Genomic DNA, 72,089 nt, shown 5'->3' on the forward strand with positions numbered 1-72,089 from the left:
TGTGTCTCTGTCTCTCTCTCTCTGTGTGTGTCTCTCATGAATAAATAAATAAAATCTTAAAAAAAATAAAAATAAAAAAATAAACATAAAAAATAATAAGCTTACGGAAGATGGAAGGTGGTGACTATGATAAGGTTGATGCATTAATATGCGGGGAGTGATGCGCTCCTGCAGTCTGTGGAAAGCAATGTGATCAAACCTCCAACTTAGCAGATACTAGGGGGCAAATTAACAGGTGGAAAATAGAAAGACTAAGTTGAAGTTTGGTCCCAGTCAAATTCCATAGACACACTCAGGTTCTGGCTTTCTTGTCTGTGCTGCGTCTTACGTAGTGTGTTGAATAATGTCCCCTCCCAAATTTATGTCCACCTGGAATCTAAGAATATGACTTATTTGTAAATAACATCTTTGCAGATATAGTTAGTTACAGATCTGGAGATAAAATCACCCTGGAGTTAGAGAGACCCTAACCTGAAAGACTGGAATCTTCGTTAAGAGAAAGGAGAGGGAGATTTTGACAGATACACAGGAAGAGGGGTGCCCAGTGAAGGAGACAGATTTACATCAGGATGCTACAAACCTGGGAGCATCCGGGGCCACCTGACTCTGGAAAGATTCTTCCCTAGAGCCCTCAGAGGCCACATGGCCTGGCTGATACCTTGATTTCATACTGCTGGCCTACAGATCTGCGAGAAAACATTTCTCCTGTTTTAATCTCCCCAGTTTGTGGTAATTTGTTATGGCAAGCCTAGGAAACTAATATACCCCTGGTCTGTAAACTCCCTTTCGGAAAAAGAAAAGAAACCCTTTCAGGTTTCTCTTCCCTCTCTCCCCCTCCTATCTCCCGGGTGGAAGTGAGGAGGTAGGGGCTGAGCACTAGTGGGAAAAATGACCTACTGGCTGATGGGATCCATTTCAATTCGTGTTCTACAAAATCAGACCAACTTTTTGGCTCAACAATTTACTCCACTTCCTTGGTAAGCTGTAAACTCACGCTCACATTTCCCAAGGGAATGCTTCGTATCAATTCTCTTCTCAAATCTTTGATTCCCTTTTCACCCACTACACCTTAAGCTCATGAGTTTTCATCACACTGCATCAAACAAGCAGAAGCCAACTGTCTTCTCCCTCTCGTTGCCGTCTCTCATTTGAATGAGGAGATTTGTCCTTGTTCCATCAAAAATTAGTGGCTACCCATGCATCCTGGATGTCAGGCCCTTTAATTTTGCAAGGATTTTCCCTCTCCAGTTGACCTATGACGGTGTGGCATCACCAGACTCACTGCTCCCATTGTATCATTACCTGCAGCTTAGAAAGTGCTTTTGTGCCTCTCATCCTTCAAACAAAGCAAAATATAAAACGTCAAAAATATGTCTTCTCCCCACATCATTCTTCAAGGATAGACCATTTTTTCTATTTCTCTTCATAGGCAGTTTCCTCAAAACCATTTTCTCTTATTCCCGAATTCTCCTTCACTCTAATGACTCAGTTATCCTTCAGCTTTCTCTTCTCAACTTTTCTAAGTTGAGAAAGAGAAACTTCTTCTTATAAAAGGGAATTTGGTAAAAGGGAATTTTAACCTCTTCTTATTTAACCTTCTTATTTAACCTCTAGCAACGCTGAACAGAATGAAATCCTCTCTCCTACTAGAAAGATATTTCTCTTTTGAATGGATGTTGACAATATATATTCCTGATTGTTGTCCAATTACTTGATGCTCCATCTCAGACGCGTTTGAATTATTCCTCCTTCTCTACCCAAATGTGAAAGTTGCTTTGGGAAACTTTTACCTTTTTCTATCTCCATTTTCTTTATGACTAATTGGGCCCACATGTAAACATCTCATCCAAATTCCTCACACCCTTACTCTAGCAACCCCCTTTGTCACCCCCACTGGAAAATCTTACCATATCAAATTTAAATTTCTCAGAATATTTTCTGTGGAAAGGTTTCTGTCTGATTTCCTTACCATGAATTTCTAACATTTCAGAGTAAAACTAGTGTAGTCACTCAGGAAAATTACTTGCATGAAAAAGTGGTTTCTTTAGTAAATATTAAAAATGGCCAGTAGATTGAGATTATATTTAGTAAGATCATTGAGCAGGTTTCAATAATTATTAATATGAGTTTTTTTAAGACTTTATTTATTTATTCATGAAAGACGGAGAGAGAGGCAGAGACACAGGCAGAGGGAGAAGTAGGCTCGCTGCAGGGAGCCCTGTTGGAAATGGATCCCAGGACCCCGGGATCACGCCCTGAGCAGAAGGCAGATGCCCAACCACAAAGCCACCCAGGCATTCCTATTAATATGAAATTTTATGTAATGCTCACATTTTTGTTCTGACAAATTCTAGGTACTTATAAAATGACCACTAAACGTATTATTTATTGTCTCATAAAATTGTTGATATGGCCAGAACCACTGATTTCAGCTAACCAGTTTACCACTTCTTGCACTCTTTTTGATGAAGACCTCTAACATTAGCAGATAATCCCTCCATTATCCTCTCCTTTATCACTGGATATATTACTTGTTATTACTTATAGTCTGACCTCAACTATACCCAGAAAGCCCTGTATCTTGAATATTTCTGAAAATGATCTCTTTCCCTCTGCTATTAGTCATTCATGAGAGACCCTCTTAACCACCAGTCAAGAATTCAGGGCCAAGTCAAAGACAAATCTGCTTCTAACTCTCAAATATTACCAAAGCACCAATTCCAAAATAAATTTACCTTTTTCCATACATTTTATCCTCTTCAAAAGTCTTAAACACTCTTAATAAAGTTAAATACTATATTCCATGATAAAAAATAAAACTTAGATGTAACAATCACTAAATATTTCTTAAGTTTTGTTTTAGATAATTTTTTGCAACCTCTTCTCTGTCTAAATGGTTTCCACTTACATGTTTAAAAGTAGAGACATTAAATAATGACACAATATTGTAAAAATATTAAAATAGCCATATCATGTTAAATTTATCACTCCACATTTAGTATTGTCTCTTCCACATGGCAAGTATAACATAAAATAAATGTCATCAGAAGTATTTATTTTATCCATCATCAAAAACAGTATTTATATTAAATGCATGATTATGATTGGTCTACTATTATAATCAGCACTAATCTTTTCAAAATAGACATTTCTTTCCATGTAAATAAATAGTTAATGGGCTGATTTTAAGCAGTTGGCCCTAAAAAGGGTTGATAGTTCAACAGATCAAGAACCAGAGTCAGCATTTCATTGGCCTTATCAGGTTTCAATTTCTTTGTATAATTCAAAGTGACTAATAGTTTTATGTTGTGTATGGGGGAAAAAAATCAGGACTTGTATGGTATTACTAACATCTGTCTGGAGAACCATACATTAAGAACAGAAAGATAAATGTCTTTAATGAGCTAGGTTAGTTACAGAGGGACAAGCTAGATGAATAAAAAGAGCATAGGTGCTTATTTTTAGATATGTATAAATCATTTAAATGCTGCACACTAATTTTTAGTTTAAAGTAAATGTTACTGACTGTCTGACTGCCTGTATGACCTAAAAAAAGACTATGAAAATGAAGTATGTTTAGGTCCACAAATTTGCCCCCAAACAGAGCATGCAGTGTGCCCTATCACTGAAGCCTCAATGTCCCTGACTGAAGGGGGCAATCAGAGTGTTGGGGAAAAGAAGGCTGTCTCCTCATAGGCACACGCACTCTGGCACACCGCAGAGCAGTGAACATGGTGTCAACTCCTGAGAGATTGCCACATAAAATTACCATCATAATCCTTCCCTAGTACTAATGTGAATTAAACTCTCAACATAGTAGAACACATAGATAATAAGTAACTATGATACAATACCTAGCATAATTTATTAATCAGGTGAATAATGGCGTTTCTCATCATTTACCACTTGCACATGTCCTCCTAAGAGAGAATTGTTCAGTAGTACTGATGAGTTCACTCTGGCACTGGTACCAACAAGATGATTCAGGGACTAGGATTATAAACCAAATGATTCCAGATATCATCCTGGTGTTTTATTTTCATGCTATTATGCCATTCTATATGCTGGATCCTCAGTTGATAGTTCAGTTTGTTATTCAATAACCTCACAAGATGCATAAAAGTATGCAAATACAGGGGGGAAATGGTGGATGTCTGAAATACATTTCTTCCGCTGGTTTGTGATTGTCAATACACGCTTTTAGGAATTTTAGGAACTTGGAAGTGCCACAACTTTACTTGAAGAAGATTTGACATAATTGGTAGTTAGGCCATCTCTGCTTAAGCTAGCCTTGATTTAAAAAGCGTAGAGTTAAAAATAAATAAATAAATAAATAAATAAATAAATAAATAAATAAATAAATAAATGAAAAGCGTAGAGTTATTTTAGATGATATCATAGTAGTTTTGAGATGTTAGAATAAAAATTTTAGTAACTCCATCTTACCCTAGAAAAATGATTTCAAAACCAAAACCCAACCTCCTGGCAACTAGAAGGTTCCCTTGGAAATTCATAATCTTAAGAGTATGAAAGCAAATAATTTGAAAACAAACTGAAGCAGGACCAATGAAGCTTTAAAGTCAATGTAGGCATTAAAATGTTGGCTACTCATAGCCGTCTTAGTTATTGATATATCTGTCTTGGCCATCGTCAATTTCCTTTACACTTTTGATACATTGTTTATTTGATGTATGTCTAATTTATTTATTATACACAAGAGGCTGGCATGTTTAGTGCTTTTGTTCCTAAACAGCAACTACAAAAAAACAAAAAAGAAATTTGTTGAGAGTATCCTTGAAAACTAGGACAGATTTAATAATTGGGAGTTTCGGGTGAAGTCATAATTGGTTTATGTTTCATAATCCATAATCTTAATCTTCCTTAAAAAACAAAATCTATTTCTGTGGTAATGAAGAGTTTTATTTTTATGCTTATTAATGACATCTTATTTCATAAGAGACTGTAGGTGGTTAAATGCACTCAGTTGTAAACCAAAGTAAAAGCTGAAGAAAGCATAAAATGCTTTTTTTCATGTGAGCATGGAAAAGTCTTGCTTACATTTTTTAATCCATTCGATCCTAATAATACTCACCAACCTCCCCATGCTAAACTACAATCATTAATTATCATGTCCTTCTTTGTGGTTTTAAACGGAAAAATTGGTTATCGTCTTAAATATTTGTAAAACTATAAACAAAGTGGCTTAAACACAGAGTATTAAGGCTATTCTTTGGTTCCTGAGGGTAAATGGATTATGGACTCAGAACAGCTACCACATTGTAAGTCGCAAATCCTAAGTTTTGGCTGCAGTTAAAATGTCCATTTGTGCTATTCACTAATTTCCCATATGAATAATGCATACTAGACTTTAGAAAATGAAAACAACGTTAATAATGGCAAGGGAGTGTCTGAATCCTGTCAGTCATCAAAAATCTTAATTATATCAGAACAGTACTCCATTATTACTGAAAAATATATCTGCTTTATCTGTTTAGAATTTACAATCAATTAGTTTCTATTAATTAGTCATTATTTAGAAAATTATGTGTTCTACTCCAAACAGATAACACGAACTGAACTGCATTTACATTGGTAAAGTAGTCATTAAAATATTAAAGCAGTTCAATTCAATTAGTCAAATAGTTATCCTGAGTTTTCTATCATGGTGAATGAATGTGGTATGTATGTGTGGGTTTCAATATCAAATAGCTTGCTATTAACTAATATTATAGAGTTTTTTAATAAGATGCTGTGACTCACAACTAGAATTAGTTATCCTGTTTTTTGTTTGTTTGTTTTGTTTTGTTTTGTTTTTCCCCACATGGCCTGATTACAATCCTTACTTTGTTATGTGGGTAGAGGTGAATCAAAATAAATGTGTATGTATTAACCTAAACCTAATCATATTAACTACTGAACTGGGGTAGTTATGGACAAGGGGCAAATTAAATCCTCTGCTTAATTTAATCATTATAGCGATAAGATATTTTTTCACTGACATTATAACTTGGTATTTCTTTTTGTTATCTTCTGTAACATAATACTTCTATGCCGATATGTATGAGTTAAAGGGCTACAAGCAATAATTAAATAGCTAATCACTATTGCAAAAGTGAAAATGTCATATACATTCTAGTGTTCACTTCAGGTCTGTTTTAGATCTTATTTTCTGTGGTTCCTTTCATCTATACGCATTCTCTTTGATCTTGTTGTCTTCTTCAAGATTCATCCCTGTATCTCTCTGTCTTTTAACTCTGGATGTGTGTTTTTCTCTCTGTATCTCTATTGTTACCCCTTGATTATTCCCACAATCTATCTATACATTTCTCTGGCTCATTTTCTGTCAGCACTAGTTGTTCTTAAATTTTATGCAAGCAGCCAATGGATTAATGGAAAGAACTCTGTGGATATGACAATAACTAACTCCGTGGATTTTGAAGAAAAGGAGAGTAATCTAGCACAATCATCAATCAATGTATGGATAACCCTAACTTCTCCTGATGTCTTTTTTTTCCCTAATTATTTGCTACATCCTAATAGACTAATAGCTGGATATTCCAAAGACACTTGAACTCAATATATAAAAATTGAAACACTTTACTTCCCCATACCATTCTTTATTACTTGTCCTTTTCTCTGATACCATTATATATATATATATATATATATATATATATATATATATATATATACATACATATACATATACACACACACACACACACAGGTACACAACTTCAGAGCTTCAGAGACTTTGGACCATCTTTAACCATTTTCCTGGTTTACAATATTGGATGGTTGCCAAGATTTTAACTCATTTTCCTTTTTATATTCCAATGTCACTGTCTTAACCATACCATTTTCATCACTTGACTAAATTATCACACTTACCTTTTTAATATTAATTACCTCCAATGTCTACCACCATTTTCCAATTTACTCTTTACTCCAGCATGATCATTCTAAAGTGTAAATCTCATCCTGTGCCACATCCTCCCTCTAATAACAATAAGAAGAGTAGATGGTCTTTGATTTTTAGCAGATTTTGAGCTGTTCTACATGTTTTGCATTTATTTATAAGATTTAATCTTCAGTTCTATGAAGTAAGTTGTTATTATCATTTTACTTAACAAGTTACTTGACATAAAAGACCTTTCAAGTTAGGCCAAATAATTATTTTCAGTGACTCTTTTTTTTTTAATTATTGAGATATAATTGACAAATAACATTTTGCAAGTTTAAGGTGTATAATGTATTGATTTGATACACTTATATATTGCAATATGATTGCTACCATAGTGTTAGCTAACACCTCTATCACATTATATAATAATAATCTTAATTTTATGGTGAGAACATTTAAGGTCTAGTCTCATGACAACTTTTGAGTATATTATAACAGTAGTGTTAACTATATATACAATGCTGTACATTAGATCTCCAGAACTTTTCATCTTCTAACACAAGTGTGAACCCATTGAACATCTCCACAAACCCCACCCCCCACCAACCATAATCTGGTAACTACCATTCTATTCTCTATTTCTATGAGTCCCACATTTTTATATTTCCCATATAAGTGATGCCATACAGTGTCTTAACTCATTTAGTGAAATGCCATTGAGTTCCATTGACATGGTTGCAAATGATTTCCTTCTTTCTGATAGCTGAATAGTATCCCATTGTATTTATCTATATGACATCTACTTTATACATTCATCTATGACAAACACTTAGGTTGTTTTTATATTACAGCTATCGTGGAAAAATGCCATAACAAATATAAGAATAAAGATATCCTTGATGTCCTACTTTTATTTCTTTGGATATAAACCCAGATGTGGGATTGCTGAATTATATGGTAGGTAGTTCTATTTTTAACTTTTTGAGAACCTCCCTTACTGGCTGAACAAATTCACATCTTACCAACAGTTTACAATGGTTCCCTTTCTCCACATCCTTACCAACACTTGTTATCTCTTATCTTTTTTATTTTGCCTTCTTTTAAAAAGGATTGTTTGGGGTATAGTTTTGTTTTGTTTTTAAGTTGTTTGAGTTCTTTATACACCTTGGACATTAGTCCTTATCAGATATATAATTTGCAAATATTTTCTCCCATTTACAGATTGCCTTTGGCAGTACAGGGATTTTTAGCTTAATATAGTCCCCTTTGTTTATGTTGCTTCTCTTGCTTGTGCTTTTGTTGTCATATCAAAAAAAATTGTCAAGACCAATGCTTTGAACCTTTTTCCCTAGGAGTTTTATGGTTTCAGATCTTATGCTTACATCTCTTATCTATTTCAAGTTAATTTTTGTGAGTGGTATAAAATAGAGGTCCAATATCACTTTGCTGTATGTACTTATCTAGTTTTCTAAACATCATTTATTGAAGAGATTATCCTTTGTACGTTGTTATTCTTGACTTTCTTGTCAAATATTAGTTGATTATATATATCCATACTGTTTTATTAGAGTTTTATAGTAAAGTTTCAAATCAGGAAATGTGATGTCACTATCTTTGTTCCTTTTTCTCCAAATTGTTTTGGCCATCCAGGATCTCTTGTGGTTCCATACAAATTGTCTTTTTCTATTTCTGTGAAAAATGACATTTGAATTTTGATAGGTACTACACTGACCTGTAGTATGGACATTTTAACAATATTAATTTTTCCAATCTATGAACATGGGCTATCTTTCTATTTGTGTCTTCTTCAACTTTTTTTCAGCAAAATCTTCTGGTTTTCATTGTATAGATCTTTTACTCTCTTGGTTAAATTTATTCCTATGTATTCTATTGTCTTTCATGTCTTGTGAATGGGGCTTTTTCAAACTTATCTATCCAATTGTTTGTTGTTACTGTATAGAAATACAATAGCAAATAAGGAGGTTGGATCAGTAATCAAAAAATTCCTAACAAAGAAAAGCCCAGACCAGATAGTTTTACAGCTAAATTCTACCAAGCATTTAAAGAATTATGCCAACCTTTCTCAAGCTCTTTCAAATGTTCAAGAGTAGGGATTATTCCCAAACTCGTTTTAAGAGACCAGAATTACCCTGATACTAAAGTCCGATAAAGACACTGCAAGAAAAGAAAACTCAAACCAATATCTCTGATCAATATAGATGCAAAAATTCTTAACAAAGTATTAACAAACTAATTAAACAGTGTATTAAAAGCATCTGCATCATGATCAAGTAAGATTTGTCCTTGGGATGCAAGACTGGTTCAAGATATACAAGTCAATAAATGTGATATACTATGTTAAAAGGATAAAAGATAAAAATCATATTAACAGATGCAGAAAAAACATTTGACAAATGCAAAATTCTTTCAAAATAAAAATTTATAACAAATTTGTCATCAAAGAAACATATAAAGGCCATATATGAAAAACCCACAGCTAACATCACATTCACCGGTGAAATATTGAAAGCTTTTCCTCTAAGAAAAGGAACAAGACAAGGATACCCAGACTCATCGCTTTTGCTCAACATAGACTTAAAGTCCTAGCTAAAATGTTAGATAAGATAAAGAAATAAAATTCATCCAAATAAGAAAGGAAGAAGTAAAATTGTCTCTGTGTGCAGTTGATATGATCTTATATATAGAAAATCTTAAAGATTGAACCAAAAAACTGTTGGAATTAATCAACAAATGCAGTAATGTTGCAGGATATCAAATCAACATCCAATGTTCCTTAAATGCTCAATTTAGCATACAGCAAGCAGTTAATAAACTTATATTTAGGTGACAACCATTTTGGATTTATACTGATGACAATCCAGAAATCTGTGATATGATTTTGTTGCAGGACACTTTGCAGTATTTTATTTTGTCTACAGACTCAGAAGTCAAAAGAATTCAAACTATTAAATTTTATTACAATAAACTCTTAATTTTTGTAGGATAAAAGAATTATAAATTATGTTAACTTCAGAGGCTTTTAAAAATATTATATCTCATTGATTATTTCACCAGTTTATTTCAGACATAGAGACAACTAAGACTTCCATGACGTTATTTCATCCAAGGAAATGTTTCTGAAATTAGTCTTTCATATGAACATTCATGATTTTTGGCCTTTTTTTCTATGTGGATTTATATACTAATGTTTTTTGTTTTGAGAACATCAGTGAGCAGAGGGACAGAGGGAGAAGAGAGAGACTCTTAACCAGACTCCACACCAGCACAGAACATGATCTCATGACCATGAGATTATGACCTGAGCCAAAAACAAGAGCTAGATGCTTAACCAACTATGCCTCTAATGTTTTTAGAATCAGCACATACTTTGGCCAGATATATTTGTTTTAGGTGTATACCTGTGTCATTATCATAAATAACAAATAAGTATAATTTTCATTATAAAATATTTATATATGTAATATAAATAAACATTTCATATATATTTACATATAAACATTTGTATATATCCATATATACAATGCATAGGAATAGCTTGTTGTAAACACATTCTTTTACATTAACAATGATAAATTCTGGACAGAAATTTAAAAAAATAAAATAACCACTTGGAAACATTAAAAAGTAACAAAATGCATTTAGATACCATAGGAAATTTGGCCCATCAAATAGGACCCACAATAGATAAGATCAAGTTTTCTAGGACGATAATTCTTTGTTTATACAGACCTGGCTGGTTAGAATTAAAAAATTGGGCTGATAACTTGAATAGTTATCTATTCTTCCAAAAAAGACATGCAAATGGCCAACAGATATTTAAAAAGATGTTCAAAGTCACTAATCTTCAGAGAAATGTCAATCAAAACCACAGTGAGATATCATTTCACACATTTAGAATGGCTATTATGAAAAAAAAAGATGACAAATGTTGGCAAGCATGTGGAGAAATTAGAGCCTTTGCATACTGTTGGAGGAAATTCAAAATGATACAGTCATTGTGGAAAGCAGTCTGTAGTTTCTTCAATAAATTAAGAAATCAGTCTTTGAAAAGAAGGAAATGCTACAATATGCAACAACATAGGAGAAACTTGAGGACATTATGTAAGTCAAATAAGTCAGTCACAGAAAGACAAATATTGTATGTTTCTACCTCTATGAGTTTTCTAAAGCTCTCAAATTCTTAGAATCAAAGAATGGAATGGTGATTGCCAGGAGCTGAGGAAAGGAGAAATAGGGATTTACCCATCAACAGGCATAAAGTTTCACTTAAGAAAAATGAATAAATTCTAAAGATCTGTACAATATTGCATCTAAAGTCAACAATAATATATTGTACTTAACATTTTCTTAAGAGGGTAGATTTTATGTTAAGTGTTTTTGCTATAATAAAAGAAAACAAAAAAACCCTTAAAGCAAACTGCCAGTATGGATAAAAAGAAATGCAGCCCATCAATATGTAGTTTATTATTGAAGTACTTTATTTTTTTAAGCTGTGGAATACACAATTGTTTATTCCTATCACACCTCTATTTCATTGCTTTGGCAGTAAATATTATACTTTAGATTTGGTGATATTTCCTTTGCATATCTCTTCTTTGGAATATCTAGTGCTTTTTGAAGGAGTGCCTGAACATTTTTAAATTTTTATTTACTAATTTTATTTTAATTTCACTACAGTTAGCATACAGAGCTATATTAGTTTCTTGTGTAAAATATAGTGATTCAATACTTCTATTCATTACTCAGTGCTCATCAAAATAAGTGAAGTACAATATAAAGACATAGATAGGTTGAAAGAAACAGGATGGTAAAAGGGAAACCATGCAAATATAAAAGCTGAAGTAGCTATACTAATATCCATCCATGAAAACTAGGACAAGAATTACTATCAGAAATAATAATGGACACACCATAATGATCAATGGGATTAATTTACCAGTCTAAATATATAATCACATAATCAAGACACAATATTGAAGTCTGGATAGACAAACACATTAATAGAAAAGAAGAAAAGATCCAGATAGAGAAACACACCTATGAAGATAACACAAGGAGAAATTCCATAAGCAAAAGAAATATATCCAACATATGATGTGGGAACAACAGAATAAATATGTGGAAAACATGAATTTGGACTCCTATCTCAAACCACATAGCAAATTAATTCTAGATGGATCAGAGATGTAAAGGTAAAAGCTACAGCTATAGATTCTCTAGAAGAAATCATAAGGGAATATGTTTGAGAAATTGGAACATGCAGAGATTTCATAGGGAGGATATTAAAGTAACAAAAATGAATAAAACATCCCTTAGGAGAACTTTCACAACATTTTTATTCTGTTCATACAAGACATTGTTGAGAAATAAAAAGGCAAACAACATCAAGAGAATGCGAAGAAGAGCCACACACCTAGAAGAATTATTTGCAAAAGATACACCGATAAAAGACTATTATCCAAATATATAAAGAACTCTTAAAACTCAACAATGAGAAACCAGACAACCTAATTAAAAAATGGGTCAAAGATCTTAACAGACACCTCACCAATGAAGAGATGACAAATAAACATGTCAAAAGATGTTCTACATCATGTGTCATCTGAGAAATGCAAATTAAAACAATAAGACCTATTTAAATAGGTCTATTTAAATAGCCAAAATCCAGAACACTGACAATACCACATGCTGATGAGGATGTGAAGCAATAGGAACTCTCATTCACTGCTGGTTGGAATGTGAAATAGTACAGCCACTTTGGGAGACAGTTTATTGATTTCTTTCAAATCTGAACATACTCCTAAGACAGGATCCAACAATTACTCTCTTTGTTATTTACCCGAAGGAGTTGAAAACATATCCACACAAAACCTCAAACATGGATATTAATAGCAGCTTTTTTTCATAACTGCCAAAACTTAGATAAACAGCTAAGATATTATTTAGCAAATGAATGCATAAAATTAAGGTTGCCCATCCAGAAAATGAATATTAACTAGTGCAAAAACAAAAGCTATCAAGCCATGAAAAAATATATGGCACATCCTTAAATATATGTTACTAAGTGAGAAATCAACCTGAAAACGTATATACTGAATGATTCCAACTATATGACATTTTAGAAAAGACAAAACTATGGAGACAATAAAAGGATCAGTAGTTGCCAGGGGTGAAGGAAATAGGAAGGAATGAATAAGCAGAATCCACAGGTCTTTTAGAGTAATGAAACTATTCTGTATGATATTACAGTGGTGGATACATGTTATTCACTTATTGAAATCCATGTAATATATGTAAGAGTGAACTCTAATGTAAACTATGGACCCTGGGTGATTGCAATGTGTCAGTGTGCATTCATCAATGGTAACACATGTAGCAATCTGGTGAAAGATGTTGATAAGGACAGGGCTATGCATATATGGGGGCAGAAAGAATATGATAAATCACTGTATCTTTCTCCCAGTTTTCCTGTGAACCTCAAGGTGCTCTAAAAAATACAGCCAAAAATAAAAAGACTATGGACTTGGAGGAAAAATCCATAATACATTTGTGTGGCAAATGATATATATTCAAAATATTGATTCAATAAAATCCATAGCAAAAAGAAAAACACGGATTTTGCCAATAGGCAAAGCTTGGATAGACATTTTACAAAAAAAGATAAGTGAATAGCCACAAAACACATTTAAAAATACCCAATATCATTAGTCATCAGGAAAATGCAGGATAAAACTGCAATTAAATATCATTCCATTACTACTAAAAAGGCAAAACAAACAAACAAACAAAAAAACAGACAAATAATGATTGAATACTGTCAAAGCTATAGAACAAGTGAAATTCTCCTAAATTTCTAGTAGAGATTTACATGGTACAACCACTCTGTACAACATTTTGGTAATTTCTTTAAGCACTTAACTAGCGTCTATCTTATGAATTAGAAAATCTATTTCCCAAAAGAAATAAAATCAATAAAAAATGTACACAAGAATGTTCATCCAACTTAGATCACAATAACAAAAATGGGAAACAACCCAATTGTGTATCAACTGGAAAATGTATAAACAAAATGCTTTGTGCCTGTGTGTGTCATAATGAAATTATATTACTATTACCTTATTGGACACATGCCGACATCTCTTTAATTCCTTTTATATGAGAAGATCAGAAATAACTAAAACTAATCTCCAAGGACAGCAAATGGAAGGGTGTCCAAAAGGGAGTAGTGTTGGGGATTTAGTGGAACGTGGCAAGAGGAATCTTGTTGGGATGATGAAAATATCCTATATGTATGTAGAAGTGATAGATATACTTTTTTATAAATTCCACAAACTGTCCTAAGATCTGTACATTCATTCTCTGTAAATTTTGCCTCAGATAATTAATATCTGTCTGTATGTATATATTCATTTATTTTATATTTACATAACTATTTCTGTGTGTGTATATACAGATGTATATATATATACACAGATATATACATAATATATATGTTATATATATAATACATAGGTATAGATATAGATATAGGTGTAAATACAGATATATGTGAATATAAATACTATGAAAGGGCCCTTCGGGGCAGCCTGGGTGGCTCAGTGGTTTAGCACCACCTTCAGCCCAGGGTGTGATCCTGGAGACTCAGGATTGAGTCCGACGTCGGGCTCCCTGCATGAAGCCTGCTTCTCCCTCTGCCTGTGTCACTGCCTCTCTCTCTCTCTCTCTGTGTCTCTCATGAATAAATAAATAAAATCTTTAAAATAAAAAAAGGAAAGGGCCCTTTGTTAACCCTGTTCTTTGTGTGTATGTGTGTATGTATACATTGTTTTTTATGCAAATCTATATATGTGTACGTGCACATGTGTGTATGGTAGTGAAGTAGACTACAAGAGTATGATTATGACCGAGTCATTTATCCATAATTTTTAAGCTGTGTAAGAACTTGGGTAATGATACTACCAGACCACAAAGTTCTCATGATAAGGGCTGAATGTCTCTAGGGATTTGGGACTTGGAGCTGAGTGATTGAATAAGACTTTGAACTCTATTCCTTAGAAGAGGTAAGTAAGTTCTATGAATAATAGAAAGTAAAAAGTTACTTTTTTACTTGTCCAGAAGATGGACAGATGGTCAGAAGATAAGATTTTGACAGGGACACCTGTGTATGTCATTAGACAAGAGTTTCCAGAAATTTTATTTTTCATTAGTTAGTTGGGACCAAGTGGCTGAGATCTGACCAGTGGAATATGAATGGAAGTGTGACATCTCTTTAATGAAGGGCTCTAACATCTCCCTGTGATTGTCTATATTTCGTAGTTTATCTTGCTGGATGAAGATAATCTAGCACAGATTCTAAGGCTCAAGAAGCAGCAAAGCTATATGGTGGAAGAACCATGAGTCTGAATGGATGACTGAGCCAAGTGTTACCCCAGTGACTCCTAGGATCTGCAATGGACTATGAATTGAACAAGAAATAGACTTTTATCATTCATTTTGGAAATTTATATGCCAGGAACTATAAAAAAAAAGTGATTGGTTTTACATATCAGTTTTATCTTCTCCTTTTATTAGGATTCATGAGCCCCTTTTAGAAGATGGAATTCCTTGCTAAAATTTTTCTAGCCTTTAAGGCATGAGAGAAGAAAAATCATGATAAAAGGCATATACATACATATATATTTGACTATATTTATACCTAATAGTTGACTACATGTAGACATTATATCTGTAAACTCTATATAGTTATGTGATGATACATATTATGTAGCTTGTGTTTTGCTCATTAAAATGAACTGTCACAATTATTTATTTCTTATAGAGAATCAATACTCTTATTTCTTATATGAAATCAACATTTTACATAAATATCAATACTACATGAAAAACTAAATAATTTGTTTTATTTTTTAAATTTTTTGTTTTAAATTGTATAATAAATGGAGAGTCTATCAAAGTGAAGTTCCCATAGAAGACTGTGTCTTAGTGATTTTCTATGTATCACTAAATGTTATTTTTTTCCTCAGATTTAAATGTATAAACTCTCACCAGTTCTCCATATTCCAGCCTACTTCTGTTACAGAGAAAGGTCATCAAAAGTAGGTTTTACTACTGCTATCATCACCATATAATTTTTGAGACATTAGTTTTCTTACTGCCCTGATTTTTTACATCAAAATTAAGCTGAATTATTAATGCATGTAACTATCAAACACTTCTGAGTTTATGAAAACACTTAATGTCATCTCCATGGGAGCCCCTAGGAATGATGCCAAATCCAAAGAAATTATGGGAATCCTACTTAGTGTCCTATTTAGTGATAGATACTTTTTTAATTAGAGAAGGCTCCAAAACGCAACAACCTTACATTGCCACTCAATCAGAGATGTGTTCCCAGATAATATATGGAACCTCCTTTGGGGAAAAGCATCAACCACCAAATTGCCTCCATGTCATTTTATGACTACAGTCATGTGTGGAGTTATGGAATTTAGCATTATAGGACATGCAGGTATGATGAATATTTCTTTGGTCATGGGAAAGAAAATTATCTTGCGGTATGATAAAAGTCTTGGAAGAAATAGATGTTGTGCCAGAGGTTTGATAAAGATAGTAAAGTGGCAGGTTTGGTTCACCCTGTGAGGGAGCTCTAGGCATCCTGTGATTTGTACCAATGCATTTCAGTGAAAATTTCAGGGAACATGTCATACACCTACTTCTACCATATGTCAAGTAATGAAGTATGTGAATAGCGAAAATATCCATGTGCCTGAAAAGAAAATAAGCACAACTGATGCCAAAATTCCCATTTTAATTAGTTTTCTTGGATCATCCTGTTTGAAATATAGTGACCAAATTAACTGATTTTGTTGTTATATTCTAACATTTATAAGAGGTCAACGATTAGGAATATTTAAGATTAAAGAGGAAAAAATTTTATGTCCAGATATATATACAACAATTTATATTTGCTATTGCCATGCACTACAGCCAGTGAGATTCACTCTGTGGCTGATTCTGACATGGTTTATGCCCATAGAGTCTACATTCCATTTCAAGTAGGAATAAGCCAGTTCATTTAGACACTGGTCTCCAACAAAAATGCATAAGTGAAGCTCTAGACTAAAAGGAAATACAGTATGACAATAAAAAGAGAATATTTTCCATTGATCCATTTTGAAGGTGTTGGATAATCTCGGGAAAATAATAAAGAAAACATAAGCATAGACTCTCATCAGAGTATGTGACTCAGCATGGATAGCTAGAGTCAGTTCTTTTAAGGAGAAAAAGACATCATATAGTTAAAGAAAACAAAAGGAAAGACATTTCAAATTAATTTTAAAAATCCCCTTCAAACCCACAATTTCTGTAAGAGCAATAACATTTGTCTTCATCCTCCTCTTCCTCATTGATTTTAACAATTTTCCTATTAGAAAAGTAAAAAAAAAAAAAAAAAAAATTAGTAAAATCTCTACCAAAAAAGTTTTGGGACAGTTACAGGAAAGAAATTGTGATTCACAATAAAAAATAGGCATCCTTTTTCCCTGAGTGATCTCTGTTTGAATATCACCATTTGAAATAAACCATAAGGTTTGTTAAAAATCACAGTACTTGGTTGTAATGCTCTATTCCTCCCCGTCATCTCTAATTCAGAAAACTTCTAATTATTGTTTTACACATTTTGAACTATAAAAGATTACCTTCCAAACATATATTCTTAAGAAAACAGCCTATGTGAAGAAATAAAATATGAAATATGACAAAATAACACGTTGGCACTGTCACTTATATAAATATTTCAAATGAGGGGGAAATTATACTGGGGTCCATCCTTCAACACAGTGGCATATACAGGACTTAAATCATTTTTCCAAACATTTCCCTATCATTCAGATTAAATCCAGAGTATGCCAAAACTACATCACAGTGTAGGCTAACAAAAGTAAAAACATGACTGACCTAGATAAGTGCAGCCCAGAAGGCTATTTATAATGAGAAAAAGTTAGATATTTGGTCTGTATTACACAAGGGACCGTGAGTATCAATCGATCCCACTAAAGAATTGCACTATTCTCCTGTTGTCTAGGAAAAGTTCTGAATGGTACAGCTGGACTGGGACTGGCTGCTTTTTTGGCTCAGAGCTGTTAGAAAGTTTGAATTTTTTCGCACAATGCCAACAAAGTGAATATGAAGTATGTGGCATAACTGCATAATATGCAAGAGAGGCAAAAAATAACTCACATACTCAAAAGCATTAGGTGATCCTCATTTCCATCACTTGATGGACATCAGGGGCCTAACTTGAATATGAATACGAAAGCGAACGTCAGACACAGCGAAGATTCTAAGTACAAAACACTTAGCACCACGCTTAGCACATGTTTCTCTTTCATTTTTTTCCCTCCCTCTCCTCTTCCTCTTCCTTTTTCTAATTTTGGTTTAAGTGAAGCTACTCTCAGAAAGGATGATCGTATAGAGGGTTTCAACTTAGGAAGCACATTAATAAAGTGAACAAATCTAAGTTAGAGGAAAATATCATGATTATTTTAATAGCTTATAAAATAACGTATGCAAAATTTCTCATGCAGTCTCACATTAAAAAATAAAGTAAATCTGAAGTAGGAGAAAAAAATGTGTGCGAGGCAAGGCAACATCAGATTTTCACAGCAACATGTACTTTTATATGAAATAGATAAATGCTGGTGGCATGCCTAGTATGCATAGTATATTTTGTCCCATTACATATTCATGATTTCAAAGTTAGCTGTTTGACAAGGTAATGAGTCCATAATAGGCAATCTCTTTCTTTTCTTGAAACCACTATTTCAAGTCTCCACTATTCTCCTTGAGATTACTTCTATTCAACATTTCCTACCCACTCTAAGCAGATGGCACTGCCTGTTTCTTTATAAAGGAAATAGGAGCTTCTATGTGGGAATTCTCTCCAGTTCTGTCCTAATCTGCATTTACACCCATAATCCCATTTTTTATCTTCTGTGAATCATCTCACAGCTGTATTCTTTCCAGGAACATTTTTCCACCTAGAGCCTTCTTTATATTGTAAACCTATTGCACTTTGCTCCTCTCTTCCCCCTACTTATAAGCATTCCATCATTCTCCTCTTCACACTAAATCTCTCGCCATCAATGTAACTTATTCCTTTCATTTATACTCAAGCTTCCCAAAAGAAGAGTTGATATATAGTTAATCATATTTTCCTGCCTTTTCCAAGCATTTAAGTTGCATTTCTAAATTTATAACTGAAATAGCTTCTATTATGATTGGCAATGACGTGGTAGTGTCAAATTAATTAGATAAGTTGGTTGATGCAACCAGACAGTCCCTTTCTCTTGCCTCCTGGGACATCACATTTTTGATTGCTCTATTTCAAATGTCTTTGCCTGATAAAGTGCTTGACATCTAAATATTTGCATTTTATTGCAGAAATTAGGAATGGAAGTGTCAGGGTAGACAACATCTTAAATCTCCAGACACTAAGCTCTTCCAGGCTTTCATGAAAGACAATGGTAAAAATATTTATTTCCAGGGCCACCTAGAAACCCTTCTGAGAACAATATTTCAGGACCCACCAATTACAAACCTGCATGTATATATCATCCCTGCTGAATCTCATCCATTCTTATTTTTTTTAATGACAATCTTCATCAATTATCACTCTCTGCTTCCTGACTCCAGATGTACCTATTGATTTGCCCACTCTATATCTCTCTGTACTCCAATGGGCACCTTCAAAATCAATATGTGAAACGAAGCCATAATATCCTCTCTTTTCCCTTTCCTAACCCCTAAAAATGTGATGATTGTGCTAATTTTCATCTCTCAATAAAAAATACCAGAATCCATCCATTCCTTCAAGTAATAAATGTGGAAGTGACTTTTGGTTACTTTTAGTGATTAAAAAAAAAAGATTTATGTATGTATGTATGTATTTGAGCAGTGGGGCAGAGGGAGAGGAAGAAGGAGAGAAGCAGCCACTCTGCTAAGTGTAGATCCCAATGCCGGCTTGATCCCAGGACCTGAGCCAAAATCAAGAGTCAGATGCTCAAACAACTGAACCATCTGCCCCCCCCCCGCCCAGTTTTCATGATTTCTCTCCCCTATATCTAAATCCCCATTTTCAAATTGTTCAGCAAATTTAGTTGATATTATTTCTTCTATATTTTACTTATTCTTTTTACCATCACTACCATCGATCCCTCCACCCCTACTCAGGCTTTATATTTTTATACAAAAAGTCTTATTAGTACTATTAGTTACTAATATCCACTAATATTACTACCATCAAATACAATTTTCACATTGTTATCAGCAGAATATTCCTCAGTGTAAATCTTATGACATATGCCTGGTTAAAATCCTTGATGGCAGGGGACCTGGGTGGCTCAGTCAGTTAAGTGTCTGCCTTTGGCTCAGGTCATGATCTCAGGGTCCTGGGATCAAGTCTCATTTTGAGCTCTCTGCTCTGGCAGGGAATCTACTTCTCCCTTTCCTTCTGCCCCTACCCCTCTCCTGCTCAGGCTCTCTTTCTCGCTCTCTCTCAAATAAATAGATAATTTTAAAAAATGAATCCTTGATGGCTCCTTATTCCAAACTAGAAGTTATTTTGTACATATCGCACACCTATTTTAACGTATTTTTCCCTATAATATCCCTGAGCAATATCATCTAACTCTGTTCTATGTAAAAAAGAGAAATGTGCTGTGTTTTTCTTTTCCTCTCTGCTATCATCATATTTGGAAATGGTTTTTATATATGAACAGTGAATTAAATGCATAGGGAATTCTTGTTTACAACTGTGTATTTCTCCACAAAACCATGTTATTATCTTTCATTTAACATTGTACAGAAGAATATTGAGCACTAATTGATTTTTTATTATTTGTAACTTGTTTTATCTAGATGCTTACATTTTTAATTCCTCAAAATGAAAATTGATCTTCTTCATGGTATATGTGGCCTGGTTTTTTGGTTTTTGTTTTTGCTCAACTGTAGTAAGCAATTTGAGTCTATGTTGTCAAGGCATGTTTTTAACCCAATAAAACACTTTTTAATTATGTCTCTTTTTTAAAAGATTTCATTTATTTATCCATGAAAGTCTCCTAGACAGAAGCAGAGACATAGGCAGAGGGAGAAATAAGCAAGCTCCCTGCAGGGAACCCAATGCAGGACTTGACCCCAGGACTCTGGGACCACTACCTGAGCCAAAGGCAGATACTCAACCACTGAGCCACCCAGGCATCCCTAATTATGTCTTTCATAATTGTTTCCTTTGTACTTTTTGTTTCTTCTTGAAGTAAATTTCATTTTAATTTATTCTTCCATATATATTCTCTCTACTTATTTTCATCATTTTCATCCATGTTCTCTGTACTACAGCAGTCTATCTTGACTTCTTATTTACATCAGTGTTTAATTTCCTCTTTTTTACTTCTGTTCCCTACTTCCCCCATGTGATGTCAACTCTGCCACTGAATTTTTGGTTAATTTGCTCTCCTTTATTTAGTTCAACCTTTTAATCCAACATTTTATCTTTGAAATACATCTGTTCTGTGTTTGTTTTTCACTTGTTTTATATCTTCGTGGTCACTCCTGTCTTTATAGCTACTCTTTGAAACAGACACAATGCATGTCATCTTGCTTCTTTTCTTTTTTAAATATTTATTTATTTATTTGAAGAGAGAGCATGAGGGGAAGGAGCAGAAGGAGAGGGAGAGAGAATCTCAAGCCATCCCTGCACTGAGCATGGATCCTGATGTGGATCTTGACCTCATGACACCGAGATCATGATCTGAGCCAAAACCAAGAATCAGATGCTTAACTGACTGCAGCATCCAGGTTTTAATATATGAGACACTTTTATAATATCGTATTTTGCAACTTGCAGAGTATTATTTTTATAAATATCTAACACTTTATGTCATCAGCATATAAAAACTTTGTTTCTCCCTACTGCAGTATTTTTCTTTAATGTCATATTATTTTTTATCACTTCAATAATTCTTAGATGATGAAAACACCAATTGGGTGGCTTTTGCCAAAACAATCTGTATTTTTTGAACTAATGCTATTACTCTCACCTCCTCAATGATGAATGGTCAAATTGCCTTCAGTCTGCCCAATTGAGAGTGTGTAGTAGGAATTAAACCAATAATAGAAAAAAAATAAAAACCAATAATAGTAAAAGTTCAATATAAACTTCCCCTAATTATTCTTTGACATGCAGAACTAATTGACAACACGACAATTCAACCTTGGATTTTTTATAATATGATCTATTGGCTCTTTGTCTTTCAGGTCCAGTATTTTATTTTCCTTGAGCTTCTAAAATGGATGTGTATAGAGAATAATAAATAGAGATTTATTCAACATCAATGCCATCTATAGGAAAATATTTTTGGCACCATATTGTTTATATCTCTTTCTCCTTAAGTCACTATCTTACTAAGTAGAATTCACACAATATTTGAAAAAAAAAAAGTTATGTGTCTTTTATAGGATAAGGTGCATCTTTATAAAGCACATCTTTTTCTTTGTTTTCATAGGTATTGTGATAGGATATTGGGAAATACTATATCAAGAATGTTAATCAAATTAATTTTTTTCTTCACAAGTATTTGATAATAAAATGAATCAAAGAATCTCGGTGCCATATATGACACAGTTGACAAAGCTTTATAAAATTCCAATAGCTTGATTTGAAAACAAAAGCTGACATTCATCCATTCAGCAAATGTCATTTCATGTTTTTGGCAAAATATTCATGTTTTCCCTTTAATCACCGATTCATACATTTTGACACTGGTGGGATGGAAAAGGAACATGGTCTTTTCATAGAAGCATAGAGCAACACCTTTCTGAGTGAAATTAAAAATGTCTACTAAATTCTAAAGACCATTCAATTAAAGATGCTTAATGAGTAGACAATTCATTTTAAGATTATTTCAAATATCCAAACTTCGCTTAGGTATGGCTTCCATATAACCAGTATAATGAAATTATCGCCCTTTAAATATCTCCATATGAAAGAAAAATTCGATAACTTTTAAGTTCTAAAATTTGTAGAACACAATAGTTTCATAACATTAGTTTGCCACCTCCTGCCCAGGATCCTTTAAGCTAAAAGGATTCCCGTAAATTGAGATTAAAACAATAGCAGTCCTTATCGTGTCATGTTGTTTTCTGCTTTCTTTTCATTGGTACTGCGGAATAATTGTGTTCAATATGAATAATAAATCTGTCCTGCGTGTTTTTAAATGTTTGCCATGCATTCAGTTTTGATTTTTCAATACTGTTTTTAGTTGCACCATTATCCAAGCTTGACTAAATATAATGTCTCTTGACACTAAAACTACAGGTAAGGTGTTGATAATATAATTGTAATGCTAATACTTACACTACATGTATTGCTGTATTATAGTCAGTAATAAAAGCATGTTGAAGTGTTGTGAAAACTCCTCATGCCTGCATTATGTTATGATCTTTGATAACCTTTATTTCTAGATGAAAGTAGTTTACAATACTGTATCAGCTATAATGAGGACCAATAAACAAGCTGCTTTGCCAAGGGCGAATATAATTCCAAGCAATAAAATTGGATCTAGGACACTGTATCTTCTATTCTTCATTTCAGATTCATTAACTATTATGGAGATCAATCTCTTTGACACAGTACATTTCTAACCACATTTATGCCAGAATATGTACTCATTAGCATGTTTGCACTCCAAAGCTAAAATGACAGGGTTTCCCCCTTGCTTTGTCACATTATACATAATTTGAAAAGCAAGCCTTGAGCGTTCTGACAAACACGTTGTTTAGGATACATTTCTTCTCTCTGTATACATTCATAAATTCCTGTACATTTTATGATTTATGTTATACAAATGGAAAAAAATGACCTTATTTATAAAACTTTGAAAAATGTAGGTAAAAGCAATGCTCTAAGTATCTTTAAATAGTAGTACTTAGCAACATTAACATATTTTTTTATTTCCAAACCTAATTGTAAATTAACTTGTACAAATGTGGTTGGATAGATAGGTAGACATAGAATAAATTATTGGACTTATTGCCTAAAGTTGTTGCTATTGACAGCCTCTTGGAAAGGTCATTTATTAAAATTTATAAGTTTTCTTGTAAGTGCAGTCACCCAGCTATGATCTTTACAGCTCCAACATTATTTCCTTGACATAACATGTCACAATACATTTAATAATAAAGAACAAAGAAAAAATAAAATATCACCAAGGACACGTTGACATCGATCAAAAAATATATTCCCAGGCAATTAACACTACCAAATTTCCTTTTTTCACCCCCTATAAATTGTATTAGAGTTTTAAATATTTTATAAAAATATTGAATACTTAAACGGAAATAGTTCACATATCCTCCCAGCCCTTCATTATAATGGATGAAGCTAATGTTCAACACTTCCTTAGAAGAAAAATGAACGGCAGTTTTGAGGAGGAGTAGATAGATAGGCCAGTGTAACTTCAACACACGGGCAGTGGGAGAAAAGAGATGGAAGAAAGACTACCTGAGAAAAGCCTTGTTTTGCAAACCAAGAAGTTTATTTGTGTTTTCATTCCAACAGGAAAAAATCCATACAAGTGATTTGATCTGGGAAGGGACACGATAGTTTTATTAAGAAAAAAAAAAATCTGGCAACAGCATATAGGGGTGGTGGATATTGGCAAGGAGATTATTAAGGCAGCTGTTGCCTGATTTCTGAGACTGGCATTAAAGTGAAATGAAAGTTAGGAAAGGATGCCTAGTGCTAAATATTTTAAAAGAGGTGGGGAGAGAATTATCAAACGGTTTATATTTGATCATTTTGATACTTTCTGATACACATTGTTACCTTTTTATTGGAAAAGTAGCAGGAAGTTTAGACAAATTTAGTCTCAGATCTGTGACATATTAGCTGTATTAGTACATATTAGCTGTATTAATACATCAAGTTAGAATCTATCTATCTATCTATCTATCTATCTATCTATCTATCTATCTATCATCTATCTATCCTATCTATCAGAAAGGGAGACAGAACATGAAAGACTCCTAACTCTGGGAAATGAACTAGGGGTGTTGGAAGGGGAGGTGGGCGGGGGGTGGGGGTGACTGGGTGACGGGCATGAGGGGGGCACTTGACGGGATGAGCACTGGGTGTTATTCTGTATGTTGGCAAATTGAACACCAATAAAAAATAAATTTATATATAAAAAAAAGACACTGTCTTAACTTTTACTACTTAAGGTGGATTCTAATCACGCATTGTTTCTCTACTCTGGATCCAGCATTACACTAATCAAAATCTGGGCCCCTTGAGGGGCTGATGGGACTGTACTGACTTGATCAAGTACTATTGCTACTATTTGAAGAACCCTCCCACTACCTGGTAGGATTCAGATCAGGAGGTCAGTTAGTTATTGTTTCTCCATTGCACTGAATCTATTAAGCCAGATAGGAGTGACATTGCCAGTGCAGCATAATTGTTTACCTTGTATATCTACTCACTTGTATTATTTACCTTGTATGTCTACTCACTTGTATATCTATTCACATGATAATTCTTCAAGGCATGCCAGTCAGCTGTTCTCAATCCATTATGAAGTTATCCTTTATAATCACAGAGTCCAGGTTCCCTGTGAAGGGTAACCAAGTTGGTGAGCTGCTTCTCCCAAGAATAGGAGACCTATACATGGTCAAGAGTAAACATTTTACCATTAGGAGTGTCCGAAATAGAAGAGAAAATATGATTTAGTTCTATGTCAAAAACAATACCTTACCTTTATCTTGTTGCTGGCTCAAAGAAAGCAAGGCATGGTACTCTTTCATAAGTTTCAAAACCTTGGCTTAAAGATGATCAGGAGGGCAGAAGAACACAAGAATATTGAATAAAAAAAAAACTATTCTGTCAGAAACAAAAGTGAGAACAAAGTGACTTGTAAATATATGACACTAATTCCAGGCACATAATAAATAAATGCTATAAATACTTCTGATTGAAGAAAGTAGAAATTATGACTAAAACACTTATAATCTCAGTTACCAAGCCATATAATAGTGTACACTGAGCATCACCCCTGAAGTATGGAAGTATTTTCTTGGAATTAGAACAGTTTTTTACAACTAAATACTGCTCTGCAGGTACAAAATGATTTTATACGATCTTATTTTATTTGATCCCCCTGATTCTTTGAAAGAGATGATATCATTGATGATATTATTTTGAAAATAACAAAACTGCATATCAAAAAGTGTTAATGAATGTGACTTGGGTGTATGACTCGTAAACATATCCATTGCTTTAAATCCTGGAGCTTCCCTGCTGAAATGACCTGCCTATTAGCGATATGTCCATAAGGGGTTGGAATTGGAACAGGCTGAGAAATCATTACAGTTGGACAAAAATGGAGCTCAGGGAAATTAAGCAATTTGTCCAAATTTATATGTCAAGTTATTATCAACCTCAGATTAGGATTTAATTTAACTGATTTCTACTTTCAGGGTAGCTTTAGGGCAAATAAAATAAAATGTTGCTTTATGAGTCAGTAACAAAATTAGAATTCATTTAACTAAAAGCTATAGATACAGATAATTATCTATCTATCTATCTATCTATCTATCTATCTATCTATCTATCTACCTATCTATCTTATATATGAATGATAAAGCCAGTAAGTATAACAAGGGAAATAAGAAGTATCCTAGTACCACCCTAATTTAAAGTCGACCTCTAAAAAGGCAAAATGTGCATTTTGTAACTGTTAGAAAGTACTTGGTTAGATAGGTTAGCAGGTGGCATTTATTGTATTAGATAATTAGCATAAAACTTAACAAAGAGTATTAGTTGGATATAAAATACTTAATTGCAAAATTAAAACCTATACCTGCCAAAATTTCAAAAATAAATCTTGAAACCTGGCTTTGTTAAGAAGTCTTACAGTTGACTAATAGGCTCATATAAGAAACATCCACAGATACTGGAAACCAAACATAATCTGCTTACAAAGTCTCTGGTGAATTTTTGTCAGCAGGAATACCAATCATGTACAAGGTCATTATACTCTTTCCATTAGGTTACATGCACCAATTAGCATTTTCTTTCAAATTGACCTAGAGAGAAATAGAAATAGAAACTTCTAGCATGTTGGAGGTTGATAAGATTGTGTTAAGTGTCAAGTGTCTTTTCTACCTCCTCTCCCCCACTGTCCATACTCAGCTTCCCTTTATCTCCCCTGTTTTTGGCTTTGTTTAATTTTCTAGCAAATGAAATATCATTTCTGTTGAGGGGGTAATTTTTGCATCCCAAACGCAATGTGTGTTTTACATCTGGTGTTAGTATGAAGAGCACTTTGTTAATCAGACATTTCTGCCTTCTCTAAGTCGCATGCAATTTCTCCCTGCAGGTGGAAGTTAACGGGTGGAAAGGCAAAGTGCCAGAATGGTGGCTTTGGAAAGAGAAACCATACATGTGCCGCGTGGCCCCTCACTCTTTCTTTCCTTGATGAGTTTGCTGACCACAAAAAGCAAAAGATCTAATCCTGGAGCTCAGTCCTGTGAAATTTTCTTACACAGAAAAAGCCATATTCTCAATACCAACTTTATCGAAGATAAAAGTAATATCCTTGTCCTCAGCAGCTTTAATTACTTATCAGATTTCTCAATTGGATGAGCACGCATATTAAAAAAAAAAAAAAACAAAACACCACAAACAGGACAGTGTTTATTGGGCTCTTTAAACACATATTTGCTACATTGATCTGTGTGCCTCTGGAGATAGACATAAAAGGTAAATTTTATGGAACAAAATATAAATGAAGTGGCTTAGGTTTCTCATGTAACTAAGGCCTTGAACATGGGTATGTTATCAGTGAGCTTTGCTCTTAATAGTTTATGTAGACCTATATTGGGTCTTATGAAAGCCTCTCATTCACTATTCTGTTTAGGAAAATGGCTTGTAAAACTTAGATCACCTGTGATATTGACCTTGTCAGTTCACTGCTGCTTATGCCAGCCTTTTCACTGGATAGTAACTGAATTCATAGAAAAGAGTGGTGTACCTACTGGTCCTAGCACAAAGTTCTAGGGATCAACAAATGTATAAAACCACTCATGGCTTGGGTAAAGGTGCAGCTTCCTTATGGACATTAGCACACTTGATAACCAAGGGATCCTCTAACAAATTCTGGCCAAGTAAGGTGTAGGAGCTAGACCACTTATCCCTGATTAACAAACCCTGGACATCCACATGGATGGTCTTAGCTACATTATTAGAGATTTTAGCTGCAATTTCAACTTTATAAGACTGGTCTTGCTAAACCAGACACAAACCTTACTACACGAATGAGGACAGTGACTTACTCTAGCAGATAGTGGGCCAGAAAAAGCTTTGTATATAGTAGTAGCTGAAGCCAGGGGAGACGGTTTTCATTAGACGTGTCTTTGGGAGGCACTTAGGTGTCTCAACTGGTTAAGCATCTGACTCTTGATTTTGGCTCAAGTCATGATCTCAGGGCTGTGCTGGATCTCAGGGCTGTGCTGGAGAGTCTCCTTAAGACTCTCTCTCTCCCAGCTTGAGTGCTCTCTCTTTTTTCAAGGAAGGAAGGAAGGAAGGAAGGAAGGAAGGAAGGAAGGAAGGAAGGAAGAAAGACATGTCTTTTGGACATTACAGTGTAGAACACTATTTCTTCATTTAAATATCTTTTCATAGGGATCCCTGGGTGGCGCAGCGGTTTAGCGCCTGCCTTTGGCCCAGGGAGCGATCCTGGAGACCCAGGATCAAATCCCACGTCAGGCTCCCGGTGCATGGAGCCTGCTTCTCCCTCTGCCTGTGTCTCTGCCTCTCTCTCTCTCACTGTGTGCCTATCATAAATAAATAAAAATTAAAAAAAATTAAAAAAAAATATCTTTTCATATATCTGTGGCACCTGTGAAGAGAGTGGGCTTAGGTTGGCTCTGCATTTGTTTATAGAAGAAAACAATGATCTTAGAAGGTGGGTTTCTTAGGCACAATATGTGACACACATAAAGGTGCTGGTTACAATCAGCACCATATTTATGGTGCAGGATTTCCTTCTCCATCAGTGCCCACGGTTCTTGGTCACACCACTTTGAAGAATGAAGAGGTAGACCAGATGAAGTGTGGTGGGCAGCAAAGTTCAATCAGTGATAGCAAAGTGATAGTACAAAGCTTCCAAGGAGGGAGGGGATAGGAGAAGGTTGCCCTTGTAGTTTCTAAATTTAGGGGGTTTTATGGCCTCGTTGGCTGGACTGTTTTAACCTGATTAACCCTCCCTGTACCTGTCACTCAATCAAGTTTTTGTCATCTATCCTGTAGGAAAAGGTGGAGGGCTTCTACAGGGTGGTGTAAAATTTTTTAAGGGTGGTTTCCTCTTAGGGTGAGGGCCCCTCTTGTCCTTACCTGTCTTTCTTCTAACTATCCTTCATCATTTAGACCCAAGAAATAGGTCATTCTGCCACAGTCCTCACTCTGGCCCTTCATGAGCTACACACAAAGCATATGCAGAATTTTGAAAGCTCTTGCCCAAATGGTCTTGTACCTATTTTCAAGGATTTCATAGAACTGTCCCCTGGTTCTCTCTTCCTGAGAGTACAGGGTGACAGGTGCACATACTCTACATCTAAGGCATAGCCAAGGGTGGCTGTTTTTTGGTATTGGAATAAAAGGCAAGTGGGTGGAGGAATAGAGGACAATTCCAAGGGTCAAAGGCTGGCTTTGCCCTCACATCCATATTTTGGTTTATATTCCTTGAATTCTGAGAATTTTAAATTTGTGCCTCAGTTTCCCTTATGGAACTTGAGATATGATGAGGTGGGGCATGTCAGAACACTTTTTCAGAGAAAGCTGACAAGTTTAGACTTGTGGAGTAAGAAGAAACCTTATACAAATGGTATGTGGGATTGTTGTTGTACTCTTCTCCTGGGCCCCATGGATATTAAAAATGGGTCTGAAAACAACCTTCATTAGGCATAAAACTATACATGCCTATGCATAAGAGTTTATCAATGTTACATTAACAGATAAAGTATATATTCAAATCTTTGTAATGGCAAAAACTTACTGGATAGAAAGCATTTTAGAATGTTGCAATGATCTGAATGTTTGTGCCCTCCTAATATTCATATGTTGAAATCTTAAGCCCCAAAGTGATGGGATTAGGAGGTGGGGCCTTTGAAGGTAATTAGGCCATAAGGATGGGGCCGTCATGAATGAGACTAATGCCTTTATAAAAAGGACCCCAGAGAGTTCTCTCCTTCTCTCTCTCCACCAAAAATACAAAGTTGACAGCAATCTACTCACCAGAACTGACCATACTGACACCTTGATCTCAGACTTCCAGCCTCCAGAACTGTGAGAAATTAATTTGTTGTTATAAACCATTTAGTCAATGGCACCGTGATATATATAGCAGCCCAAACTGACTGAGACAGAAATCCTACATCAGAAAATAAAGTTACCTCAAATACATTTTGTTTAACAGGAATGTAACAATTGTCAGTGTCTCAAATGTCACTGTAAGAGAGGAAGCAGTTAAGTATAAATGTATGTCTCAGACACAGTAAATGCAAAGTGCCAAAATTAGCATCTTGCTGAGAGATTTTCTTTTTCTTCCCAAGGCTTTTGGGAGTTTTAGTGTATGGGTTATGGATTCTAAACAACTGGCCCCCTCAGTGGCAACCTGATATGACTAAAGTCAAGAATATTCTTACCAAAAAAAAAAAAAAAAAAAAAGAATATTTTTACCAGTTAGATCCTACACAGTTACATACCCCTGAATTATTGTTATGTCCTCAGTACCACCAAATACTGGGTTCTAGGAACATAGGATGTATTTCTTAGACTATCTTAGAATATCTCCATTAGAACGTTGCAATAGAATTGTTTTCTGAATGCTGTGGTGGTTCAATCCAGTCTTGAGATGATTTTGCATTTTTTTTTTAAGATTGTATCCATTCATTAATGAGAAGAGAATGAGGCAAAGACATAGGCAGGGAGAGAAGCAGGCTCCCTGTGGGGAGCCTGATGTGGGACTCAATCCCAGGACTCTGGGATCATGACGTGAGCCAAAAGCAAACATTCACACTGAGCCACTCAGGTGCCCCTCTTTTTTTTTTTTTTTTTTTTCAACTTTTTTACTCTTAGAAAAGTAAGGCACAACGTGAGGCAAACAGTGAACTTCTGATTGATTGAAGAAAACTCTCTATGCCTTGAATAAAAACAACAGAAAACACCCATTCCAACCTGAGGCCTTCCTCATTGCAACTGCTTATTCAGTGAACACCAGTTCTGTCTACGTATTAAGCAGGCCTCCATCTGATACTGAGCAAGACAGCAAATTGACAAGAATGGATTTTGGACTTTGCTTTGTTGAAACACTGGTTTTAGATATTAAGGTTAGATAAATATTTTATTATTTTAACTTTACTTCTCCCTGGGAACTTATTAAAGGGATAAAAATTATATTTGATTTTTGGAATATTTTGTGTTATATCTACATGTTGCCTTTCAGTCTTATTTTTAAACTTTCAATGACTTTATTCAACAATGACAGTAAGCATAATTTAGGATGGAGAACAAAATGAGAAATTAATTTCAACTTTGCATACAGAGTGACCTAAGAATTTTTTGATCTACTGGTCTGATATTTCCCCAAACCTGGGATCAAAATATCTGCTAATGCAGTGGTTCCAGGAATGACCAAAGCAGGGAGAATTGACATTGGAAAAGGTATTTTATGAAGGTGGAATCAGACCAGTCCTGATAGAATTTTGACCTCTTGAAAAGAAAACAGTGATAGCTCTAATTGATTGTAACCTCAATACTTAAACCCAACATATTTAAAAAATCATACTTGACTAATGACATAAATCACATGTGCCACTACTATCCTTATTAGTAACACAGGTGATATTTTACCCAAATGTGAAGTATTCCTGTCTTTACTTCTCTGCTGGAAAGAGTCTTTGGTTAACAAGGCAGAGGGAAGATGTATTCAAAGGACAACCCTGTCTCTGTTGGCATTTTTATTAAACTTATTATTCCAAACTAAAATAAAAAATTTAGTAAATAGCTAACTCCCAGATCCATTTACTCATGTCACCAAGGTCTAGTATTTTGCCACATTTGCATGATTACCCTCTTGGTCTCTCTTTCTATCCTTCTTTCTCCTTTCCTCACTCTGTGCATGCATCAGTATAGTAAAATATGTTTTCCATTTATAATCAAAAGTAATTTTGGGGAGATACATACGGCCTGTTTATTTTTTTCTTGTGTCTTGTCAAGGCAAAATTGCAAGAAAGTTAGACAGATAGGAAGATTAAGCTATCACAAAAGGTAGAGAGGTCAGAACTGAGACTTTAAATTTTGCCTATTTTTCACAATGTAGTTATTGATGTGATATATAGATATAGACATAGATAGTCATAAATATGAGCATGTGTGTGATCATGAGTTTGTGTACAAATGAATAAATCAGCTACCATTTGCTCCTCCAGTTTAATGGAGAAACATTCAAGGTAGTCCTCAAAACTATATAAATACCCTCAGAATACGTTCATTAGAAAAGAGAAAAATCATCAGAAAATAATAACGAAAATTTTAACATGATGTAAGTTACGTGGAAAATGAACAATGATCTAGGAAGGCCATAAAAAAGAGCTTTATATGACAAAACATATGACGGCACCACCACTTGTCTGGATATTATTCAAATTTACATCAATTGGATAATGAACAAAAAAGAACACTTGAGCTTTGCTGATGTTTTGAATAAAAATAAGAGCTGAAGAAAAAGTTCACAAGTCAATGACCTGGTATCAATAGTTTGCCATATATTCTTAACACAAAGATGAAGAATAGGTAAAAAAAAATAATGATAAAATAAATCTCACCAATATGTATTTTATACTATGGTAAAAAAAAAAGTTAAAAGGAAACATAAAAGAAAACACACATTTCATGAATCTTAAGTCTTAGAATAAAAGATAAGATTAGCAGTAACAAATAATATTACATTGCATTTTCTACCTTATGTTCACAATTCTTCTTTAAAGTTGTAGAGAAGTAAAATGTAATAGTGATTTCTCTTTATATACAACCTTATAATATTCTGAAAATATCTGGGTATATCCAAGAATGAATACCCTTAAGCCATTCTGGTTTTATGGCAGCCTTAAAGTAAGAAATAATGGCTAACAGTATGATCGTCTACTATGTGCCAGAAACTGTGCAGACCTTTCCCCACATTTTGCCATTTAATCCTAACTCCATATGGCAAATACTATCATTCTTCTCATTTTTTTGTATGTGGAACATACAAAACAAAATTATAAACAAATTATAAGGAGAAATGGTATAGGGTACAGTAACAAAACTATATAAATACCCTCAGAATACGTTCATTAGAAACAAAAGTGTAGGTAATTTGCTTCAAGTTAGTGGTAGACACAAAAGTGTAGGTAATTTGCTTCAAGTTAGTGGTAGAGCAGACATTAAAACCTTAAATAATCTGATTCCAGAGATCAATTGAGATTAATTTTGTTTTTATTTTTTCTCTTCCTCTGAGATTTTCACTTCTTATAGGAGAATAGTTAGGAAAAAGAAAAGAAAAAAATTTCTTAAGTTACAAAATGAAAAGTTCTAAATGAGGTTAGAAGGCAGTAAGAAATTGTTGATAATTTTGGATAAGTGATGTGAGAAGAAATATGAGACGATTTATCAATTAGAATATATTAGATTGAGATTGGAAAGATGAATGAACAAGGCAACTATTTTAATAATCTTATATGCAACAACAATTAAATAAAGATACTGATAATGGAAAAGCTATAGACACAAACTGAACAAGAATTATGAGAGTAGTTTTTTGAAGGGTTAGTAATTGATCCTGGGCAAGCATCCAAACGGGGGAAACTTCAAAGAGGCAAATGAAAATGTGTAACTGGAATAGTGTGAGAGATGTTAGTAAGACTCAGAATTAATTTTATTCAAGAAAAGGGTAATGAGTATGGAAATGGATACAACAACAAAAAACCTTTTATTTCAGTAAAAGTAAGAGTAAAAATGAGAATAAAACCTTGGGTAAACAAATCACCACTTACAGGAGATGTACAGAGGAAGTAAAGTAGGGTATGGAAACAGAATATGACACTTGAGAAAAAACTTTGGAAAAACAGGGGATTCATGAAAGACAAAGGAGGATGATAAAAAGAAGAGAAGGTACAATGTCAAATTTAGAGAGAATTTGAGAAAGAATCATGTGGCTTCAATTCTTCAATGAGTCATTCAGAAACTTTTAGTAGAGACAGGGTCACCAAAAACATATATATTGTAGAGAGACATAAATCAATGACATAAAAATGTGTAAGTTCTCAAGAAATCAATACAGGAATGAATAGAAGATTGGCAGAGGATCAGAGAATGCAAATCATTTTATGATTTTTCTCTGGGCTGCTCAGCAGTTGCAAAAAAAAGAGGAGAAAATGAGAAGGAGATATTAGTAAAGACCCAGAATTAACCAGACAAGAAAGACAGAAATTTGTTTGGTGATACATTCTATACTGTGAATTTACTGTTGACATGTTTAACCATGAGTTGAAATTTGGCAAGGAGGCAAGTGAAACTCACAGCAGGAAATGATAAACTGAGTAAATGTTAGGTGTTTGAAGCTTTAGAGATATGATAAGGATGAAAAACTAAATTTGTAGGAAAGATGAAAAGAAATAGTTTGAAAGACAAGTAATTATGTGACAACCAAGAAGAAACTTGACGTTTGGAAAGGCAAACACAATTTTAAGTGGTACTGTTGGCTCTAGGGCAGTAGTTAAAAAAATAAACCTGCCCTAAACTTCATACTTTATGTGAAAATTAAGTCAGAATAGGTTTAAAAGTAAAACAAAATTATAAAACTTCTAGAGCAGAACATAAGACAAAATCTTTGGTATCTAAGACTAAACAAAGAATCTCTATATTTGACACGAAAAGCTTAATTGTTAAAGATAAAACTGATATATTGGACCTCATCAAAATAAAGTATTTTTTGCTACATGAAAGATACTCTTAAAAAGGTGAAAGGCAATGACAGACTGAAAAAAAATATTTATAAATCACGTATCTGACAAAGGCTTGATATGTAGAACATATGAATAACTCTCAAAACCCAGCAAACAAATCAATTAGAAATGGGGGGAAAGGGGCACCTGGGTAGCTCCATTGGTTAAGTGTCTGCCTTCAGCTCAGATCATGATTCCAGGGTCCTGGGATTGAGCCCCACATTGGGCTCCCTGCTCAGCGGGAAGCCTGCTTCTCCCTCTCCCTCTGCTGCTCCCCCTGCTTGTGCCTTCTTTCTCTTTGTCAAATAAATAAATAAAATCTAAAAAAAAAAAAAAAAAGAAAGAAAGAAATGGGGGAAAAACAGGAAAAAATACGCACAGACATTTCACTGAAGAAGATACAGATGGAAAATAAGCATGCTTAAAGACGCTCAACATCATTAGCAATTAGAGAAATCCAAATTAAAACCATCATGAGATATAACTACAGACTATCAGAATGGGTAAAATTAAGCATAGTAATTCCAAATGCAGGCAATGATGTGGAGAAACTGGATTACTCATACATTACTGGTGGAAATGTAAAATAGTATAATCACTCCAGCAGCTGGTATGACATATAGTCTAGTTCATAGCAGCTTCAGTAGATTAAATGGTTAAGTAAACATCCAGACCATGGAATATATTCAACAATTCAAAGGAACATACTATTGATACATGCAACAGATTGGATAAACCTTGAGTGAAAAAAGCTAATCTCAAAAGGATACTTGTGGAATAATTCCATTTATGTAACATTTTTAAGATAAAATATTTTTTAATTAATTTATTTATTTATTCATGAGAGACAGAGAGAGAGAGGTAGAGACAGAGGCAGAGGGAGAAGCAGGCTTCCTGCTGGGAGCCGGATGTGGGACTCCATTTGGGAATTTCAGGATCTTGCCCTGGGCCTAAGGCAGGCACTCAACCGCTGAGCCACCCAGGTGTCCCTGTAAGATAAAATAATTACAGAGATGGATAACAGGTTAATGGATAACAGGAGTTATTGGGGAGGTAAAGGGAATGGAAGTTGTTATAAGGGGGTAACAAAAAGAGTCTTGTGGTTATTGCATGATTATCTTGATTGTGTTAGTTGTAATGGAGGGCTAGACATGAGCTAAAATCAAATAAAGCCACACACGCGCACACACACACACACACACACACACACAAATGAATGCATGTATAACTAGGGAAGTCTAGATAAGCTCTACAGATTCCACCAATATAAATTCCCGGTTTTTACATTGTATTATGATTGTGCAAGAAGTTAACATTACTGATGGATGAAAGAATGGTGTATGAGACTTCTCAGTGCATTTCTTTGCAACCTCCTGGGAGTCTATACTTCTTTCCTTCAAAATAGGAAGTTTAAAAATAGATTGCAAGAAAGAAATATTGCAAAAAAACATGCTGGGAATTTTGAATAAGGCAGTTTTTAGACGTTGGAGTTGCTTGTCAGGGAGAAGTTGGGTTGATTTTTAAAATGAGCAAGATAAAGCTGAAAGAGTAGAGAGAGAATGAAGGAACTATTTAACAAAAGCAGTCAATAACAGATTGGAAGCATCTTATTTAAAGCATAGCTATGTTCATTTTTTTATTTCAATAATAAGAGTAGAGAAGAGAGCTTCCATTCTGGAAGGTAGTGATTTCAATGGAATTTTAAAAATCTGTATTATATATTTGAAAGTTGCCAATTAAGTAAATCTTAAATGTTCTCATCATATGATGCCTGGGTGGCTCAGTTGGTTAAGTGACTGACTTGATTTCAGCTCAGTCATGATCTCAGGATCGTGGGATCCAGCATCACATCGGGCTTTGTGCTCAGAGCAGAGTCTACTTCTTCCTCTCCTTCTGTTCCTCCTCCAGCTCATGTGCACATGTGCTCTATCTCTAAAATAAATACATTTAAAAAATCTTAAAAAAAAAAAGTTCTCACCACAAGGAAAAAAAAATATAGTTATGTATGATAGATCATTTTGCAATACATAGGTATATCCAATCATAATGTTGTACACCTCAAACTAATATAAGTCAATTACATCTCAATAAAAAAATTTTAAAAGAATGTCCAGCTTTTTCCTATTTTCCTTGCAAAGAAATAATATTATTTAGCTTATCTTAATAAGAAACGCATGCTAGTAGAAGAGGTTGTTATTACACGGTATGATATTTTTCTTATTTTTTTTAAAAAAAGATTTTATTTATTTATTCATGAGAGACAGAGAGAGGGAGAGGCATAGACACAGGCAGAGGGAGAAGCACGCTTCCTGTGAGGACCCCAGTGTGGGACTGGATCCCAGGACTCACATATCACGCCCTGAGCGTAAGGTAGAAGCTCAACCACTGAGCCACCTAGGTGTCCCACATGTTATAATTTTTTTTCAGATTGTCCTATCAATGAAAATTTTGTTGGTAAAATTTATGAAACTAAAAAAGACATAAAGATAATGAAGGACAATAACAATTATACTTTCAGACAGTTGTAATAATATAAACCAAATCTACAATGAATGATTTCAAATTAAGCTATCTGATGACTGATGGTTAGCTAACAGTGAAAAAGCGAATGCAAGTGCTTATAGTTTAATATGTTAATTTTCTTGATTACACTGCTTTTCTAATAGAAATAACAAGTTACTAGGCAATGAATATGGGTATAAACTAATGTTAAGTTCTAAATATAACAGATGTTAAAATAAACATTGGAATTTATTTTATCAATCCTTTTTTGCTTGGGAAGTTTTTAACATAAATATATGATAGATTTTTCATTTAATGCATTTTTCTTAAAAGGAGTTTGTGGAAACCATCAAACTTTCACTTTTCACTGAAATATTATCCCTGCCATTAGAAAGTTATTAGAAGTATTTTAGTAGACAAAAAAGCATGATCTACTCCATTTATTATAAAAAAAATACTTTGCTGGATATACTCTTTTCTGATTACCAAGTAAAAAAATGACAACTCAATTTGAAACATTTCAGAAATATTTTATTATGATCATGTTGGGGGAGAGGGTGTGTGAGGTACAGTTAAGATGAACACACCTCATGGGTGAAGAAACAAGCATTTTATTATTTTTATAAAAGAGAATTATGTGTATTATGATAAGGAGAAATCATTTTAAAATCTTAGAGTGTTTTATCCTTTGAGACAAAAGGAGTGTATGTTAAAACTCTCATATATTTCAAGGGTGAAATACATTGAACACATTTTGTCATTTTATGAAAATTAATATTGTCATTTCTTTAGTTTCCCCAAGAGTATTTTCAATTTATTACACATAGACAAACTTCATCAATATAATGTTTTCGAATGAAGTTATGTTGTGCACAGGAGGTAGGACAGCTTTGATTACATATGGGACTATGGTTTAATGGGACAATGAGAAAAAAATCAGAGAAATAGTGGATTTTTAGTATAGAATATATTTAACAAATAAAATTAGCTCTTCGTGTTTTAGTCATTCTTGCTAGAGGCTTTATTAAGATTTTTAAATCTATAATGCAAGTTCACCATTTCTGTATGAAGTTCAGGATAAAACAATTTTGTAAGAAAAGATGACTGATTTCATTTAAATGATTTGATCAATCAAAGCCATCAGTGACCTAAGGAAAGATTAACTTTTATCTCATTTCTAATGCTGGGTTGTTAATAAAAGAAAATTTAAGTATAGCTAATTGTAATAAAGGCACCAGAAATTCTTAAGAACATATTACAGCTTGTAAAAAAATGAAGAAAAAAGATAAATACATAAAGAAATAATGCATACTTCCAGAAAGATATACACCCATTTGTAAAACATCAGTTTATATGACATTTGAATTTTTTAAAATTAATGAGACATGTATACATTGCCTTGAATATCTAAATAATTTTAATTTACTTAATATTGCTGCTGTGGTTTTCCCCACAGTAAAAGCTTTCTGTTTTCTTCTTCTAGTCCAGGTAAAATTTAAAAATCAAATTTCAATTTTCCTGTGATGTAAAATATGTCTCATTCCCTTTGATTTTAATCCCTTCCATAGTTTCTTGGTGATATGAAACCCCCCATATAAAATCTAATTTTGTACAACATACTATCTAAACAGTAAGAGCATGTCCAGACTAAGAGCTAATTCCAGGTAGAGTTTCCTTAGATGGAAATGAATAGCCCATTCAGTCTTTCTTTTTTTCAACCTGAGACATGTCTTAACACTTGGGATTAGAGCCAATATTGGAATTAAGTTAGTATTTACCTTGTAAAAATATAACAAAAAGTAGTGTTAACATGCATGAGTTCAGAGATCAAAACTTTTATAAAATCTCTGTCAATAATATCCAACTGCCATTTCATAGCCTATGATAAATTGAGGCCAAGACAGGAGAAGCAGGAATTAAAAAGTTTATAGCCCAGAAATCCAAGGAACTTGCAATGCCTTCCACGCTGCTTGTTTCTGTACAATCTAGTAAAGAATCAACAAGTATCTTAACAATTTGCTTTAATTCAACATATACCCAGAAACATTTACACAGATTGTTTTTCTCTTAAAAGGAATTCCAGGTAGGACTTGATAAGTGTTGACCTTTTGTAAAGTCTAGATATATTTTCAAATATTTTTTATTGTTCTGGAAATCTTTGCTATATTTTGTAAGATATCTAATATCATTGATTATATAATTATATTTTAAAGATTTGTTTATTTATTTATTTATGATAGACATAGAAAGAGAGAGAGTGAGGCAGAGACACAGGAGGAGGGAGAAGCAGGCTCCATGACAGGAGCCCGATGCGGGACTCGATTCTGGGACTCCAGGATTGTTCCCTGGACCAAAGGCAGGCACCAAACTGCTGAGCCACCCAGGGATCCCTGATTATATAATTTTATACTGTTGTAAGTATTTATTATAAAAGCATAATGCACTAAATGTGTAAGGAAGAGGCATAATATGGGTGTATAATGTAAAGTTATTAGAAACAATGGGACTTCATTAAACTGCTTCTCTGAAATATATTTTCCAAAAAATGCAAGAATTTTGCCACTAATAAGAGCAGGTTATAATTATCACAATAGATAAGAATACAACATTCCTGTTAAGCCATGCATTGTCCAAACCATCTAAAACTTAACTACTGGATCCCGAGCAAGAACAACAAGCACACATCCATAGCAAAGCAAGTAGTCAATCACACACTGTACATAAAAGAGATAAAATTAGATAATGATGATTTTGTTATAGCAATGCATTTCAATTTGTAAAAAAAATCAAATATCACAAGACATTTCAAGAAGAGAAGAGAAAATGAGGGAGAAATCAGTTGAAGAGCTAATACTGAGTGTTCACTAAAAGCATCAATAAAAGGAAGCTATTGTAATCAAAGGCACTGGAAGACAAAAATTAGCATTCTAGCTCCTTTCCTAACTCGTTTTGGATTCTCTGGCAAGCTATTTACATTCTCTAGGTTTCAATTTTCTCATTTATAAAATAAGAGGCTTGTCCTAGTTAGTTTCCAACCATTACTTAAAGCCATTGTGATTCTACCAAATAAAATGACAACACAATTGATTAACCCTTCTGTTCCCACATCTCCCTTTGAAGGAGGAATGGAACATAAAACTACAGAAAAACCTGCAGCCACTCTGGAAATCAAAAGCAGGGTTCACTCCGCGTGTCATAAGTCGGGTTCGTGCAGTAGTTAACAGATTGAAAATAATAGCTGACAGTCAAGTCATAAGGCACACCTCTGGCTCCTAAAAGAACCTGGTATCCTGGGGAATAAGGGAGGACTGACAAAGGCCCTAAAGTGTCCCCCAGCTTGACTAACTCTAGATATGCTTCTTTTGGACCATGGGCCCTTGACCTACCATTTACTTAGAGCATTTACTTTAGAAAATGTTCAATTATGAATTCTTTCTCTACTCCTTTAAGATGTAAATCTTTTCACAGGCTCTTGCCAGTTTGACAACCCAGCAATGTCTCCCTCAAGGCCCTGGAAGACATCCCTCTGAATTGTGTTTATAGAGGCCTTACTATCTTCCAGTTTCTGTGAGAAGGTAGGGGTTTAATTCAGTAAATGACAATTAGTGATTGCACATGGTGTGATTGTGTGGAACAACCCTCCTCCTACAACATCCTACAACACTTTTCCATTAGTTCACTCTAGCACTTAAAATCTCTCCTGCCTTTTATTTCAAGAGACTTGAGTTGGGTCTCTCTCCCCCATGGTAAGTCTTGAATAAAGTCTTCTTGTCTGTTTAACTCTTGTTCAGCATAACTTTTCTTTGACACAACCCTGACAGAAAATATGGCCTTTCAACATTAATAATAGATACAATATAAAACATTTAACAATCAAATGACATTGACATATATAAACAACATTAAATATATGAGGAAGGCTTTTCAGAAACAGTATTGGAGAGATACACAATGAAATCCCTCACAGTGTTTAGCTGGAATAGCCAGAATTATAAGAGAACCTAAAAAAGTTGTTCTTGAACTATTTCAGGTCACGGATTCCTTTAAAATTTGTGTGAAACTTACACATTCCCTCCCCAAAATATTACATATCCCCATAATGACAGAATTTTGGTTAGAGCAATAAATGGTAGTCTACAAACCACCTTATATTGTTGACTAATTATTACTCTTCCATAGTATATGAAAAAAAAATTAACAAATATAAAAAAAGAGATTGGCATAATAATATTTATTAATACCTTAGCATCATACTCTTGATTTCTGACAGAGTACATAATAGGAAAAAGCAACAACAAAAAAGAGTTTCACAGTATTTACATATATCTATTCTCCTAGACCAACTATCTAACTATAAGTATGATCAAATACTAGAAAAATAAAAATAAAGGAAGAAATGATACACTTCCAAAAATTAAAGTATTAAAAAACGAAGTTTCCTATTCATCTCTTCACTAAAAACAATGTCAAAAAAGTCTGCAAGTTTAGAATTTTTAACACTTAAAGTTAGGGAACACAATATTAAATGTACAGGAAAAAGCAAAACTCAACTGAAAAGCAAAATCACAACCTAAGTGCTTTCAAAGGAGAAAGCAAAACTCAACTGAAAAAACAAAATCACAACCTAAGTGCTTTCAATAATAAACAAGAAAAAAACAAAGTAAACATAAGCCTAAACATATTAGAAATAAAATCCAAAAATTAAGTAAATTCAAAATATGCATTATAGGAAAGGGAAAGCAATAAATAAGTAAGTTAAAAATTTAAAAAAAAAACTGTTCTAATGAACACAATCTGAAAACGTTGGTAAGTACCATCAAAAAGGAGAGAAAAAAACCTTAACAAGTACAATCAAAAAGGAAAAAACAGGATAAATATCAATATCTTTAAAGGAAAAAAAGCAATATAACAAAGAAAAATCAAAATTGTAGAAAAGTGATATATACTTCTTCACATTTGTAATATTAAGAAGACTATATGAGAGATTATCTATGACAAAAATATTTTACACGTGTCCCAGAAAAGAATACACATATTAACTAATCCATTCCTACTAATTGCTGACTCATTACAGGGTAGAAAGAGATGAAGTGCAGCTACCATAGTGTGGCTTCCCAGGAAGGAAAGCCTTTGAATGAGATTCACTTAAAAGTGAGCATGGAGGGTATGCCCTGGGAGAGTCCTGGAGGAAAGTGCAGGAAGAAAAATAGGATGAGAAAAGCTAAACAAAATGTGGTTTCAGCTGAAGCTTAGCCTTGGATTGATTCTGTTCCAAGAATGACCAGCACCTAAGAGTTATTTCCACTTGATGTAAGAGGGCCAATCCTTTTTCCTGTCAAGTCGTTGGCTATGAGGCAGCCCCTAGAGAAGTTGTAACCTTCCAGGAGTTTCCAAGGCTATGCCCATTGGCCCTGGGAAAGCCTTGGGGCCAAGTGCAGCTGTGACTCTCAGCAGCCAATCCAGCCAACCTCTGAGGGTAGTGTGAACCTATGGAGCAAAGGGGATCTGAGTAGATCCCAACAGCATCTACAACTGACTAGCACTAGGAATAGACATTGGTAACATTTTTTTAGCATCTATTTGACAGTATCAGAATTATCAGAAAAAGTTTTGTTTTTTTCTAAATTTCAATATTTAACAAATGTCATTTTGAAGAATATGTCTTCATTATTTACTCTCAGGCACGCTTTCCTTTGAAGTCAGAAAAGGTTAAGGAACCCTGAGGCAGAATTAATCAGAGTTTTAAAGAGAGAAGCTGGACAAGTGCAGATAAAAAGGAGATGGGTAAAAAAGCAAAACCAATTTGTGGTGTTGTGGCTCCAATGACTAGAAATGAGCGAAGAAAAATGACAGGATATGTAAAAAAATGAAAGAACATTGCATTGAGGAACTTTCAGAATTGCAGAAGTGGACAACAACATCTCTGCACCGCTTGAGGTTAAGATAAATATTCTCATTTTATCCACAGGGAAGAGATCCTAAATCTGAATAATTTAGGGCAATAAAAGTAACATTTTCTCAGTGGTAGGGGTGAGAAGAAAAAACCAAATGCTATGCTCATAAAAAAAAAGACATTATCTGCTTGAAAGAAGCCTTGTCTAAGAGAACATGCTAGCTAGCTGATTCCACTTAGGAAGCTTTAGAACAAATAATGTATGGGGGAAAAAATCAAACTGGTTTCACAGCAGTCTTCAGAGGCAGGTACTTACTAGGTTGGGATGTGGGCAATCATTGAGGGATAATAGTGACATTGTATGCTCTACATAAGAGTTTAAGTTGTATAAGTTGTATGCATTCTCCTGTGACACATTTGTCAAAACTTTGCAAACTTGTCAATTTTATTGTACAGAAAATAGAATAGCAAACTCTTGTTAATCATATGCATGATGAAAGATTCAGGAGGGAGTGTGTTAATGTCTGCAATTTTCATTTAAATTCATCAAAAAATGAGATGGATCAAGGAGAAAGAGAGAGAGGAACAGGTAAAGGAAATATCTGCAATAGACTAAGCCCAATGGTATGGTGGAGGTAGAATTGTTGTGCTAGGTACCAGAGAGTTCATTGTAAAATTATCAACTTCTTGGTATGTTTGAAAATATCCATAAATAAATGTTGAGAAAAAGATGATTGAAAATTTTGAAAAAACTCATTCCTACATTATTAAAGGAATTTCAATCCTGGCTTAACTTTACATTCTAACATAATGTTTCAAAGGGACAAGTGGTCATTCAACGTTGCCACATTATTTTCTCTCTAATAAGGGATGCTCATTATTACACTAATGGATTAAAAAAAAAGAATCAGGACTCACCTATGGCTGGTCTCTTTTGAAGATTTAGAATATTACTAGAAGAAGAGATAGATATTTAATCCTCAAGATGTTTAGTGAGTTGAACAATGAGACCGTACACCTGAAGATATCCCTCAGTGACAGCAGAACAATATGATTTACTGAAATTGGTAATTGTGAAGAGCACACACCAGAAAGCTGATTTCACATGCCTTATTGTGTGATAGTTGAGATTCAAGATTGGCTTCCTGCCATTTCTACAGTCCTGGGAGTTAGACATACTCCAAATATCAGAAGGTATCATGATGTAGTGGAAGTGCTAGTTTAAACTCCCTTATCACTAGAAAGAAAGATTTCTTGAACTGTCATCTAAACTTTTTGAACATCAATTTATCTATCTATAACATGCTGTTTAAATTTTTACGTGGCCATATAAGTAATAAATTAGGGTATATAAAGCTCTTGATGTAGCATAGCGTTTCAATGTATTTACATACTTTTCCATTCTATTAGTATAAAGCAATACAAACACATAAGTAATTAATAATTTAACTCAACATTACTTGACTAATGTTTATCACAATGTGAATTAATTATAGTTTGAAAAATATACATGGACATTCCCATCTAACGATTTGAGACCTAAGATTTGACAATGTTGTTGTCTGTTATTCCCAAGAGTGGGGTTGCTTTGAGCAAATGGAGTTTTATTTTCTGAAGATCTAAGCCTGTATGAAACCACCAGAGCAATACTTTGGGATGAAAATCAAGGTGTCGAAATGACAATTTTAGCTACTCCAAATTAAATCATAATCGACTTGACCATTATATTATGGGTATCATCAAGGACTATGCTATGTCTTTTGCTGACCTTTACAAAGGGAAAACTCAACCACACACACACACTCACACACACACACACACACCAAATACAAAGAAACAATAAACAAAATGCAAGGAAACAGTGAAAAAAAAAAAAAAAACTACTCTCAGAAAACATCCCCATTCAGCTAGTGTGAGGGTTTTTTTTTTTTTTCCCTGTTTGCCAGAGCCAAATTAAAGCATGTTTTAAAGGAGACATAATTAAAAATTTATCAGCTTACATGTCCCTATTTTGGGCAAAAAACACAAAAGTGATAACCCAGTCAGCCAAGCAGTAAGAAAGTGTTTATTTGTGTAAGTGTGGAAATAATATGAGTCAGCCCCAGCTAATGTGTTTAATGTATCTCCTGGTACTAGCCTTTTCCTAATGTCAACACAAGTCAAATCTCTCAGTGACACATTTATCTCTTTCAGTAAGTCATACACAATAGGACTGATCTACATTGAAAGAGTTATTTTGTAGCTTTACTAATTAAGGAGAAGAAATAAATGAAAATAGACCAGTGAACACAAATATAAGCATAAAAATCGTTTTTTCCTAAATTAAAAGAAATAAAACATAAGTGGAAGCGACTAGCCCTAATGGTGAAATACAGACATTATAGCGCATGGAATGAGAATCCCTGTGACTCAGCAGTGGGTCGACGTTGATTTTATGAGGACTTTTCATCATGGCCAATTTTGTAGTGTTCCAACCTTCTCAGTCCATTATCAGTGGACAAAGGGAATGTAGAATAAAGAAGAGTATGCAATGAAGAAGAATAGTTTCAAAATTATTTGGAGAATGTAAAATGATCCATAACTTTGAAAATAAAGTGATAATAATATATAAATAAATAATTTAAATGAGCCCTGATTTTCTTTTTTTTTCTCACTGGTCATTGGCTTGCTATGCTCAGCTCTTCACCACAGTCCTTTCCGTCACAAAGAACTTTCAAATCAGAATCAGTTTTCCTTTTGTTTCATTGCCCACCACTACCCATTTTGCTGTGTTTATCTCAGTCAATAGACCTCCTTCACACTTTAGATGAATTATTTTTCATTTTCAATGATCTTTACTGATGTTCTGCTTCAGCAATCCATTCTGATAGGCACATTGGGAATTTGGCATCAAGAACATCTGTCAAACTTGTACACATTTATGATTTAATATCTAAACTTCTGATCTCATATTCATATTTCTCTTTTTGTTCCTCATTCTTCCTTCTCTTATATTTGATCTTTAACTTACAAAGAGCTGAAGTCCCTTTATTGCTCTGTTTCTTCCTGGCCTAGCAGCATCCTTGGCACCATTTCTTTCAATTGTAGGTATTACAGCCATGGCCTTTTTAAGCACCTTTTTTCTAGAACCTTCAGTTTTGTTGTCATCTCTTTCCCTCCAAACGTGTATCCTGAAAAATTTAGAACTTTACTCAACTGACAAGCTTTTCTATTTCTAAAGTTTGACTATTATGTACTGCTAAATGAAAATATAAACATAGGCATGGCTTGAAATCCAGTTTTTAAATTCAACCAGAATATTAATGTTTATAAACCTCTTTTCTTATACCTGGTCTGCCTTGCTCTCTCTGTCCACATCTGTAGCCTCAAGTTATATATATATATAATTTTATTTATTTATTCATGAAAGACACAGAGAGAGAGAGGCAGAGACACAGACAGAGGGAGAAGCAGGCTCCCTGTGGGGAGTGCAACGTGAGACTTGATCCCAAGACCCTGGGATCACACCCTGAACCGAAGGCAGAAGCTCAACCACTGAGTCACCCAGGTGCCCCTCACCTCAGGTTCTTAACCTTAGTACTTCTGTTCTTCTCAGCAAACTATACCATGAATGAAGAGTTCTTTCAACTCCCCAGATCGCTAACAGCTAATGAGTCACTACCTACGTTTATTCTTCTTTTTCCCTCCTATCTTATAGAAGAAAAGGGTCTGTATTACTTGGGATTCACCAGAGAAAATGAATCAACAATATGTACCTATAGGGCTATACAAAATAGGGATAGATAGAAAGAAAGAGATTTATTATAAGGCCTTGACTCTTGTGATTATGGAAGCTGAGAAAGCCCACAATCTGCTGTGTGCCCACAACCTGGAGAGCCAGGCAAGTTAGTAGTGTAGTTCTAGTCTGAATTCAAAGGCCTGAGAACCAGTAGAGCTAATGGCATAAATTTCAATCCAGGTGCAGGAAATGGCTGCTGTCTCAGCTCAAAAACGGTCCTGCAGAGAGAATGAATTTTCTCTTACCCCACATTTTGTTTTTTTAGGCTTCCACTGCATTGGATGAGGGCCACCCACCTAGGAGAGGTCAGCTTTACTCAGTCTATTGATTCAGATGTTAATCTCATCCATAAATACCCTCACAGACACACTTAGAATAATATTTAACCAAATGTTGGTGTACCTTATGGCCCAGTCACTTTGGGCCATAAAAAATTAATCATCATAAGTCATCTTTTGTCAATTTGGTACCAATACATATCTCCTTAAGCCACACTTCATCTCCAGATAAAGACAATAATAGAATCATAATTCTACCTAATATGATACAACTATCCTGTGTACAACCAAAAATGCACTAATTTCCCCCAGAAAGAGAGGTAAAACCTTTGGTGCTTACTATTCTCTTCATATCCCATAACTTAAATTCTATGATGTAAAATTAACAATACTTACATATTATGATAATAAGTCAATACGTCTTCTGTTATGTGATAAGAGAATAAGAAAAGGAGGAAAATAAAAATATTTACTTAATATATACAAATAATATGTATTAGGAATATATAGCAATACTCAGAATATACATAATAATTACATTCCTCATTTCTGTAACTGGTTGCATATTTATAGCTGCTATTTATCTATTTATTTTATTTTTTTAAATATTTTATTTATTTATTTGTAAGAGAGAGTAGTGAGAGGAGAAGCAGGCTCCCCTCTGAGCAGGAAGCCTGATGGGGGCTAGATCTCAGGACCGCAGGATCATGACCTGAGCCTAAGGCAGATGCTTAACCAACTGAGCCCCACACGTGCCCCAGTAGCTGCTATTTGTAACTACTTTATTCCACTACCCATTCTATATACCCTTTGTCCTCAGAGAGCACCTCAGCTATTCATGGTTCTTAAACTGGTGGAGTGACCCAAACCTTCATTCCTAAAGGGTCTAGGTTATTAGAGGGTCCCGTCTAGATTGAGTTATTGTAATTTTCAATTGACCCTAATCGTAAGGCATGGTAATACTGACAGATGTCTTAAAGGATCTGTATTCCAGACATTCTCTTCCTTCTCTCACCTGTAGAATAGTAATCGAATGTCCCTTTGGTAGTCACAATCACTCACCACAGCCAGTACTGCAACTTGCTTTTTTGCCTATTGATTCAGAAGCATTAGGAGCCCCAAATGTCTGGGTGGCAGTCTTACCTTCCAGTTCAATGGAATCACTGTTTTATCTCTTTGTGGAAACATTCTTTTCTTTGGAAATAAAACTTCTTGGCCATCAGAGCATAAAGTTTCTGGAACAGGAAGAACAAACTTTTCTGGTGTTTCCCTGGGGTAACAGTAGTGCCACTCCTGTTTCTACCCCTTGATTCCTTGATTTCTGCCCCATGAGATCTTGTTTCTTGGAGAAACTGCACCAAATGTTGGATGTTGATTTAGAGCTCGTGAAACTTTTTTTGCAAAATGATGCCCTCAGCCCTACAACATGTTGTCACCTAACTGATGCCATAACTGAATCTTCAAAAGGCTACTTCAGTGTTCTATCAAACTAACTGCTTCAGGATGGTGGGGAATCAGTGGATAAGATCAGTGAATTCAGGAGCATAAGCCCATTATGTGATGAGAAGGATTGCCAAGGAAACAGGCTGAATGGTATCTGTTATTCTATAGCCTTGATTAGTAAAATCTTCTTCCGCTGCCTTCACTCTTTGGTGAGCATTTACAGGGTACAAATATATTCACATTTTTGCCTATTCAGAGGACTCTGTTCATATATCTCTTCCTCAAATTTTCTTTTTTTTAAAGATTTTATTTATGTATTTATTTATGAGAGACACAAACAGAGAGAAAGAGAGAGAGAGAAAGAAAGACATAGATGGATGGAGAAGTTGGCTCCCTGCAGGGAGCCCTATGTGGGACTCCATCCCAGGACTCCAGGATCATGACCTAAGCCGAAGGCAGATGCTCACCCACTGAGTCACCCAGGTGCCCAAATTCTCTTGTCACGAATTTTCTCTCCAAATCCCTGATCATCCTGTCATCCCCCACACCCCACAAAGTGGTGTATAATCACACACCTAGCCATTTCTCCTTCTAATCAGGTGCACTTTTCAAAGTTCTGTTTCCTGTGAGGAGTTCCCTTCACCATGGTCCTCCAGGAATGTCCCTGAAAGAGGCCATAGGACTACAGCTATTTGTAACTACTTTTGGTGGCACCTTCATATTGTGCAAACCATCTGTAAACCAAGCTCGGTTCTTCTCTTTCTCTCTCAGTCGATCATAGGGAACTCCTCCTGAGGCTGTAGGCAGGCTGAGAGAGAGAGGAAGCAGTATTGCAGGAGTGGGGGCAATGAGCTTCTGGTCCACATCTTCATGTAATTTCATATGCCTTGAAGACCTGCTAGGTCCCAGTCACATATATAACATTTTCATTTGATGATGGAATACAGCTGTACTTGCCCAATTAGATGGCTTGGTGAGTCAGATAAAACCCAGTTCATGTTGGGCAGCTCAGATTATATTATAACTTGGTAGCCCATGGTTCAATCTCTATTAAAGCACAGTAGAAAGCCAAAGGCAATTTCTCAAAAGGACAGTGGGTGTTCACAGATAGCAGGGCCTTGCTCTAAAATTCTAAGAGCCTGCACTGCAATTTGTCTATGGGGACCTGCCAAAGGCTCCAAACAGCATCCTTACTTGCCACTGATACTTCAAGTGCCATAGGAGCTACTGGATCATATAGCCCAAGCAGTAGAGCAGGTTACACAGCAACCTGATCTTATTGCAATTCCTCCTTTAATGTTGGTTACACTCTAAATTAACAGCTTTTTGGGTCTCTCAGCAAATAGCATAGACTAATATACTCAAATGAGGAATATGTTGTCTATCTCCTTAATCCAAAGAAGCCCATTAGGCATTTTGCCTCTTTCTTTCTTTGTAGGAGAAATGCAACAACTTATCCTTTACCTTAGAGGGGGATATTTCAACATGACACACACCACTACATCCCTGGAAATTTCAGTGATGTAGAAGTACATTGAAGTTTTGTTGGATTTACTTCCCACTTTCTGGCACCTAATTGTCTTACTAATAAGTCCAGAGGAGTTGCTACTTCTTGCCTCCTACATCCAATCAACATAAAATCATCAATGTAATGGACCAGAGAGATACCTCCTTGAAGGAAAAGGCAATAAAGATCCCTAAGGACTAAGTTACGACATAACGCTAGAGAGTTGATATACCCCTGAGGTAGGACAGTGAAGGTGTATTGCTAACCCTGTGGACTGAGAGTATACTGTCTCTGGTTGTCCTTATTGACAGAGGAAGAAAATCTTTTTATATCAACAGCTTCATGCCAGGTATCTGGGGATGTGTTCATTTGCTCAAGCCATGAATCCACATCTGGCACAGCAACTGGAATTGAAGTCACCATCTAGTTTAAGTTTATGGTAGTCCACTTTCATTCTCTAAGATGCATCTATCTTCTGTGCAGGTCAAATAAGTGAGTTGAATGGGGATATGGTAAGAATCATCAACCCTGCATCCTTTAAATCCTTATTGGTGACACTAATTTTGGTAATCTTACCAAGAATATGGTATTCCTTTTGGTACTATTTCCCCAGCTAAAAGAAGCTAGCAGCTTCCAATTGGCTTTTTTAACATAATAACTCTCACCTTACAGTTGCAAAAACCAATGTGGGGGACTCTACCAGCTGCTGAGTAATATATTCCAATTATGCATTTTGGAACTGAGGAAACAGGCAAAGCATGTTTCAGGGACCCACTGTGCCCACTGTGAGATGGACTTGCATTAAAACTCCATAGATCATCTGACCTCCACAAGTATCTACCCTGACTGGTGTGCCCCGGTCATACAGATCTTCTGAAATGGCTGTCTGTTCAGAGCCAGTGTCCAGTAATCCCTGAAAGGTCCCTTTTACCCAATGAACACTTGCCCTAGATAACAGTTACCCTAAACCATATATTTCTTGGAGAAGACTGGAACAAAGATTAACAGTGTAAGTTTGGGGGAGCCACCCTTCATTCAATGCGTTCTTGACCTGTAAAATAGCTCAAGTCTGGGAATTGTCTGTGGGACTATGACTGTTTTTATAGTTCAGGTTAGACTTTTGTTCACTTGACCTAAAACTTTTCTGCTTATATAGATCAACTAAGAGTTTAATAGACTATGCTGATCAAATAAGAATCTAGTTGCTTCCCTGCTAATTTCACTTCTAGGAACACCATGATCAACTAGCCAACAATAGTCTGGGCAAGTCAGACTATTCTGATTACTACCTTTACTCTTCTGTCTAAACCCCACATTTAGATTTCCCACTACAGGAACCCCAGCTCTTGCTGTAAAGTCTGTCCTACCTACAGAGAAGAGTGATCACAGAACTTTTCAAGGATGCTGGTGCTCCTCTCACAAATTTATTTCTCATAGTTTTAGTAAAACTTTTATCTTCTCTGTCTTCCTAGTGTGTATGAGTAGGTCTTAAATGGCAAATCCATTCTAACATTCCAATATTCCTAGGCCTTTGAATCCCTTCCTCTACCTTAAAACAGGACAGGTTGGCATTACCAGTAGGCTCTCTGTAGGCTACCTTCTGGTCCCTGTTTCAGCCAATCATTCAATAAAGTATTAGAATCCTTCCTAACTGCTGAGTTACAACACTAAATGTAGAGTCTCTGCTTAATGACCTAACATTAATAAATTCAATCTGATCCAACTTTATGTTTCTTTCCCACACCTTTAGTATCCATCCCCACATATGCTCCCTGGATTTCTGCTTGTATAAGTTAGAAAACTCAAGTAATTATTTTGTAGTGTAGCACATCTCATGGGTCATACTTTGTTTCTCACTGTTAGAGGCCTGATGGAACTGAATCTAGTTATAGATCTAGAAACAAAAAGAAGTAGTGAAGATGGGTCCTGAGCCTAGTCAACATTGTCTTACATGCAACTGCCTCAGGGGAAGCCATTAGTTTCATCAGGCAATAAAGAGTTAGTTCCCACAGATGAGAGTAGAGGAGTCACTTTCACTTGAAGTGGAGTGGCCTCTTCCACGGGAAAAAAAAAAAAAAAAAAAAAGCCTCTTCAGAATCCAAGAGTTCAATGTAACTAGTTTCATCAGAGTGTTCCCATACATGCCCATCTCAACTTACAGGATCTTCTTTCTTAATTAATACCCTCACTTAAATAGTAGATATCCTATGAGTCAGGGAGTTCAACTTGCATTGTAATTCAACCAGTTGCAGGATCAGACTCTGCATATGATTTTTAGCAATCTTTAGCTACAGAAGATACAGCTCTCCTTCAGGGCTTTCAGATCATGTATGTGTGCTTGAACTGGAAATTCAAATCACTGAGCTCATCCTTTTCTTTTACTAGTTTGCTCAGGGACATTAGAAGCAACTAGCCAACCTCAATATATTCATCAGTTTTCCAAAAACGTGTGAAAGTATGATCCAAGCTTTTTGATTCTTAGACGTGGATGCTTAGTAAGATTATTTATATAAAATAAAGAACTGGGCCATATAATCCAGAAAGCCAGTGGTATAGTTCCAGTTCAAGTCCAAAGGCCTGAGAAGCAAGAGAGCTGATGGCATGGGTTCCAACCCAAGTAAAAGAAAAGACTGCTGTCACAGCTCTAAAAAAAAGCAGAAAAGCAAATTCTTTCTTACTCTTCCTTTTTTTCTATCCAATACTCCCTTGGTCTGGATGAGGCTCACCTACACTGGGGGAAACTAGCTGCTTTAGTCAATCTACCAATTAAAATATTAATATCCTCACAATAACACTCAGAATAATGTTTGACCAAAATTCTTGGCACTTCATGATCCAGTCAATTTGACTTAGAAGATTTACCATCTCAGTGTTCCTCCTCCATCCAAGCATAAGCTCTTAAAGTAATCCATGGATACATCTGTCCTTCCTCCTCTGGGACCTGTTATACACACTTCTCTCCCCTCTGTCTAGAGCATCTCAGTCTGTCCTGTCTTCTATGACATTGCCTCCTGTGTCTTCAGTTTTTTCCTCTGGTCACTCCCCTATTTCACTGTTTCACTGAAATTTCCTACCTTTGAATTTTTAAAGTTTCTAATATTAGAAATCAAATACATTTTGCTAAAGTATCAGATGACTCTATATAGAAACACTACTTGTGACACATAAGCCCACATGCAACATGCTTTTTAGAGCTACAAAACTGTGATAAGACATATGGTATGATTGATAATACTCTGGGAGGTATATGCAAAAGACATACATCAGAATTTAATTAGATTTTTTATCACAAAGAGTGAGATCGATAAGAAAAAAGAGAAAGAAGAAATTTAAAGCATTTAAGTTATAAGTTAAAAAAAGCTGTTAAAATACTTTTATCAGGTGAGTTGAACTCTAAAAGCAAAGAATATGAGAGATGCTGCATAAAGTAATAAAAATTGTCAACCAAACTTTCTCCTTGCCATTGTTTGAGATGATCACAACTACTAAAATAATTGGTGGTGTGTGTGGGGGGTGAAATTTATATTAACAAGTCTAGAAGCAGTGTGCATAAGTCAAAGACTTAAAATTAAAGACCCTATGTCAACATTATACAGTGTTATGTTCAGTATAATTAAAGTTGTAAAGAATAATTATACCATAGCCCGAGATAGGGTTGTGAATAAGATTATAAATGTGTAATGAGGGAAAAATACAACTATTCAGTAATACAAAAAGTGTTCAATATCAACTATTCAGTATGAACCCCCTGAAAAGATTCTATTGTGCTCTTGACTTCTCACTTCATCAAATTAATTCTAGAAACTCCACACTAACTATAAGGTCTGTGAGTCTTTGCCAGCAGAACATGCTGGCAAAACCTGCAGAGATTGTTATTGTTGAGCATATTTATTGAGCATTTTTGATACTAAAATTATTGTGTTGCGCAATACAGAGATAGTTGGACCAAAGAGTAAAGGCCGACTTGAAATTAAGCCACTGTCCATAATTTACGTTTTGATAAGTGGCAACTTGTAGCAATTGTTCGGTGACTCTCATAAATATCTTCCCCTCTACAATGTGTTATACTTTTCTTCTATGGTACATTGACACTGTGATTAAGTTAAAGCCAATGAAAGCCCTTATTTCTTTTGACCCCTACTAAGAGTATCTAATTGGATTTTTCCCTTTATTTCATTTTCATAATGTGTTAGGCTTCCAGTTCTCACTTGCTCAGCACGAGCATCTCTGTGTTCCTAATCTTGCCTTGAAGAGACAATGGATCATTAGCTAATGGCTGCAGTTGACTGTGATATTCATTCTACAGTAACATAAGGTAATGAGGCCAGCACCTGAAGAGAGAAAATAAAAAAGAATAAACCTTTAATAAATATATAGTACAAAACACTAAACAGGGTGAAACTGTGTGGGTCTAAGTAGCAAAACACATGAAATAGCCTTGTTGATGTTAATAGTCAAAGGCAAGTTGAGATATGAACACAAAATGGATAAAATAATTTTCAGAATTGAGGATTCCAAGGAAAGGACAAATGCATTTTTTAAAAAATATGCCTTTAAAATTATATTCATGTTTAAAAGACAAATGAGGAAACAAAAAGGTCTATGTTTTATAATTTTTTAAAGGTTAGAGTTCTTGAGCTTTCTATTTGGATGCTTATAATTTGAAATAAGTAGGTGGAAAACAGTTTATTTTAAAAAGTCCTTCAGCACATACAAGCATAGAATTCAATCAGGGGAGCAGATAAAACAATTGTGTTCCCGCTTTATGTCCAAGCGGCTCATGTTATTCGGGAATATGAACCATCTTCGCTTTTTAAACACAAGGGAAGCTGTTCATCTTAATGTTATTCAATTTGTGAGACTTATTTTTCACTTTCCTTCTGTTTTCTATTTACTTCTTTTACTCAGCATCAGAAAGTAAATTATGTACATTTGTAATTCCTTGGTGCAATGTATAATTTTGAGATTTTATCTCAAATCTGGAAGCTATGACTCTCCTGCAGTCTTTTTGTTTTTGTTTTTGTTGTTTTTTTTTAATTCTCATTTTGCCTCCTGAGCCACTTCTCTCGTTTTAATTCTCAACTACTCACATTCACACATAAATTGCTTTTCATGTACTAGGGTATCTGCAACTTGGCACCTACAGTGAGCTGGTATATACGATATGAAAATTGAAGAAAACCCAGTGTAGCTTATGCACACTCATTACTGAAACTTATTTGCATGCTTTTCCATATTGTGAAAGATAGAATTTTATTCCTAGAACCCGGTTTATATAACTACCCGCCTGCTCCATCAAGGATCAGTCACAGAAACAAGGGACAAAGGAATTTAAATGCCAGATATGGAGAAGAATCTAAAGGTGGTAAACCAAATTTTTGTCATGTAATGGGTGAAGAAATAGGCCCTTTTCTGAATTATTAGATATGGACATTGCAAATGAGAAGTTCTCTTTTGAATACAAGTGAATTCATTTCAACTACCTACACATACTATTATAAGGCAGATAGATGGTGATAGAGACAGAATAATTGATAGATACTCAGCATGTACATATTGAACTGGTTCTGCCTCAGTTTTGGATGAGTCATAAATACAGTTAATATTGAAAATAAAACTATCAATATTGACTAGCTTAGCTTCCTTGAAGATGATGATTAGCCCAAAATTGATTACTGACTGTCATCCACATGGTGGTGGAAAAAAAAAAAAAAAAAAGGAAAGAAAAGAAAAAGAAGTTTTTAAAAAAGAAAGCTGTTCTTCCAATATTTCTTTGGAGAGGGCTGCCTTGTGAGCACCTACCCTCCAGTGGCCCAAAGTGGAGAGAGCAGAATTTTGCTTAATGAAGAGAATCAGAGAGTTTATTATATCTCTGCTGGGAAAAAGGGACACAAAAGACTTGGGTCTGCCTCCCACCTGGGACATCTAGAGAGAGAGGGAACAAGATAAATGGAGTGGCTAGCAGAGATAAATGACAGGCAAGCAGAGAAGAAATGCTGCTGTAGGAAACAGCACATACTCCTAGAGTGTGTAAAACTGAAGTGGATAGCTCTCATCAATCAGAGTATGTTTCAGACATCTGGCAGGCCCTGAAAGTGTAAAGCTTGTCCGTGACAGCATAAGGTGACAACTTACCTGTCACCCTTAACTCCCTTCTCCCCCAACTGCTTCAACTCTACTCTGGTCATAGGCTTCAATTAAATGGTTGGGGAGGTGTGAAAGCACAGGATGAAGAGCAATACTGATCTTTCCTCTGGCAGGAGGCTAGCAAGTGGCATGTCCCAAAAGAAACAGGATCAATCTCATTTTCAATTAGGTGTGAGTTTCGATAACCAAAAGAACTACGGGTGTGTACATCTGAATAGAAAATGTATTGTTTCTTAACACAACCATGAGACCTTTTATTACAGTCCCAAAAAGCAGGGGACTGCCTGAGTTTTTAACCAAGGCTAAAGGAAGAACTTTATCATGAAACACATTTTTAAAAGACAACGGGGTGGAAAAATAAAGATGTTTATTGGTTATACACACAAATCCTGGCTGCCCAACGCAACATTATGGTGTACAACCCATTTGTGCTTTCAACAACAAAAATGTAGAAATATGTACATTCAGAGGACATAAAATTCACAGGAGTCCATTAGACTCAAGTGCACAATGAAAGAACTAGCGTTTTATTGCTGAAATCTTATCTCTAACTCAGTCTTCGCTCTCCAAATGGTGGACAACACATTCTCACCAATTTAATGCACTCCCTCACTCCAGCTGAGTATTGTTTCAGGCAATTCAGAGTACACAATTCAGACTTTTAAAGGTAAAGAGTCATTTCACAATCTTTTCTGCTTTGTGTGCTTTTTTTTTCCTTAGGCTGATTTCAGTTCCTAGAAATTGAAGAGTGGGTTTGTTTGTTCGGGCTGGTTTTCGATGAAATGTAGCTCACTTCTTTTTATCTTTGGGTGTGTTCTTCTCACCCCTCTGCACCTGCTGCTGAAGTGTCTGTATGAACTGATGTCCTCTGCAGAGACCAGCTCTAAACACCTGACGTTCTCTCTAGAATTGCAAGTCCCTTTCAGGACTGCCTGTGGGCTGGTCCAACTCCCAGCCAAGCTCCACACCTGGTTGTGTGAGACAGAAATCCTTTGAGCTCTCTCCTCTCCATGCCAGGGCACCATGGAGTGGGGATTTGTTGGGCCGTTCTCTCAGGCCCTCTGCCTAGCTGCTAGTGATCCTACAGTGAAGCCAAGTGTGGGGTGAAGAGATGTCCATGGCTTTTCTCTTCTCCATTTCAAGGCAGAAAACTGGGCACAGGTCGCAAAGCCATCCAGGGACTCCTTGGACTCCACTTGAATCATTTTCAGAATGGGACAAAATAAACTGTGTTCTTCTTAGGTAGTCACAGTAAGGACATGCCACATGTCATTCAACCACATTTCTATTTCTATCAAAGATAAATACAAGATATATGGCAGTAATTCTGAATAAGAGACAACATGATATTATCCCATTTTAAAGTGAAAGAATAGTCAAAAGTCACATAAATCATGCAATATTTGAAAATGTGTTAATGGGTGTAATTTAAGCTATGCTATCAAGGAGTTTAAACTCTGCTGTAGAAACTTATACATGCGGGCGCCCGGGTGGCTCGATTGTTTAAGCATCTGCCTTCAGCTCAGGTCATGATCTCAGGGTCCTGGGATCAAGTTCAGAATCTTCTGCTAATGCTCCTTCTGCCCCTAACCCCCACTCATGCTCTCTCTCTCTCTCTGTCTGAAATAAATAAAATCTTTTTAAAAATAAAAAAGAAGAAAATTATACACATGTATAAATGCATCCACAAATACATGTAGTATTACTTCAGGAAAATAGGCCTTTAATACGTCCTGCCAAGTGGTTCTTTTTTCAACATGTAGGTAGGAAGTGATTCATATTATACATATATATTTGTATATATATGTATATTCCTATCGATTTCATACAACAATAACCAATAAACAAATTAACTTCAATAAAACCAAACACCAGAACTGAAACATAAACAAAATATTATAGTAAATGCAGGGGAAAATGCAATTACAAAATTGACATTTCAATGAGAGGCAAATGTTTTTTTAGTTTGCAAATAACATAAAACACTAAGCCATAAATAAATAAAAATAAATATTACCTTATGTTTAACTGTGGGCATGTGTATGCACTGCCTCTGTGTCAGTTTTATACATGTTTATAAAATTATGGCATATTTCACATTCAAGCATGGTCAACCATATAACAGTGAATGTGCCTCTATCTTAACACATCCCTGTTATTAGGTCCCTCAATTTCCTTATCTGTTTATCTTTTCAATAGCCCACAGTTGATTATCTTCTTATTTCTAGTCCTATGGAATATCTAGCTATCTCGGCCTAGGTATTTTTGTTTTTTGTTTTTGTTTTATTATTTATTCATGAGAGACAGAGAGGCAGAGACATATGTGGAGGGAGAAACAGACTCCACACAAGGAGCCAGATGCCAGATTTAATCCCCAGATTTTAGGATCACAACCTGAGCTAAAGGCAGACATTCAACCACTGAGCCACCCAGGCATCCCATTTGATCTAGTTTTTTTATTTAAACTCAAAAGCAAATTTGTAAATAGACTGATCCAATACAGGTACTTGGCATGTCTTGGAGATGGGAGAAGAGGAGATCTTGGAGAACACATAACCAGCAACAGCTCTTTAATCCATTTTCTCCATGTGAGAGAAAGAAAGAAGGAAGGTAATTTAGTCAAACCCCTTTGTAAAAATGCTAATGGCAGACTTCCTGGCAAACACACTAATGATATTTACTATCAGAGACTCTTTACCTGTGAAAGATTTTTAGCAGGATATACCTAGTTTCTCTAGAATTGTTTAAAGTAAACAAATCTATAATATGAAAATGTAGAGGACACAGTTCCCTGGAAGAGTCAAGCTATGTTACCTGCAATAAATAAATAAATAAATAAATAAATAAATAAATAAAGTCAAGCTGTGTTACATGATGTATGACACGTAAATTATATAATTAAGTGTAAAATGAGGATGTTCCAGGAGTAAAACAACTCTGTTTGATGTATGTAATCCAGACACATATAATACTTAGATACTTAATATGTTTACCTGAACAGAGAATGTCCTACTGTGGCAATAAAAGACCTACTAAAGTGTACTGGTAGTCTCAACCCTTCCTTTCTTTCACATGCGTTTGGTAGTTATGTTAATGAAATGATTCCTAAAGTGTGGTCCTGAGTAGGATAACCGATTCAGATGAGGCTGACCTGACAATTTGATTCTTTCAGTTTTCTCAGATATATAACTCATTTTCATTTCCCAAATATGGACACTATTATATAGATCTCTGTGCAGATAGCATTTTTTTAAAGTCATGATACTGTTGATTTAGATTAGATGTGATTTCTTCTACTGAATGAAGAAGCTTATAACATTTTGTAATAGTTGAAAAGGAATGGGTTTTGCTGAGCATTACATTATAATGTAATCACACTACTCAGCAATTGTTGCATTTTGAGTTTTCCCCCAGATTTTATTTCAAGAAATTTCAAACCTACCGAAAGTTAATAGAATACAATGAATGTGCATACATATATCCTTCACCTGATTCACTAGTTGGTAACATTTGGCCATGTCTGTGTTAATATATAATTTATTTTGCTCATCCATTTAAAAATAAAATTTGCAGATTTTATAATGCTTTATCCCTAAGTATGTGAGAGTGTATTTCCTAAAGCCATTGTTTTATCCAGCCCCACTATGATTATGATACCCAAAGAAATGAATATTTGCTTAATTATATCACCTAACATAGAGTTTCTATTGAAATGTTCCCAAATTTCTCAATAACTTCTTTATAGGATCCCTGGGTGGCGCAGCGGTTTGGCGCCTGCCTTTGGCCCAGGGCGCGATCCTGGGGACCCGGGATCGAATCCCACGTCGGGCTCCTGGTGCATGGAGCCTGCTTCTCCCTCTGCCTGTGTCTCTGCCTCTCTCTCTCTCTCTCTCTCTGTGACTATCATAAATAAATAAAAATTAAAAAAAAATAACTTCTTTATAGCTGATCTTAAAACCAAGTAGTGAATTTTTGAAGATTCTCTCACTTATAAGCTACAGATACCTATTCAAACTCACTAAAATATAAAAAAGAAATGTACTGCTTACATAACAAAGTGTAGACTTCAGGCACAGTGTGGTCTAGGCGTTTAATACCACCATCAAACATCTCTCTCTTTCTCTCTTTCTTTCCCTGTCTCCCCTTTATCTTTCCATTTTGCTCTCTTCTCTGTATGTCATTCTCAGGTGGGATTTCTGTATGTTGGACAAATAAGGCTTAAATAATTCTTCCAGTTTAAAGTTCAAAAGAAAAGAATGCTCTTCATCTAAGAATTCCAGCAATTATCCCAAGGATTTCTTTTTAATGGCCAGCTCTACCTTTGGGTCATAAATTCATTTCTGAAACGATCATGTTGTTCAGGCCTGAGGCAAGTTCATACTTTGAGTCAAAGGTACAGTTAACTCAGCATACAGCGTGGGACTGAGAAGGAAAAGAGTGGGTGTCCAAAAGAGAAAAGCATTCAGATCAATTTAAAAACAATGGGAGGTATCAACACAGCCTTGAGCTGAGAATTTAAAGATGAGCAAATGTTCCAAGCCATGAGGCTATCACACTGTGTAGTAGAGGAGATGAACATGTAAACAAATGCACATTATAGTGCACCCCAAGTGCAATCATAAAGATATCATGCAAATTAAGTCACAGCACAAAAATATCCACTAAGATGCTCCTCTTCAGTCCCAAATATCTGCCTTCATGTACAAAATACTTATTTCTACTCTTCCTCCAAACAGAATATAACTGTGTAATTACCACTTATTTTAGCTTGGGAATTATTTTTTATATTTAGTGGCTGAAAGCCTCCAGAATAGGCTGTCTCAGGGTTAAAGGGTAAGAAGTCTTTTACTTCAGTTTTACTTTTGAACACCTATTATTTCCAGCCATTCTACTAAGCGTCGGAATAAAACATGGCCCTTGCTTTCAAGAAGCTTAAAGTTCAGTAAGGCTGCGGTAAAAAAGTGCCTCAGTTGTGATGCATTTCCTCATTTATGGGTCGAAGAGCTTACTTTTCTACTTGACTTCACCTATTTCTCATTTCCTGTCAATGCCCTATATGTTCTTCGCATCTGTTTTGCTCTGATTTTTGTGTGATGTGTATCTTCTTGGCTCCTGGCTGTCTACCTAAATTCTGTCCTGGTTGCTCTCCTAACCCCAATTCCTCATGTATGTATGCTGCTTTGCTTTCCCGAACCCACTAAGTATTTTACTCTTTGGCATGAACACCTTTGCTCGATAATGCTTGTAGAAGCTCAGACTAATAAAAGACTAATAAATGTCTTATTTTATACCTTCACAGTAGTAACAACAAAACAAAAAGTAATATTATAATGTCCCTAAACACTACTCATAGCATCTCACCTATGTAAGCCAAATGATTCTAGATATAACTGTTTTTCTGCCAAAACTTGGCTGATTTTATAACCTGTTATTTCAAAAATCATAATTTTAATTTTTTTAAGATTTATTTATTTATTCATGAGACACACAGAGAGAGAGCGAGGCAGAGACACAGGCAGAGGGAGAAGCAAACTCCATGCAGGGAGCCCGACATGGGACTCGATCCCTGGCCTCCAGGATCATGCCCTGGGATGAAGGTGGCGCTAAACCACTGAGCTACCCGGACTGCCCCATTTTAAATTTTTTATTGCTAGAAGTACCATTGTCGCACATTTTCACATATATGTCACTGTCCAACTCAGTGGACATATAGTGGACATATATATCAGTTTCCTTGGAATAAATTATCAGAATAAAATTTATAAAATAGGGTAAAAGTGGGATAAAAATAATAATGTTAAAGGTTATTCCACTATGTGGGCAAATTGCTTTCCCAAAAGGTAGGCTAGTTTTTATTCTCACCAGTACCATTTGAAAATGTCCTGTCCCTGATTTCTTGTTATTTTGTTATTATTTGTTTCAATCCTTTAAAAAAAGGAATTTTAAAAAAATTGAAAGGCAAAAGATAAGGTAACTAATTTTAATGTACAATTATTTGGTTAATTGTGATAGTGAACATTTACAGACATATTGAATATATATTTGGACTTTTTCCTATACTAAATGTTTATTGTTACTTTTGTCCTAAGGATATATTAGGTTGTCTGCTAATTTTACCAATTTATATCCATACCGAGTAGCATATAAATACTATCTACTACCTAACTACTGTCTAACTAACTAATCTTTCTAACATATATGTGATAAATTTTTTTCCGTTTTACTCTGTTGCTTTTTAAATAGATCATTTTGGTTAATTTCATGGTTTAAACATAAACATAAATCTACTGATCATTCTAATTCATCTTCATGTCATGGTATGCTACTTATAAGAATGGTGACATTTTTCATCAAACAAAAATATATACACACATATGTACATGTATGTGCAAATACTTCAGCAAATAAGGGAAATAATTTTGGTGTCCACTAAACTTTGGTTGGTTTTACCATAACTACAGCTAATGACAGACATAGACAAGAATAAGAAACCAATGCTTCAGGATGGTAGAGGTAAATTACTTCCCCTTTTAATCTAATACTAAATATTCTTATTTGTATTTTGGCCAAGAATGAAGGACAATAATCTTTATTTAATCTGGATACTTGCATCATTTTGAAAAAACTCACTTGTTAGAATGTAAAATTATGATTGGGTTCATATTTCTTTCATAAGGCTTTTAAATTATCTTCACTATATCTTTACTCATTAATACCTTTCTCACCACAATTGCCGCCCCCCAATAATTTTAAATTTGACAGTATTATCTATGTTAGTGGCATGTTAACACTGATTCGATGGATAACCTGCAGTTCAGGCATGAAGTCCCTTAAACAGAATTATCAAACAGTAAGGGACCAGAAGGACTTGACAAACTACCTTGTGACTTCTAATACCCAACTCAGTGGTTTCCCATGATTATTTTAGGCCTAGTTGGATAGATAGCTAATGTATGATTAATGAGATTGGTAACCAAAAGGTACTTCTTTTCCTTAAAACTGAAAAACATTGTCATTGTATTCCTGAGTTACTGTTTTTTTTTTTTTTTAATATATATTTTATTTATGTATTTCAGAGAGAGAAAGAGAGGCAGAGTCACAGGCAGAGGGAGAAGCAAGCTCCATGCTGGGAGCCCGACGTGGGACTTGATCCCAGGACTCCAGGATCACGCCCTAGGCCAAAGGCAGGCTCCAAACCACTGAGCCACCCAAGGATCCCCACCTGAGTTATTGTTGATCTTTGACCTGTCGTCTATTCAACTTAGCTTCTTGGCAGGTAGACAGCTATAAATTTGATTTTCATGCTTAGTACTGTCCATCACTGTTTGTTATGAGTACTAAAAGATAAAGAAGACCAAGTATGAAAAGAGAATTTCAGGAAATCTCCAACTTTACTAGAAAGAAAATGAGATAACCAACTCTATTTTGGGGAAAACTAATGATGGAAGAGAGCAATACAAGGAGAGACAAATACCCAGGTTTCTGAGGTGAAGCTGTAGACCAGGGAGTAGAGGTTGTAGAAAGAGGAGAGCAAGGATTCTGTGGAGTAGCTGAGCCCTGAGAAGGTAGACTTTGAAGTGAGTAGCTTATCCAAAGTGTGGAGAATCTTCTCTTCAGTGCATTATCTCAATGACTGAAAACATCAATCATGGCATTACAGATTTTTCTCTGGTCCAAAATGACACATTATCCTCACAGTACATTATAGAAATGGAAGGTACCTATAGATATAATCATTTATTCGCAAGTGAAAAAAAAAAAAAAGAACCATCTTTCATACAAGCTTTGGTGTAATGCCACAGAGCAATTTCTCAAGCAGGCTTTGTAGAGCAGCCTTTGAAAATCCATCCAGAAATAACTAATGTCTTTAGAAAACCAAATTTGCATCAAAGGAGACATTTGTTTACTATAAACTCTCCTCATGATACACTCTTAGCTGTCACCATCTTTGTTGTCAAAGATTCTTTGAAGTGCCAATTGTTAACAGCCAGAAGCTTTCAGGCTTTGGAAATTTGCTACAGTGTTTCTTATCAACTGTGTTCCCTCTGAAAGATCAAAGGACTGATTCACATAGAGAGCAAATATATTGTAGATGTTAAGAAATTTATTTAGCTTGTAACTGGCTTATTCCACAACTAATATCTAATAACAAGAAAACTATAAAACTATTTACATAAATACCAGAGTGCTGATGAAAAACTGGAAACTATATTAAGGAGAGAAATTTCGAGTATTCTTGTCTTTTGAAGAAAAATGAAGCATAAATGAAACACATAGACAAGGCTATCAGAGACAAGAAATTGAGCTTAACTTTGATTTGGAGTGGAATTTTAAAATTGTAAAAATAGTACGCATTTAAAAAACACAAAGTAGAACTCGAAATTACTTTCACTCATTAAAATGCAATCAAGATTTTGTTAGCTTTTATTGGAATGTCACTCAGGATATGTCACCTCTAAAACTATATAAGATCACTAAATGGGTTTTTGCACAGATTTTAGGTACATGCTCAAGTTCATTTTCAAACACAGATTTTGGCTTCACAGTACTGACAGGAAATGTGGCTTTCATGGTTTCCTGTAGGTTGTTCAAGCTGTAAATTGTTCCAGGAGTTACCATATGTGTTGGCATCTCTCTCTAATCCAGTTTTGAAGGACAAATTAAATCTAATGTAGAACCTCTGAATATGAGATTATAGTGTCCCATAGAATACAATACAATACAATAAATTCAACTTAGCTTATTGTAACCTTCAAAGCTAGGGAGAGACACACAGAGAGAAACAGGGAGAAAAGAAGAGAGAGTCTTAAATTCTTGGTTTCCTGGATTAATAACAGTGAAATTGTGGGAATGCATGAGATTAAAAAAAGAGTAAATATAATTCAATAATAGAGCAGCAGCTTCAATTTCAACAATGCCTTGTTTTCTTAAATGCTGTACCATTCTACGTGTGTATTTGAGGGTAGTTAATATGAACCTTACTTTTCTACATCAATGGTCATATACCCTCAGGTATATGTCCTAGATCAAGGAATATGAAACATACTCTATTTTTATGCTCTATCTATGGAACTTAAAAAAGTAACTTTTTTTCTAAAACAATTTCAAAATTTCTGAAGAAATTCCAGGGTAATAAAGTTTAGAATCCATATTATATACCGACCATGGAACCATGTTAAATGCAGAATAAAGTCTAGATATGAATCAGCGAGACATTATGAGGCATTCAAATATGGATGAGATGCTAACCTATACTATTTAACATCCACATCCCTGCAATTCTCCTTAAATAAACAATGCTACTGTGTTGGTAATCTAAGGAAGGCAGATTAAAAGGCAGAGTGAGTCATTAATTAAGCTGAAAGGAATGTAAAACACAGGGGAACCACCAAGACACTCTAATAGCTAATCAACTGTTAAATTCTCAATTTCTGCGTGATGAAAAGTGCTATGCTTGCCCCTCCCTTTCTCCTTGCTCTACTTCTTTGACTTTGACTCACTGCTTCTCCACATCCTTGGCTAAGAAAATAAAACACTAAAATCAGAATTTTAAAATTGGATCACTATAAAAGTTTTCCATTACAAACACTCTAATGTTTTTAATGCTTAGAAGCCATATAGAGTATAGGCTTGAATGAGACAATGGGATTCTCAATCTTTGAAAGAGAAAATTCAGTGTTAATCTTGTGTTTTCACTATCATCATCATCATTATACTTTTATCATTCTCATTTGTTTTTTTAGGCGATGACCCTCAAATAATATAATCACTTTATCAAAACTTGACCAAATGATTTCATATTAAGAACACAGGCTCTGACTCTGGAAAACTGTGTGGAGGTTCTTCAATAAAAATAGATCTGCCCTATGATCCAGCAATTGCACTGCTGGGGATTTACCTGAAAGATACAGATGCAGTGGCGGGACACCCACACCCCAAGGTTTACAGCAGCAATGTCCACAATAGCCAAACTGTGGAAGGAGCCTCGGTGTCCGTCGAAAGATGAGTGGATAAAGAAGATGTGGCCTATGTATACAATGGAATATTACTCAGCTACTAGAAACGACAAATACCCACCATTTGCTTCAATGTGGATGGAACTGGAGGGTATTATGCTGAGTGAAATAAGTCAATCGGAGAAGGACAAACATTATATGGTCTCATTCATTTGGGAAATATAAATAATGACTAGAGGGGAAAGGAGAAGAAATGGGTAGAAAATATCAGAAAGGGAGACAGAACATGAGAGACTCCTAACTCTGGGAAACGAACTAGGGGTGGTGAAAGGGGAGGAGGGCGGGGGGTGGGGGTGAATGGGTGATGGGCACTGAGGGGGGCACTTGACAGGATGAGCACTGAGTGATATGCTATAGGCTGGCAAATCAAACTCCAATAAAAAATATACAAAAAAAAAAAAAAAAAACCAAAAAAACACAGGCTCTGAAAACTGCAGATCTGTAGCTTCATTCAAATCTAGGCTTTTTAAATTTAACAACTTTACATTTATGAGCTTTGATTTTCCATATTTAAAAGAGAAAAAAAACCTTACTATCAGTTCTGATTTAAAGTTGATATAAATAATATATTTAAGAATTCTTTTATAGGCTGTATTGTTTTCCACAATTATTGAATACTTCTATGGTAAGGAAGATTTACTTCCCCTCCCCATGACACCAAGCCAATGCAATAGATCTGCTTTTGCCTGTGGTAGTTGAGTATGGATAGGGTTTTTGAGAAACATCATCAAAACCTAATTTTCCATGATACCTCTTTTTTCTCTTCCACAAGATTGATATTAGTTTAGACAGAGGTTGCCCATCAGCTGGTACCAGAGTAAAGGTGGTACAAAGCAGAGTTGCGTGGATGTGTGACATGAGTAAGGACTCTGCCTTTGATTTCATAAGACAGTGAGATTTTAGAGTTGCTCTTGTACCACAAGACAGGCTATTTTGAAAGTACACACACTTAGCACCACACTGGTACACAGTAAGCATGTAAGCATGGCAACCTTGATTATTACTAACAAGGGATTTTAATAAGCAGAATATTTTCTTCTCTTTCATGAGAAGGACATGTACCTGAAATAAAAAGATATTGTCCAGATTACAGAAATCTGTAAAAACAAACACAAGTTAATTCTAGGGTATGACAAAGATTCTTTGCTTGACCAAACTTTGGTCAGGGTCCTCTGAACATTCTCTCCGATAAGACTCATCCTTGTACTTTCTTGTCGAAATCTACTTTTAGCAAGAATCATGCTAAGTCAGTCCCTTTATCTCCACAATCCATCAGAGGATATATAAACACTCTGGAGTGCCTTCAACAAGTTTCTGTTAGGTTAGAATCTCCAGAATCCCCTCTGATTTGAAGTCTCATCTTAGTAATTTCCCTTTCGTTAATGTCCCCCCACCTAGCCCACTTACTTCTTTATTATAAATGCCTCTTGGTTCTGGTTGTATCTGGAAATCAGCCCAGTTATATTCTGGAGTCTTTTCCCCTATTGTAACACTTTTTATCAATGAAGTCTATCTTTACTGCCTTAATTTCTATCTGACTCTCATTGTCTTTAACAGGTATATGGTGAGTTCAGCACAGATAAATCCTAATATCAGATAGTAAATTTTGTAGCTGAACAGGACTTACCAATTAATTTCAAGCACTTTGCCTACTTCATTTTAGCAAGAGAAACTGATACCCCATGAACTGAGGGATTGTGCTAATCCCACTGAACTATTATAAAACACAGATCTAGAATCTAGGTCAAATTATTCTTAGACACAAAGTGTTAGCACAGACCCACAACTAAAATATAACACTATCCACATATTTGATGGTAAAGGGAAGAAGGAGGGAGCATCAAATGCTACATATTTTTGAATCCTTAAGAAAAGATTTTTTAAGAATATTTACTTTCTAAGGTGGTGGTATGGGAAACACATTTTAGAAAGACATAGTTTATATTATGCATTTTTGTATCTATGGCACTTTTTTTCAACATGGTTCATAAAATATGACATAAAGTATAGCTTTCTAACTTTACATGTGAACAAACTCAGGAGAAACAGTAAGTAGACTTGGTGGTTTCTGTTTTCTCTGTGGACAAAATCTTATTTGATGTCTGTGGCCAGTGTTAGGCTCTGGTTCTCATGGAAAGATGAGACCAATGATGAATGTTTGAGGTGCAGATGGAGCAACCTACTGCAGAATATTTTCTCAAAAGAGATGCCAGAAAAAAATATACATAATTACACACAAATCATCTATTTAATGGGAACAGAAAATTGAAGCAAAGACTAGTCAGTTTAAAATTCCATTCCAAAACACAACTGGAGAGGTGGGAAGATATGTAAAATCAATGTTATGAGTGTGTGTGTGTGGATTGCACACCACGCCAAATGGCTGGGCACTCAGATGGCATGAGAACAAATAATTGCTTGGGAATAAAGGAGCCAGCAAAGTTGGAGTGACAAAAGTGAAAAATTGAGAATATTCAACTGCAGTATTGGCTAATTCCGCCATGAGAATATTACTTTATCTTCCTGTGGTCAACATCTTATCTATGGTATTTATCAAAATGCCTAAAGACAGAAAGGCAGTGGCATCACTGCTTGTGTACTTTCTTGCTAAAAATCTTCTACATTTCATAGAATTCAGTCTATGATTGACTTATATGATAACACATCACCTGATTCTAAACTTACGGCTTGGGGACAGAAATGCTAATGATAGCTTCTGTAATAGATAAATCTCCAAATTTTAGTGGGTAAACACAACAGAGCTTTATTTGCAACCAAGAGCAATGGATTTTCCACCATCTTCAATATGTGGCTTCCAAGGTTGCCATGGATACTAACATCAAAGCAGAAGTGCTAGACTTAGAATAGATCAATTTGGTCCATATTCCATTGATCAAACATAGTGACATGACCCCATAGAGAATCAAGGAGAATATAAAATATTATCTGCTGGACAAGACCTAGATCATGAAGGAAAGCAAAAATCCTTAGTGGAAAAATGTATCTCTTCATTGGTCCACTCCACTGATCACCAAATAATCTTGTTGTTACTTCTTCAGATATCTCCATAACACTCTCTCTTTCCCAAAGGACAGCTATTCTGAAATCCATCTAGCCTGTTTCCATCTGGCATGTATAAGAAGCCAAAGTTGTTTTAACAATCATTGAATATAAACAGTGTCATGGTTTCTTTTGTAATATAATTTCCTAAAATAATGTGCCACAATGACCCTGAAAATTCTTTCTCAGACATAGCTTTCAAGTTCTATATATTCCATTGCTTTCTCAACCTTAATTATCTTTCTTATGAGAGAATAGTGGCTATTTTGTGACCATCTAAAATAATAGATGATAAAAAAACACATTTTCTCTTTGTTTGAGAAAGTCTATTTCTCCTTCATTTTGAAGTATGATTTCATGGGGGACAGAATTCTAGATCAATATTTTTTTCCTCCCTAAATATTTTTTTTAATTTTTTTATTTTTTAATTTTTATTTATTTATGATAGTCACAGAGAGAGAGAGTGAGGCAGAGACATAGGCAGAGGGAGAAGCAGGCTCCATGCACCGGGAGCCCGATGTGGGATTCGATCTTGGGTCTCCAAGATCGCGCCCTGGGCCAAAGGCAGGCGCCAAACCGCTGCACCACCCAGGGATCCCCTCTCTAAATATTTTAAATATATCATTCTATTCTCTTTTTGCTTACATGGCATATGAGGAAAAGTCAGATGTAATTCTTACTTTTTTTTCTCTATAAGTAAAAAGTCTTTCCACTGCTCCGGCTTCTTTCTTTTTCTTTGATTTTTCTATAATTTGTTTGAAAATTATATGCCTTGGTGATGTTTTTTGTTTTGTTTTGTTTTTGACATTTATTTTGCTTGCTGTTCTCTGAGCTTCCAGGATCTGCAATTTGTTATCTGTTAGTAATCCTGGAAAACTCTGTCATTACTGTTTCAAATATTTCTTCTGTTCCCCTCCCCCGCTTTTTTTTTGTCTTCTTCTGATATTTCCATGACACATATGCTATAACTTTTGTAATTGTCCCCATAGTTCTTGGTTATTGTTTTGTTTTTTTTTTTTCAGTCTTTGTTGTGTTTGCTTTCCAGTTTTCAAAGTTTCTATTGATATATCCTCAAGATCAGAGATGCTTTCCTCAGCTGCATGCAGGTTAGTGGTAATACCATCGAAGGCATTCTTCATTTAGGTTATAGTGTTTTGATCTTTTGTATTCCTTTTGGTTCTTTCATAAGATTTCCATCTCTCTGCTCACATTGCCCATATGTTCTTGCATGCTGTTTACTTTAACCATGAGAGCACTTAGCATACTAATCATAACTGTTTTGAATTGTGCTTTTTGCCCTTTCTTATGCCTTGTAATTTTTCCTTGATAGGTAAACATGATGTACCAAGCAAAAGGAATTGCTCTAAATTCTCCTCTAGTGATGTAGTGGCAAACTGTGTGGGGGAAAATCACTGTTCTATCTATAGTCCTACAATTAGGTCTGACTTTTAGTGAGCCTGTGCCTCTAGACTGAATTTCAGAAGTGTTTCTCGGTTTCTTTTTGCTTTCTGTTAAGGTAAAACAAGATTGCTAGAATGAGCTGGAGTTGGGTATTTTCCTTCCCTCCAGGTAAGTTAAGCTTTGATAATACCCCCATAGGTTAGATTTTGCTTAACTAGTTTCTCCTTAAGGCAGAATTTGTTAAGAAAAGAATTATCTGGCATATTTCAAAATGGCTTCTTCCCACTTGCCCCTGCCAGAGGCAGAAGATTTTCCTCAAATATTTACTGTGGGAATCTAGTTGTGTTCCTCGCAGTAAATCTCACAGTGTTGTGGGATCCCTATGACTTGGTTTCCATAGCATTTTTAACTCTCAGGGTTGTCCACACTCAGCCTCCATAATTGGTCAGTTACAGTTCAAGTTTTCCCACAATAAGTCTTTGCTCCAGAAGGACATGACTCCCATATTTGCCTATGGATCTCTCCAATATTGGGAGCAGTGGCTTGTCCTGTGTCTTCCCCTTTCATATTGATCCAAGGAGAGTTATTTCAGCCTGTTCATTCTTTCAGTTACTGTTAGGATAGACTGGTGACTTCCAAGCTTCTGCATGTGAATCCCAAAACTAGAAATCAAGAATCACATTTTAATTTTCTGCTACAGGACAAGACTTACTGGGATTTGTGGCTCAGACATTTTGTACTCATAATTTACTCTTTGGAGATTAGAATTATTTAATACTGGAATTTCCCACTTTGCAAGTCTCCAAATTTCTAGATAGTTTTTTATTTTGACCTATTTTGGTTTGCAAACCCACTGATTGCTTCTTAAGCACATCTTTTTCAAACAATTTGCTAAATACTACCAGTAACAATCAGCAAACATTGACTTCCTGCTTTTTAATATATGCCAGTAGAGTGTGGTCTCAGTAGATATACAGTCTGCTTCCCAAGTAATCTCAGTCAGCTTTACCAAATATTTTGCCACTAGATAACATGAGACAG

The sequence above is a fragment of the Canis lupus genome, chromosome 17 (genome assembly GCF_048164855.1).
Source record: "Canis lupus baileyi chromosome 17, mCanLup2.hap1, whole genome shotgun sequence".
NCBI lineage: Eukaryota > Metazoa > Chordata > Mammalia > Carnivora > Canidae > Canis > Canis lupus.